General features: G+C 52.2%; 2 protein-coding genes across 2 annotated transcripts; both read right to left on the reverse strand.

The window, feature by feature from the left end:
- Nucleotides 1–39,529: 39,529 nt before the first annotated feature.
- Nucleotides 39,530–51,355, reverse strand: LOC109274207 (uncharacterized). The gene is made up of 2 exons (XM_019461549.2): nucleotides 51,099–51,355; nucleotides 39,530–40,717 (listed from the first exon to the last, which is right to left on the reverse strand). Exons 1-2 carry the CDS (start codon nucleotides 51,166–51,168, stop codon nucleotides 40,083–40,085), a joined length of 705 nt encoding a protein of 234 aa, XP_019317094.2. The 5' UTR covers nucleotides 51,169–51,355; the 3' UTR covers nucleotides 39,530–40,082.
- On the reverse strand, nucleotides 47,545–50,313 carry KLHDC7A (kelch domain containing 7A). The gene has a single exon (XM_019461548.2). It carries the CDS (start codon nucleotides 50,182–50,184, stop codon nucleotides 47,812–47,814), a length of 2,373 nt encoding a protein of 790 aa, XP_019317093.2. The 5' UTR covers nucleotides 50,185–50,313; the 3' UTR covers nucleotides 47,545–47,811.
- Nucleotides 51,356–70,104: the final 18,749 nt, after the last annotated feature.

Here is a 70,104-nt window from a genome sequence, read left to right on the forward strand (position 1 = left end):
TGGGGTCCCCTCTGTGCCAGCTGTGTCTTAGGGGAGACTCACCTGAATAGGGGCACCGCCTCTGCCCTCAGGAGGGCCCAGGGAGGACTCTTCTGAGATGAACTTGGGGTTCCCAGCTGTTCTTTTCCACATAAGGACAATTTTCGATCACCACAGTTGGTGTGACTTAAGCACTTTTTTTTATTTTATTTTTTTAACGTTTATTTATTTTTGAGACAGAGAGAGACAGAGCATGAATGGGGGAGGGGCAGAAAGAGAGGGAGACACAGAACCTGAAGCAGGCTCCAGGCTCTGAGCCGTCAGCCCAGAGCCCGACGCGGGGCTCGAACTTACAGACCGCGAGATCGTGACCTGAGCCGAAGTCAGACGCTCGACCGACTGAGCCGCCCAGGCGCCCCTGACTTAAGCACTTTTAATTGACATCATTCCCAAGTTTGTTCAATACCTAGTCTGTGGTGAACATCCTTCCCCTGAAACAGCAGCCACTGAAGGAAAGGCTTTTGAAATCAAAATGTAATTACTTACAATCGGGTAGGATTGCATTCAGAGGCAAGAGACAGAAAAGCCAACAAACAAGGGTTTATTTTTCACAACAGATGCGGAGTCCAGAATTAAGCAGCCCAAGTGCAGCTGAAGGAGATGGTCAAGCCTGCAACCTCGTTCCGTCCAGGTGACTTGCGTCTTCTCGGCTGCAAGGTGGCTGCTGCGCTGCCAGATATCGCATCCACATCCTAGGCAGGGAGAAACAGGACGGGCAGTGCCTACATCAGGAGAGGAGAAGCATTCCCGTAAATCCCCAGCCGCCTTCTGTTTGCATCTCAAGAGCCATAATTGTGTCTCATGTCCATTCTGGCCTGCAAAGAAGGCTGGAGAAGTAACTGTCCTGAATAGAATTAGTGCTCTGGGCAGGGGAAGAGGGAAGAAAAGAATGGATATTGGATAGACAGCCAGAAGTGTCCTCCCTCATTCAAACGGTGGAATTAAAAAGTGCGACTATTAGCCTGACATCTGGCATCAGAGACCCCTTAGGGGAAAAAAGTGATCTTTGCGTTTGGAAAGGACTTTGACGATCTTCTGAGGGTGGGAGATACGACTCAGAGAGCATGAAGTGTTTGGACTAGCAGCCGATGACCCCCATGGGAGCTCGGAGGTGTGGGGACGTGGGGAAGAGAAGAGGAAGAGGCAGAAGGGGAGGGAACGTGGCAGGAGGTTCAAGCTGAGGAAGAAAGCTTGTCAGCGGGGTGACCACATATATTTTTAAGAACAGAGATTTCTGGCATCTAAACATAAGTCATTGGAGATCCCGTGACACGAAAACCCCCCTGTACCTCCTGTAGTCTTTCGTCACAGTCTGTTACGTCGCACAAGCCTTGTGGTTGGAGTAGGGACTGGGGGAAAGAGACGGCTTTCAGGTCTGGGAGGGGAACGGTGTGGAGGAGAGATGGGGGGTGGGGGCAGAAGGAAGGATGGGATAAAGCAAGAGGCTGGTCTCCAAAGTGAACTGGGATTCACACAAATCCTGGCGAGGTCGCGGACCTCCCGGGAATGTGCAACGAGCGTGTATCAGTCACCTACTGCTGTGTAACATGCCGTCCCCAAGTGGAGTGGCTTCAAACAATAAAAATCATTCATTCTGCAGCCTTGCTGTCCACCCTGGAGGTGACATTGTTTTCATCTTCAGCAGAGACAGGGTGACAGGCTGGGGCCGAGCATGGGGTTGGCTTTCTGGCTTCCCTCAAGGCAGGTGCTTGTAGTTGTCCCCTCTCTCTCTCACAGGACCACGAAGTCACATGGAATTCCCAGAACATCAGACCCTCCAGTAGCCAAACATGAGAACAAAAACCTATTCTGGAGCCAAATATAAATGCGTTGTTAATTATCTGCTCCATGACTCGCTCTGTGAGCGTGCAAATCAAGAGCTGAGGGTACAGTATTTACCATAATAATCCCAGGCTCCACACTTTCACTTGGAAAACAATTTCCCGTCCGTGCTTCTGTGTGATGTGCGAGGGTACGCTCTGAGAGGGCTTGGGCTCACTCGGTGGCCTCCTCAGCTTTTGGATAGATAAGTGCCCAGTCACGACAGAAAGCTTGGTGGGGGTGGCGTAGGGAAGAGGCGGGACAGGCTGCGGAGGTCGGTCACCTGGCTGTCTTCCCTATTCTGGGGACGAGCGGGACTCGAACTGAGGGTCAGGGGCCGGGTGGGGACAGCACTAGACTTGCCCGCAGCAGACCAGGCCGCTTCCCAGCCGGCCGAGCTTGAACCAAGCCCTCTGCCTCTCTGAGCCTCAGTTCCCCCGACGGCAAAAAACGGGAACGAGCCCGGGTCTCTTGCAGGGATGTTGTGGGGCCTGGCGTGACGTCCCACACGACCGTGGCGTGCCTGGTGTGTGACAGGGCTGTAGCACTGCTCTCCTGGCTTCGTCCTCTGCGTGGCCGCAGGACTGTCCCTCTTCGCAAGCCTCCTGCGGGAGCAGCAGGAAGGGAAGGAGGGGACAAGAGGCAGGGGCCTGGAGCTTCCTGAACAGAGACATCGGTTAGCAGGCTGCCTGGCTCAGGAGCACTGCGGTGATGGAGCAGGGGGCTTTCTGGTCCCTTGCTTGATTTCTCAGGAGGCTGTGCTAGGGAGAATCAAGCTGTGCGTAGGGTCCCCTCCTGGAGTTGGGGGGGGGGGGGGATGGGCCCGGATCTGCTGTGGCCTCAGAGAATAGGTGCAGACAGGCCAGGCTGGCGACGTGCTCCATGTGGCCGAGAGGGGCTGTTCTCCTCTCCCCAGCCCTGGGCTCTCATTGCTCCTAAATGACCTCAGCTGCACTGGGCCTTACATTCGGCGGGGGGCGGGGTCAACTTTCTCTCCCGAGAGAAGGTTGAGGACAGGGATGGGCAAGCTGTGTGGACTTGGGTAAATTACTAAGCTTCTCTGAGCTTCCGTTTCATCTCCTGTGAACCTCGCGTTCGGTCCCTGCAGCTGCTGTAGCAAATCAGCACAGACCCCATGGCTTAGTAAAAGCGTACCTTTATTCTCCCACAGTTTGGGGGCAGAATTCCAAAATCAGTGCCCCCGGGGCTGAAATCAAGGGGTTAACAGGGCTGTGTTGCCTCCAGAGGCTCCAGGGGAGAATCTTCCAGCTCGGGGGGGGGGGGGGGGGTGGGGTGGGGTGGGGGCTGCCGGCACGGCACTCCTTGGCTTGTGGCCACATGGCTCCCGTCCCAAGGCCAGCACCTGCAAATCTCTGTCCCTTTCGCACAACGCCTTCCCTCTGTGTGTCAGACCTCCCTCTGCCTTGCTCTTGTAAGGACACATGTGATGGCATTTAGGGCCCACCCGGATAATCCGGGATAATCTCCCCACCTCAAGGCCCTTAACTTAATCACATCTGCAGAGATCCTTTTCCAAACAATGTAACACTCACAGGTTCCAGGGATTTAGGTCTGATATCCTTGGGAGCCTTTATTCAGCCACCGTAAGCCTACAAACCATCATTCCACAATATTCGACAGTCTCAGGGGTTCAAGTGCAGGCTCCAAGGCCCACCTGCTGAGCTCCCATCCTCCCAACTGAGATACAGACCTCAAAGGGGAGGGATGGATGCTGGGAAACTTGGGCAAGATTTGACTAGTGGGGGAGGTCAGGGAAGGCTCCCTGGAGGCGGTGATTGTGGGGACAGCTTGAGGATGAGTAAGAGTTGACTGGCCAGAGTGGTGGGATGAGGGCCCTGGGCAGAGGGGACAGCCCGGCCGGGTGGAGAGGTGGCCCATGAGGGTGCAGAGGAGCTGGGTAGGGTGGGACTCAAGGGGCATCGGGGGAGGTGGGAGGTAGGCAGGGCCAAGCCTCGCTCTCTGCCCTGAGGAGCGTGGTCTCCATCTTGGGAGCAAGGGGGAGCCAGTGGGATTGACGTCATCTGGCGTGTTTTGTGTCTCGATGCAGTCGTTGTGGCTACAGAGCGAAGGACGGGCTGGAGAAGCCGGCCATTAGGAGCTGGGATGGGAAGTTCCAGGGGTGGTTCACACAAGAGGAGGTGAAGATGGGGTGCGGAGAAATGAGTGGTGGGCTCACCTGGGCACGAGGCTGGGGCAGTGGGATGAGGGTGACCCATTAGGTTCCGGTCAGAGCCACGGGAGGGTGCGGTCAATCCCCGAGACGGGAAACACAAGGGAGGGGATTGGATGGGCGATGGAGGAGGCCGCACCGAGCGCCATCTTGAAAACACTGAGCTTGAAGTGTCTTTGAGACACCCAAGTACCTAAGAGCTTCTGGAAGAGTCCAGGCTCCAAGGGGATGTTGCAGCTGGAGATGCGAACCTCACAGAGGGAGAATCGGACGCGATGGATGCAGAGTGTTTTGCACAATGCCCGACAGCCAGGAGGGCTTCAAGAGAGAGTAGCCCCCTCCTTCTTAAGAGTAAGAACTTCGAGGAGCGCAGAGAAAGGTACATTGCTGGTCAGGATGTGGCCCGTCGGGGCCTTGGGGGCCATTGTCTATCCATGCTCAGAGACCAGCAGGACTGCCGTGGGAGTGCAGACTCCCACCTCCACTGGTGAGGACGGAGACTCAACTAAGCGGGCTCAGGTGGGACTCCACTGGAGCTCAAGAGGAAAGAGATGCTCAGGGGAAAGGCTGGGTTTGTAGGTCAAGAGGATGGGCATCTGCCCATCCCTTTTGCTGGTCCTGCCCACTCAGGAAAGGTGTCCTGGGGCAGGGCCAGCCTAGATGGGTCTTTCCAGCAGCATCAGACCCCGATTTTTGGGTGGACATTATCCAGCTGGGCATGTCCCATGGGCATTATGCTTGGGCCAGATCAGGTTGAGCTTGGGCTTCCCCCTGTACCCCCTAAGACCTTTTCCTCTTGTTCTTCCTCCTCCTCCTTCCCCTCCACCTTTCCCTCCTTCTCCCCGCCCCCCTTCTTTTTCCTCCTCTTTCTCTGAGCAACTGTTTTGTGTTACCTTCATGAGCCCTGGAAATCTAGCGGATGAATACGTTTGTCCTTCTTGCTTTGGCCACTAGGAAGCTCAAATCTGGGAACCCAACTCAAGCACACCGTACAGGACATGGCATCTTGTAACTTTATAAAACTCCTTTTTAAATTTTACATCCTACTCCCACTTTTCCTTTGTCCTGACTCTACATCTATTGTATCTGGTTACATGTATTTTGAAAATAGCCTCAAGCCCTTTTTTTTTTTTTTTTTTTTTTTTGGTGGAATGAGATGGTATATGTAAACAAATCAACAAAATCAATAAAACAAGCATTTGGGGATTGATTTTAAAATAAAATGTTTCTGTATTGCACTGGCACCAAAAAGGAGTTTGCTGTTTGGAGAGTTTTGTGGTTAATCCTCCTGCAAGAGAAATAGTTGTCCCTTAATTTATCTGCTGAGTGAGTCTGGATTTTGGTCCAGGGCTGAGCAAACCAGCCAGATGTGGTTTGAGGACATGCATTAAAAGATCCCATAAAGGACAAATGCGTTATGGATACCAGACCAGGCGGGGGTCAGAGCTCTGAGTGAGGAGCGGGCAGGGAATCTTGCCTGCTGGGTCGGACGGTCTCCGCTCTCCTAATTTGTGGGGGAAAGATTTGCAGAAGCTGGGGCTGGGGTTAAGGCGAGGATTGGCCTCAGGGCTGGGTCTTTGGGGCTTGGGCCTAAGGGTCCAGCTGTCAGCCAGGATTTGGAGAGAGCTGACCGTGCTTTTACCCCCGCTGCATGATCGGGCTCCTGCCGCCCTGTCCAAGAGTTGTCGTGGTGAGCAAATGCTCTCTCTGCTGATCCCACCCACCTCACCAAGACAGGCTGTCCCTAGGTGGACCCCGCTATGGGGCACCCGGGCCTTTGCACATGCTGCCTGTAGCAGGGAGCCCTCTGCAGCACAGTAGAGAGGCAGAGAGCCCAGAAGCCAGACCCAGAGCCCGGCTCCAACATCTATCTTCCACGATCTGGGGCGAAGTTCTTTAGCCTCTTTGTGCCTCAGTTTCCTCTCTGTAACATGGGGTTGACAGGTGTACCTGCCTGGTTGGGTCGTTTTTGAGTCCTGGTGAGTGGCCTTCGGTCGAATGTAGAAAAGTGCCACGGTATTTGCTACTCTTGTTCTTATCCCTGCCACCATCTGGCCGGTCTCTGTCCTCCCGCAAGCGCTCAGCGTCCCTCGGACGCCTTCCCTGACCGCCCCCTTCCCCAGGGCTGGGTAAGAGACCTCCCTCCGGGTTGTCTTTGTTGGCTGTTTCTGTGTTCTCCCGTGGACCTTGAGCCCTTCAGGGGCTGAGGTTGAGTCTCTGTGTGCGCACGGCCCAGAGCCCAGTATAACAAGGTGCCGGGAAGGGATGCGAGGTCCCGCAGCACCGTCTGGGGGTGCGGGACGCCGACGACCACCAAGAAGCCATACTGTGAAGAGCTGAGGGTACCGTGGCATCACTCGGGCCCGTGCTGTTGTGCCCCCAGCCCCCTGGAGGTGCGGAATGGAGTGTCCCTCCTCTGAGGGGGCAGGTCGGGGGCGGGGGTGTGACGATGCTTTGCCGGCTGCTCCTCTTGGTGGAAATACTTCCAAATGCAATTTCGTCTGGATGCCCTCCAGGTGAGCAAGGAGCATCTGCCGTATGGAGGGACGTGGGCAGGAAAGACGTTTAGAATCTAGTCTAGAGAGGCAGCGGAGTGGTCGTGAGAGCTTGGGCTCCAGAACCAGGGGCTGGGGGCTTAAGTCTGTAACCTCCCTGGGCCTCAGTTTCCTCAACGGAGAAATAGTTCATAGTGGTTCCTATCTGCTGGGATTTCCAGGAGTCAATACTTGTAAAGCTCCGGCACAGTGCCAGGGGCGCAGGAATCATTCAACCGATGGTGGCCATTGTTATCATTGTCTGTTTTTTGATGGCGGCCTCCAGAAGGAATCAGAGCTCTGAGTGGCCATGACGCCCTTGGCCCTCTCTCCCCAGCAGGGAGCGCCGAGCCATTTGGTGCGATGCCACACGGAAAAGCGGCTGATGAGCACGTAGGCGCATTAGCCACCCCCTCCGCACGCCGTCCTCGTGCTGCCTTCATGCCATTATCATCCGTCCCCGTCCATGGAATGGCTATGTGTCCTGTGCCCATTATGCGTTATCTTAGTCAGTCTTCATGACCACCCTACAACGACAAAAGGGAAGTGCGGAGAGGGGAAGCGACTTGCCTGGGGTCACACAGCTTGAAAATGGTGGCGCTCAGAGACCCTTTGGCCCGGCTCCAAAGCCCACACTGTTTCCGCCAGGCCACGCTGGCTCATGGCCTGCCATGGCGTGTGGCACACACAGCAGGCCCTTGGAGAAGAATAGACGTGTGTCGAACGAACGGATTTACTGTGTTAGACACCGAGAATAGGAAGAGGGGAGAGGCTGTGGATCAGGGTCTTACAGTCCAGCGGGTTTGAATGCCTTGGCCATTCAGATGCTTTCCAGAGTCTGGAGACACTCGCACTTGGTCGCGGTTGCTTGCCTCAAAGCTATCACTGCCGTCTTCCTTTGGTAGCAGAACGTCCCTGCTTGTCTGGTCCTGGCTAGAGACGCGGAAGGGGAAAGCTGCTGGGGGAGGGGGCTTCCTCTTTGACAGGAGAGAACAAGCCGGGGAAAGCTCTGCTCCCTACCTGCCCCTCCCCCCCCGTGCTGCCTTCAACAGGGTCCTGGGTGGGGTGGGGACGGTCTCACAGCTGCACCGTGTCCGGCACCTCGTGATCCCGAGAGCGAGGTCAAGGAATTGCCGACGCTCCCTGTGCCTTGATCATCAGTAGCCCCCCCGGCCCAATCCCACGATACCCCACCTCCTGACTTCTGGGAAAATATGAGAACCCACGAGAAATGTTTCAGCGACTGTTAGTTGGGTATTCTGATCCTTGCAGCCAAAAGCATTCCCAACAGATACAGAAGCTAAGTCCAAGTGGGAAGGGCAGGGAATTTGCTACCAGAGGACGTGGCTGCACGCATAACTCTGTCACGTAGCCCAGCATCTGGACCAGTTACTTAAGGGACGTGCCTGTCGGTTTCCTGATCCGTAAAGTCAGGTTTGCCGTGACGCTACAGTGCCCCCTGGCTAGACATGGGAGAAATGCCCTCTGGTTGTGCTCTGACAAGCACCTAGTGTGGACAAAGGGCCCCCGAGGGTGTAAGGTGAGGCCTGTGAAGGTGCTTTTAAAAAGCACCAGAGGGACGCCTGGGTGGCTCAGTCGGTTAAGCGGCCGACTTCAGCTCAGGTCATGATCTCACAGTCCGTGAGTTCAAGCCCCGCGTCGGGCTCTGTGCTGACAGCTCAGAGACTGGAGCCTGCTTCAGATTCTGTGTCTCCCTCTCTCTCTGACCCTCTCTCGTACATGCTCTGTCTCTCTCTGTCTCAAAAATAAATGAACATTAAAAAAATTAAAAAAAAAAAAAAAAAAAAAAAGCACCAGAGGTGGGGCTGTTGCCCCTGGGGCGGTGCTGGGGCAGGAGAATTTTTAGCCAGAGGGTTGCAGGTGGTTTGACTTCACTGGAGCTTCGAGGAGACAAGGGCTTGGGTGGGAAGACAAAGTCAGGAGAAACGTAAGAGAGCAGAAGCTGGAGGACAGACAAGAAGGTCAGAAGCAGGGGCGCCTGGGTGGCTCAGTCGGTGAAGCGTCCGACTTCAGCTCAGGTCATGATCTCATGGTTTGTGAGTTCGAGCCCCGTGTCGGGCTCTCTGCTGACAGCTCGGAGCCTGGAGCCTGCTTCCGATTCTGTATCTCCCTCGCTCTCTGCCCCTTCCCTGGCTCATGCTCTGTCTGTCTCTCTCAAATATAAATAAACATTAAAAAAACTTTAAAAAAAAGGTCAGAAGCAGAACAGAGCAAGGTTGGAAGATGCATAAAGGCAGTGGTTCTCAAAATGTGGGCTTAGCACCAGCAACAGAAGTATCACCTGAGGACTTGCCAGGAATGGGGGCTCTCCAGCCCCACCCAGACCTACTGAGTCACTAAACCCCGAAGATGGGCCCTGCGATCTGCAATCTTTTTTTTTTTCTTAACAGGCCCTCCAGGTGATTCTGATGCAGGATGAGATTTGAGACCAACTGGTTGGTTCAAGACTTAGGCTGTGATCGATATGTAGGTAGGTCCCCAAAGGCCCCCTTGGCCAAGTGCCTGGCCTCTGCTGCGGGCGGGAGCAGAGAGAGACTTAAGGAAGTCACCGCAGGATGTCTATAGAGGGTAGTAAGTTATTTTGTAGAATGGGAGCACAGGAAGCCTGCAACCCTGTCGTCTTTCTGCTGTGTAGGGAATTGAGCCCAGGGTTTGGGGATAGAATGCGAGGCAGTGAATGCTGTTGCAGCTTTCTAAGAAAGAGTAGGAGAAAAGAGAGACTGTGTGTGTGTGTGTGTGTGTGTGTGTGTGTGTGTGTGTGGAGTAGTTGGAGAGACCCGCTGACATCCTGGCACAGCTTGAGGCAGCCCCTAATTAGGACCCATTTCTCATTCTCCCCAGCTGCTGGCTCAGCTCAGTGGAAGTGACACGCTGACAGGCAGGCAGCGTCCGGACCGTGTCCCCCCTCCGCTTGAGGCGTGGGCTCTACGCGGGGCTTCGATGCCAGCCGGGCAGGCTGCCCACTGATGGATGAAGCTGCAAGGAACATCGTGATTGGGGGCCGGCTCCCTGCCCCCTGCCTGGCTCCGGGGTTCAGGAATGCCTTGTGTCTCTGCTCTGGCATGGGGAGCTCTCCCGGGAACTCATTTAGCAACCATGTGCTTGGAACGGAGCAAGCTCCTAAATCTAACCGTTCTGGATGTCAGTTCCCGAGTGGGGAGGTCCCATTGGAGGGATGAGGAAGCAGCTCCGTTTAGGCTGAAAACGGCTCCAATTAGCGTCCTTCTCTTTGTCTTCATTTATATTGCATGAGGTGCAGGAGGCGGACAGAAGCGCGAAGAGTGAGCAGAGGCACTTCTCTGGTTGCTGGGCCTCTGCTCCTTCCCCACCTCCCCTCTGTCCTTATCCTTCCATGAGGATCCTCTGTGCTCACTCCAGTCCTGGCTGTTCCCAACATCTTTCTCACCTCCCCCAGCACTCCATCGCCATGGTGACTGCATCAGTTCCTACCCCAGTGACTGTTGTGATGCCTCCTGCATGGTCTCCTTGTGTTTGCCCCCAGGGCTGACTTCTCCATCAGGAACATCAGGCACAGTGCCTAGGGCTCCCAATACTTTAATTTCTTTCAAAATTCGGAACAAAACTACAAAATTTAGGTCACAGAAAATAGTTTCATGTATAATAGGAAACAGCATTTTTAATATCTTTTATAGAGGAAGGAGCCCATGAAGACATAATGTGGCCCTGCCTCCTTCCACCAATCTGTCTTTCACTTGGTGTTAGGCTTTAAAAATCCAAGACTGGGGACACCTAGGTGGCTCACTCGTTTGAACATCTGGCTCTTGATTTTGGCTCAGGTCATGATGTCATGGTTCAAAGTTCGAGCCCCGCATTGGGCTCTGTGCTGACAGTGTAGAGCCTGCTTGGGATTCTCACTCTTTCCTTCTCTCCCTGCCCCTCCCTGCGTGCGCGCTCTCTCTCTCTCTCTCTCTCTCTCTCTCTCTCTCTCAAAATAAATAAACGTTTAAAAAAATGTTTTAAAAATCCAAGCCTGGCCATGTCCCTTTGCTGCTTATGATGTGATGAATAGAATGAACCACAGTGACCCTGGCTACAGATTGTGGGCTGGCTAGACAGTAAGCCAGAGGGGACTAAATACCTCCCACCCACGCCCTCCCCAGTGGAGGTCTGCATCCGAGCTCAGCTTCCCGTAGGACTAGGGGCTTTCTCCTCCTCGGTAGAGGGGCTGAAACACCCCCCTGGACACTGAGGTCTCCAAGTCACTGGACAGTTGGTATTCCCAGGAAACCCCTGCATACTGCTGTCTGCCCACAATATCTGGTCACCAAGTGGTCAGTTGTATCCCTCACTGATATGGTTGCTCTGAAGCTGGCACTTCAAGAAAGGAGACTGAGAAGACAGAGGGTCCCTCCACTGGAATAGCAGACCCACCTTAACCCATGCCAAAGGATGCAGAATCTGTTCTAAACATTGGTATGTGGCAGGCAGAGGCTGAGGGGCCCTGACTTACAGGACACTTTAACCCCAAGTCCCCAGCCTGAGACCCTTAGCCTGTCTTGCCAGTGTCTCTATGATCTGGTCCTGGCATCTCCTGCTTCCTCCCGTCCCCCGCTCCTTGCCCGTTTCGCTTATCATCCCTGGATATGCAGTCTTCTTCAGATTTCTGAGCTTCCGCACATACCTTTCTCCCTGCCTGGAACGTCTTCCTCTAGCTTTCTCTCTGATCCACATAGGGGAACTTGTATTCATCCGTCAAAACCCCATTAAAGTATTACCTCATCATTGAAGGCTTTCTGGAGTCTCATCATCCTTATTCCAAGGTATGTAAAAGAGGAGGGGTTCAGAAGAAATAGATTCGTTTTAGCTTTTCATTCTCCGCCCCCCCCCCCCCCCCGCACACCTCAAAAAAGGATAGGCCAGTATATTTACTTATTATTAGAAAGGAAACATAGGAGGCAGGGAGGGAGGGAAGAGACTCCCATCTACCTACCTCTCCAAGTTCATGAACGTCAACATTGTCCTACCCGATTCACATCCTTTTGCAAAATAAGAAAACTTAAACAGGACTACTACAGCTGAGTTCCTTCGTCCACTCCTAGCCCCAATTTCCTTCCTGATTCCTCACAGGCAACCTTGATCACAAATTTTTTTAGTCCTTGCTGCTCATGATTTTACATTCTTACTCTGTGCATCTGTACTTAGAAATGCTACGTAGTGACTTTTGACTGTTTAAACACTTCGCATAAATGATGCATTGTATTTAACCTCCTGCAGTTGGCTTAATTCGCCCAGTACCACGGGTGAGAGCTCTTATCTATGCAGAGACAGGTCTGGTTCATTCCTTTTAGTCGTCCATCATATGGATATAACACATTTGTTAAAAAATGCTCCCCGGTTGAAGATCATTCCGGTTGTTTCCTTTCTAATTACAGTCAGTGTTCTGCATGGGTTTTGCCAGGTCTAAACACGCCCAGCAGTGCAAATGCTGGGTCATAGAAGAGCTCCATGTTGAACTTTCCTAGACACCACAGAACGGCTTCCTGGGGTGATTGCCCTCACCACCGTCCCAATAGCATGAGACATTCTGCCTGGACAAGGACGGTGGGACTTGATTTTTCTTGGCCAATGTGATCTGTACGCATTAGGACTCAGTCTTTTGTTTTAAATATTACTTTCCAGATTAGTAATGAAGTTGCATTCTTGACACATTTGTGTCAGCCCTTTGAGTTTCCTTTTTGTATTTCCTTCTTGTATTTCTTTTGTAACTTCTTTTATTCCGTTTTGAAAATCGGTCGTTGGCTTTTTCCTTGTATTAGGTATCCTGAATACCATTTCCACAGTGTCGCGACTACCTTTTCCAAATGTGTTATTGGTTCTTTTTTTTTTTTTTTTTAAATTTTAACGTTTATTTATTTTTGAGACACAGAGAGACAGAGCATGAACAGGGGAGGGGCAGAGAGAGAGGGAGACACAGAATCTGAAACAGGCTCCAGGCTCTGAGCTGTCAGCACAGAGCCCGACGCGGGGCTCGAACTCATGAACCGCGAGATCATGACCTGAGCCGAAGTCGGATGCTTAACCGACCGAGCCACCCAGGCGCCCCTGTTATTGGTTCTTTAACTTTGCTCTGGGATGGTTTTAGCATACAGAAATTTGAGTATCTGATGTGGTCAAATATCAATTTTTTCTATGACAATTTGTATGTTTTGCTAGGCGCTTAGGAAATCTTTCCCTAACTGTATCATAAGGCTTTTCAACTATATTTCCTTATAATAGTTTTCAAGTTTTATTTTTGATTCACCTGGTATCTGTGTTTACGTGTGGTGTGGGGCAGGGATCCAGTAAAAAATATCGCCCACAGAGGTACCAATTACCTGACACCCTCTGTTGAATAAGCTTCCTTTCCTTGCTGATGCCCTGTAAGCCACCTCTGACATATACCAAGTGTTCATAAATACATGGGGTTACATCTGAGCCCTCTGGTCTGTTCCAGTGATGGATTTGTCCATCCTGCATCCCTCTCCCGCTATTTTAATTTCACATGGCTTTATGGTTAGTCTTTTATATCTAGTTGGGAAAGATCCTTCTCCATGTTCTTTTATCTGGGCTCTCCTTTGCCCTGGGCCATTTCAGATTAATGTTAGAATCAGTTTGTCAAGCTCTGTGAAAAGGTCCACTGGGATTTGGATTGGATTTGCAATGAATTTATTGATTAATTTTGGGGAGAACTGACATCTGTATAATACCGAACCTTCCCATGCATGAACATGTTATATGTCTCCATTTTTTGTAGGTCTTCTCTTACGTCCTTCAGTAACTTTTTATAATTTTCTCCATAAAGGTCTCTCCCATCTTTTGTTAGATTTATTCTCAAGTATAGCAGAGTTTTTCTTGCTTTTATGACTGGGAACTTTTTTTCAGTTACATTTTCTAATTGATTGTTGTGGGCTTATAAGAATACTATGGGGTTTTGTATCCAGAAACTTCTGCTGACTATTCTGCTGGTTCTAACTTAAGTGTTAGAAATCTTGGATTTCCTACTTAAACAGTAATACCACCCACCGATAAGGATTCCTTCCTTCCTCCTCCTCTTTCCTTCCTTCCTTCCTTCCTTCCTTCCTTCCTTCCTTCCTTCCTCCCTCCCTCCCTCCCCTTCCTTCCTTCTTTCCTTCTTTCCTTCTTCCCTTCCTTCCTTCCTTCCTCCCTTCCTTCTTATTCCCTACCTGATTTTTTCTTGCTTTATATTGCTAGCTAGGATCTCTAGTACATTGCTCTTTAAATAGGTATAGCAAGCGTACTTATTTGATTTTTTACTTCTAATATCTTTACGGTTTTGCCATTACACATGATGTTTACTTTAGTTTAAATGTCATAGACTATAGGTAGATCCACTTTATCAAGGTAAGAAAATTTCCTATTTCTAGTTTACTATTTTTAAAGAACAGTTTTACCGTGATAAAATTCATATGCTTAAAATCCACCATTTAATTTATTTTTTTAAATAACTTTGTTTTTAAAATTTTTTTTTTAATGTTTATTTATTTTTGAGACAGAGAGAGACAGAGCATGAACGGGGGAGGGTCAGAGAGAGAGAGGGAGACACAGAATCGGAAACAGGCCCCAGGCTCTGAGCTGTCAGCACAGAGCCCGACGCGGGGCTTGAACTCATGGACCGCGAGATCATGACCTGAGCCGAAGTCAGACGCTTAACCGACTGAGCCACCCAGGCGCCCCTAAATAACTTTGTTTTTAAAAAAAGTTCCTTCCTTCCTTCCTTCCTCCCTTCCTTCTTTCCTTCCTTCCTTCCTTCCTAATCTCTATGCCCAACATGAGACTCGAACCTACGACCCTGAGATCAAGAGTCACATGCTTCTCTGACTGAGCCAGGGAGGGGCCCCTAAAATCCACCATTTTAGAGAATGCAATTCAGTGGTTTTTAATGCACCCACAGAATTGTATAACCAGCACCACTATCTAGTCTTAGAACATTTTCATTACTCCCAAAGGAAATCCCATGCATACCCTCTCTCCAACCCTGGCAACCACTAATTTTCTGACTTTATGGAGTTGTTGCTTCTGGACATTTCATTTAAATGGAATCATCCGGGGGTGCCTGGGTGGCTTGGTCGGTTAAGTGTCCGACTTCAGCTCAGGTCATGATCTCGCGGTCCGTGAGTTTGAGCCCCGCGTCGGGCTCTGTGCTGACAGCTCAGAGCCTGGAGCCTGTTTCAGATTGTGTCTCCCTCTCTCTGACCCTCCCCCGTTCATGCTCTGTCTCTCTCTGTCTCAAAAATAAATGTTGAAAAAAAAATTTAAATGGAATCATCCGGTATGTTTTTTTGTCTTTTGTGACTGGCTTCTTTCAATTTCCATAATGTTTTTTTTTTCCAATTTTTATTTGTGAGACAGAGAGAGAGAGAGAGACAGAGAGAGAGCGCGTGTGCGCGCGCACATAAGCGGGGGAGGGGCAGGGAGAGAGGGAGACACAGAATCCATAGGAGGCTCTAGGCTCCAAGCTGTCAACACAGAGCCCGATGCAGGCCTCCAGCTCACCAACTGTGAGATCATGACCTGAGCCGAAGTTGGATGCTTAACTGACTGAGCCACCCAGGTGCCCTCATAATGTTTTTTTTAAAGTTTATTTATTTATTTTGAGAGAGACAGAGATAGCATGAGTGGGGGAGGGGCAGAGAAAGAGGGAGACAGAGGATCCTAAGCAGGCTCCAGGCTCCAAGCTGTCAGCACAGAGCCCGACGCAGGGCTCGAACCCACGAACTGCGAGATCATGACCTGAGCTGAAGTCGGAAGCTTAACCGACTGAGCGACCCAGGCGCCCCAATACTTCATCCCTTTTTATTGCTTAGTCATATTGGATCACATGGGTAGATCGCTTTTGGTTTATCCGTTCACCTGTTGATGGACATTTGGGTTGTTTCCACTTTCTGGCTGTTGTGAATAATGCTGCCATGAATAATTGTGTACAGGCTTTAGTGTAAACCCATGCTTTCTGTGTTAACCTTCTGAGGAACTGCTGAGCTGTCTTCCAAAACGACCACCCCATTTTACATCCTCGCCCGCAGTGCACGAGGGCTCCAATGTCTCCGCATCCTTGCCGAAGCTTGTTATTGTCTTTAAAAAAAAAAAAAAAATTACAGCCATCCTAATGGGCGGGATGTGGTAGATATCTCATTTGCATTTCCCTGATGACCACTGAGGTCGAAGCATCTTTTCGTGTGCTTTTTGGCCACATCTATATCTGTTTAGGAGAAATGCCTGTTCACATCCTTTTCCCATTAAAAAAAAACAAAACCCTGATCATTTGTCTTTTTAAGTTTGAGTAGTAAGTGTTCTTTATGTAGTCTGGATATAAGTCCCTTGTTAGACGCATGACTTGTAAATATTATCTCTTATTCTGAGGATTATCTTTTCATTTTCTTGATGGTGTCCTTTGATGTACAAAAGTTTTAATTTTGGTAAGGTACAGTTTATCTTTCTTTTTTTTGTCCATGTGCTTTAGGTGTAATATATATAAGAATATAAGAATATATAAGAATATATAAGAAACCATTGGCTAATCCAAGGTCATAAAGTCTGACACCCGTTTCCTCCTAAGAGTTGCATAAATTTTACATTTAGGCGTTTGATTAATTTTGAATGAATTTTGTATATGGTGTGAGTCCAAATTCATCTTTTTGTATGTGTCTGTCCAGTTATCCCAGCACCATTTGTTGAAAAGACTGTCATTCCCCATGGAATCGTCTTGGCATCCTCATAGAAAATCAACTGATTTTACATATTTATTTCTGGACTCCCAATTCTTTTCTGTTGATCTATATGTCTGTTCTTATGCCAGTCACCCCCTGTCTTATGACTGTAGCTTTGTAGTAAGTGTTGAGATTGGAAAGTGTGAGTCTTCCAACTTTGTTCTTTATCAAGATTGCTTTGGCTGATTTTTTTGAACAGATTCTATTTTTAAGTAATCTTTACACCCAGCATGGGGCTTGAACTCACGACCTTGAGTTCAAAAGTCATACACTCCACCAACTGAGCCAGCCAGGTGCCCCTAGTATCCTTTTCTGAATACATCATCCCGCTGCCTTCTGTCCTCCATGGTTTCTGGTGAGAAGTCAGCTGTTAATCTTATTAAGGCTGTCTTGTCTGCGAAGTCCCTTCTCCCTGCTTTCACTTTCTTCCTGTGGAGAGGCCATACTTCTCTGTTTTCTTTGCGTGTTTTGAAATGGCTCGTTGAATATTGGACATTTTTAATAGTAAAAAGTGGCAACTCTGGAAATCAGATTCTTCCTCTCCCCCCCCAGAATTTATTGTTGTTGTCCCTCTGACCCTTCACCCCCAGTATTTGTTTGTTTAGCAACTTTTCTGGGCTAATTATGTAAAATGTTCCCTGTCATATATAGCCACTGAAGTCTCTGCTTATTTAACCTCATGGTCAGCTATTTTCTTTAACTTATCTGACAGATATTTTCTTAAATACCTTGAACCAATAAATTGGCTACATTTTGCCAAGGGACTCGGTGTGTACATTCGGTGCTCTGACAATTTCCACTTCTGCTTTAGATTTCACTTTCTGCTTGTCCAGGGTCTCAAGATTATCCACAGGTGAGATACCAGAATCTTCTCTGGTCCTTTTCGGGCATGTGCACAGCCACATACATATGGGTGGTCTTCTAGAGTCCCTGGAATATGTTGTCGGTTTTCAAAGCTCCTTGTGGCATCTCCTTCCCTAGAATTTTCTTCTAAGGCTTTTGGCCAGGCTCTTATTCACTCTGATTGGTCTCACCACCCCAGGTGGCTGTGATGTTGAACAGTTGCCACTAATTTTTTTTTTCCCCCTTTGGACAAATGCTCTGGCTTGAGGCTTTTTCCACCGAGCAAGCTCTGAGTCTAATAATGACAAACCTTGCAAATAAGGCTTTTCTAGGGAGCTGCCACAAGTCAAATAGTGCTACTTCTCTGGGGACGCAGCTGTTTGAGGGGCTCCAAACCCAATCTGTCCCCTCCAGTGACTGTTTTTCGCAGCTGCCGTGGCTCTGTGGCTGTTGGTCCTCAAGGACATGGAGCTAAGAAAAAATGAACGGGATTGGGGCGCCTGGGTGGCGCAGTCGGTTAAGCGTCCGACTTCAGCCAGGTCACGATCTCGCGGTCCGTGAGTTCGAGCCCCGCGTCAGGCTCTGGGCTGATGGCTCGGAGCCTGGAGCCTGTTTCCGATTCTGTGTCTCCCTCTCTCTCTGCCCCTCCCCCGTTCATGCTCTGTCTCTCTCTGTTCCAAAAATAAATAAAAAACGTTGAAAAAAAAAAAATTTAAAAAAAAAAAAAAAGAAAAAATGAACGGGAAAAGAGAAAGTTAAAATACCACGAGCCTCACCGATCTTCCCCAGACTCGGCTCTATTTTCTTGACAAATGCTCTTTGGATTTCTTTAGCCATTGGTTACAGTTCTGAAAAAGTTGATCACAACACATTGCCAGGTGTTCTCATTGTTTTTGTGGAGTGATAGGTCCTCAGAAGTCAGAACTATAGCTTTCTAAACCATCGTGAATGGAATTTAAATGTTTTAAGGTTTTGGTCTGCATCTTTTGGAATAGGAAAAGTGATTACTTATCTTTTTTAAAAAATTTTTCTTTTTACACTTATTCATTTTTTTAGAGACAGAGAGAGACAGAGCACAAGTGGGGGAGGGGCAGAGAGAGAGAGGGAGACACAGAATCCGAAGCAGGCTCCAGGCTCCGAGCCGTCAGCACGGAGCCCGACGCGGGGCTCGAACTCACAAACTGCGAGATCGCGACCCGAGCCAAAGTCGGACACTCAACCGACTGAGCCACCCGGGCGCCCTGGAAAAATGATTATTCATCTTAAGCAGTTACTGCGATAGATCCCTTGATAGATTTTCTGATGTCGAAGAGCCTAGCTGAGTTCCTAGGGTAAGTTACTTAACTTCTCTGTACTTTAATTTCCTCATTTTCAAAATTGAGAAGGTCGGGGTACAGTCTCATTGATTCTGGGTATTAGAAAGAAATGTAGGACAGTGTCTGGCACGTAGTGAACCTTTGATGAAGGTCAGCTGTTATTATTGTCTCTCTATTCCAGGGATAAACCTGCTTAGTCATGGTGTATTGCTATTTTAAATATACTGCTAGATTACATTTGCCCATGTCTTACTTAGAATTTTTGTATCCATGATCACAAATGTGATATTGGTTTAAAATTTCTATCTTTTACTGTCCTTGTCCAGTTTTGGGGTCAGGGTTATTCTGGACTCAGAAAACCGAGTTGGGTGCACTATATTCCTAATGCCCCGTTGTGGGGATGTTATTACAGGAAACACAATGGATGGACCCTAGAAGAAGTGGGAGTGACCTAGAGGGAGAAGGTTTGGAAACCTCCCTCGGGGCTGGGAATGGCACCGAGGTCGTCACGGAATCCCACGTAGCGACTAGCAAAGCGCTGAGCTCTGGCAGTCACTCCGGCAAGATGGAAACACGTAGAGAATGACCACATGGAGGGCGTATCAGTCTCACCTGCTGCCCCAAAGCCACCGTATCCAGGTTGGGCTTGGAAACAGGGCAGCTGACTGACTGCAAAGGACATTATGGGCTTAGTTGATTGCGTTCCCCAATGTTCTGGGCATCTAAGACCCTGGGACCTTGATTCAACCCTTGGGGACAAACAGGGGAGTCGCAGTAATGGTTGGGATAGTATTTCCTGCTCGCCCAGCAGAGTCGAGACATGAAAAGGCCTGTGTGATTTATAAAGACATAAGAACTGTAGCATGTCATACAACCCATGGCGTAGAGTCAACTTTATTCCTCCTGCCTCTGCCCAAATGCCTTCCCTAGCCTATCTTCTGTTTCTTTGTACAGCTCTTTAGACTGAACTCTGAGACGGCTGGCTTTATTAATCTCCGTGCCTGAAGCTCCTAGCATGGGGCCTGGCACTGAACAGGTTCTCTCTAAGCCCTTGGTGGAACTGAACAAAGAGGGGCCTCAAAATTCCCTCAGTGAGTTGAAAGCCTATTTCTGAGCGAGGCTTTCAGGAAAAGAATTATTTAGATCTGAAGAAATTGGCTATGCAGTGGATGCCGTAAATGCACTTGTTCACCATCTATTCCGACCTCCTTCTAGCGTACCTTCCTGTACTGCGGAGGCTGCAAAAATAAAAATTAGTTTCCCAGTTGCCCTTGCAGCCAGCACACCAGCCAAAATCCCCCACGCAAGATTTGGAACTGAGCCGGTAAGGCAAAGAGGTGAAGCATGAGGCATCCCAGGTTTGCTGGTGTGGGTCATGAAGAGACAGTATGGCTGAACAGCTTCCCGCATTATTGCTTTCTTAGGCCAAGAGAACTTTCTGGTCACAGCAAAGACAGAAGGATTCTGGAGACTGGAGACTGTCCCTCTGAGCTCAGCCCAAAGCCTGCTTCTCTTGCTTTTCCAAGCCTCCTACTACTCGATGATAGATCCCCTTCTGCCTAACTTCTGCCTACTATCTGTAACTGATTCCCAATAGGCTATAGACTAAGACTTTCAAAGAAATGGAAATCCACGGTTGGTCATCTGGCCTGGTTGTTTTTGAGGGCAGTGAGGATCCAGTTAGCAGAGACGGTAGAACCTAGCGCGAACGGTCTACTGAAGGCAAGTCATGGCGGGCCAGTCATCTTCTGTGACGATCTATCAGTGCAAGAATGAGAAATATAAGCCCTGTGGAGCTTGTTACTTTTTCTAACTGTACCTTAGAGTTTAAAGAAAGAGAACGATGAGCTCAGGATTCTGCATTCGTGTCTCCAAGTCTGGTAAGAGGGCCAGGGAACTTCTATGGCTGCCTTAAAAATGATTTCTCTTTATTCATTAAAGTCAACCTCTGTTGACTACAGGTGTAATGGCTGAAAAATCAGCTACCTTACTTGAAACTATAGGTTGCTGAACTACAATGTAAGTTGAATGCAGAGCCTCAGTAGGTCTCTTAAGCGAGAGGTAGGGCATGCGTTAGAAGAATAGGAATCTGGGGCGCCTGGGTGGCGCAGTCGGTTAAGCGTCCGACTTCAGCCAGGTCACGATCTCGCGGTCCGTGAGTTCGAGCCCTGCGTCAGGCTCTGGGCTGATGGCTCGGAGCCTGGAGCCTGTTTCCGATTCTGTGTCTCCCTCTCTCTCTGCCCCTCCCCCGTTCATGCTCTGTCTCTCTCTGTCCCAAAAATAAATAAAAAAACGTTGAAAAAAAAATTAAAAAAAAAAAAAAAAAAAAAAAAAAAAAAAAGAATAGGAATCTGAGTCTTGGAATTTGATTTTTGGTGGCTTTCAGATGGTGACTGAAGAACCATCCATCCTGAAATTTGCTGAGCATCCTCTGTCAGTGAATCCTGCCTCATTTGGAAATCCTATAATGACCTCCACCTTACCGGGAGAAGCCAGGCTTCTTCCCGACCACCTTCCCGTAATTTTAAATCACATTTCTGACTTCACTCTGGATAGATGCATCAGGGTGAACTTACCAGGGAATCTGGATGCAGTGTGTTAGTCTGGACAACTGGAAGTTCTTCCTGTTTTCTTGCGGTCCAGGTTCTTTGAAGTTGGGTACCATGGACCACCATTCTGGGCCCTCACACCCCCGTATAATCTCATCCCCAGATTGGACTGGGGTCAGCCCAGGGACTCGCTTCAGCCAGTAGAATGGAGCAGAAGTGAAGGGCAGGAAACTTCCAGTTCCGTATTCTTGTGAGCCCCCAGCAGCCATGGAAGGCCTGCAACCAACCTGGCTGGAGGAAGAAGTCACGCTGAGAAGCATGACACCACACATGTGCCTGAAGAGGCCAGCTTGGATGTTACAGCTCACCCTGCTGGACTTTTTGGTTATCCACTGCCTCTGCCCCGATCCCGGGACTTCCTTCCCAAGGGCTACAATTTGGGGGTCTGGGTTTGGTTTGATGGAGGCACGAAGTACGTCCTTACATAAGAGAGGCACCATCGCTCAGACGCCGCAGAGAAAAGCCGTGGATTGGCTGGACGGAGGGATTCAGGGCTCCAGATGCTCAGCAGAGTCCGCTTATATATGTGGTCCATCCCCACACAAGGCCCGGGCCAGCAGGAGAGTAGCTTCTCCTAGCCTCCCAGGAGGCCGTGCTCCGAGCCTGCCTCTCAATTGCCCACCATGGCGCAGGGGAGCTTCGGAGACAAAGGCACAGGAGCGCATACCACTCAAGTGCCTGACGGGGGACGGTCACATCATCAGCACGGACAGCAGACGTAGGAGCCTGGAGCTGCCTCTCTCAACACATCTGTTCTGAGATGGTGCAGAGAGTATGGAAGGGACGTGGGCCCGGGGATGAAAGAGATGGGGGTTTAGTTCTAGTCTTGCCCTTTTCTAGCCACGGCAACTTGTGGTTGACTCTCCAGTGTCCAGTGATTTTCTAAGCTGAGAGATGAGCCCCATCAGCCCTCAAGATGGCTAGGTGTGTGGTGAGGTAGTCAGAACTCCCCGGATAGCCACCCCCAGAGAGGTGCACAAATGATCAGCTTTGGTGTGGGGAAGCACCTGTTTACAGCACCCATAATAATGGCAATCCCCTTGCTAGTCACTTGATTAAGGCTTGACGTACAGTTCAATCTTGGCCAAGGAAGAGTGACAGGAAATCTTCTGGGGATGGGAGGGGGTTGCCAGCGAAAGCCTTCTCCCTTCTAGAAGGGGCACCCGGGCAGAGACGGCCCTTTTCCTTCCTCCGAATGTTGTGTCTGTGTGTGATGCCTTGGACAAATCACTTAATCTCTACAATCCCTACCTGTGGTGAGAATAGACATGACACATGAAACCCACCCGTGCCTAGCTTTCACTCGATAATCAGCTACCATTGTTTCCATTACTCTAATGAGGTAACACTGTGCAACCCCAAGTTCAGTATGATTTATGCCTGAAAAGGATATGACTTGGCTCCTGGTCTCAGAGACGGCTGTCATGAATTCCTCCCCTCCTCAGACACGCAAGCCTTCTCTCACCTCAAGAGGTGGGGCTCGTTTCCTTCCTCTTTGAAGGGGGGCTGGCCCTGTGACTGCTTTGATCAGTAGACTGCGGGAGACGTGATGTGCTGGGACTTCTGAGCCCAGGTCTTAAGAACTCTGGCAGCTTCTCTTGCCTTTCTTTTGTAATGTTTGCCCTTGAGGTCCTTGCTTTCAGAAGCCAGCCCAGCTGTGACAAGCCCAAGCCACCGGGAGGAGCACTAAGGCTCTCCATCTGAGACCTCGGCCAATGGGCATCATCAACTGCCAGTGTGGATTGCACCATTTTATGTGTTTCTGTTTAGTCTACCCCCAGTGACCGCAACCTAGTTGACATTGCATAGAGTGGAATTACCTACGGCCACTCAGCTTCCAGAATTGTGAGACGATATAAAATGGTGGTTATTGTGAGCCACTAAATTTGGCGGTGGCTTTTTACGTAGCCAGGGATAACAGACAATTTCCTTAAATGTATTTTGGAATTCTGGCTTTCCGCTGCATTCGTATCAGCTCCTCAGTGGCCGACGTCATTGGCCGTTGAAGCTCAGTCCATCACAGGTCTCTGTCTCTTGAACTCCTTTATTGGTAAAGTCCAAGTGCTGGAACCTCAGTCAACGTCCTAAGCTTCTCTCCCTGTGCTCCTGAAATGCTTGAGAGGCAACATGTGTGTCACAGGAAGGATATCAGATTGGTGGTTTCAAGGCTTACGTTCAAGACCTGGCAACTTTACTCACCAAACGTGCGACCGTAGACAAAGTTCTTAATCTTTGGAGCCACATTTATTTTTTTTTGGTCTGTAAACTGAGGGCAAGAATAGCAACTTCCTCACTGAGCACTGGAATGGTACAAGCAAGATAGTACTCATAAAAGTACTTTGAAAACGTATTCTTTACACGTGGTAATTATCATTATTATGCCTCACTGTACAATGAACGCCAACGCATACGGGCACGTCAATCAACAGCCCCTCCTAACATTAGGTGGTTGAGTTCTTCCCAGGCTGGGAGATAAGATCACTGAAGGGGAAGTAAATACCATCGAGATCGTCCTCTTCATCACCACCACCGTCCTCTTCATCACCTCCAGCAGCCGCGTCATTGTTAACGTCACCATCATCACATACTGTTTCTTGATCACCTACTGAGCCACACCTCTGCCATATATTCTCGCAAGGATCCTTCAGGATGTGTGTGTGATTAACGCTCCTGGAAATCAAGGTTAGCCCAAGTCATTCTCCTCGCTCAAGGCCATACAGAAGTAAACTTGGCTCACCGGAAAGTTAAAAACCGGATAAAAAGGACATTTGTTGTCGCGTACGTGTTTCTCCTTTCCCCATCAACCTCAGAGAACGGATAATGATTCTTCTTAAGTGGCTCCGGGGGTATCTGGGATGTCAGCAACATTATTAAACTGCACTCCAAATGCCATGATGCAAATGGCCCTTTTTTGGGGGGAAAACACCCTCCGGCATTGGAATAACGGCAATGAAGACTGAATGAATCTGAAGCTGTCGACACCCTGCAAGTTCACGGACTGGAGCAGAGAGAAGCCAGGCGTCCCTGCTTATTTGCCACGTGCAGCTGTCTCTCGGAAGCTGGTCAGGCACTAATTAGATAGCCACTCCCAAAGATGCTGTCGCTAACGGGAAGTCATCCAAATGACTCTCTTTGTTCCCGAAGCTTCGGAAGAGGATGCCCCCCTCCCCAGCTCTCCTCTCACCCCGCCCTCACTTTCCAAACCTCAAGGCCCACAAACACAGTTAATGATGTCAACTTGGCTTGGCATTGGTTTTCCAGATAGCATCTTTCATTAGTGTCGACCTTCCGGCTGACTGGCTGCTGTACCTTTGGGGGTTGTGGGTGATGTGTTGGTTACCCTGGTGACATAGGAAAGCAGTAGGGGGGGGTGGGGGCAGAAGGTGTGGGTGACATCGCAAACAGGGCCCCCAAACGAAGTGTCTTCTTTCCCCCATGTCTCCTATGCTTCCATAAGATGGCACCAAGCCCCCTGGGGGTGCCAGGGAAGAAGCTGGTATCGATTTGTTAGTTGTCTCAGCCTTAAGGACCTTAAAGGCAATGAGTGGTCTCCAGAGATCAGTTTTGGAGGGTAGTCTCTACATTTTATTGATTATCCCTACCAGACACACACACACACACACACACACACACACACACACACACACACTCCCCTCCTAGCCCTAGGTAGGGAAGCTATTAGGTAGTGTATGTGGAAGTGAATTTGAGCCTTTTATGCACCAGTGGTCTGGACCAAAGGCAGGGACATGGTGGCTGATCTCCTGGGAAACAAACCATTCGCAAATTCTTCAATGCCACGCTAAAGCTGTGCTCCGAGCCCAGGAGCCATGCTAACTGGAGTTGGCAACTATGATTTTGAGAGGGGTCTCGCTCACTAAACTCTTAGAGTGGGGAAACGTGTAGCCTTTTATGAGATGAAAAACTCCACACGGTGTCTACAGAAACAAGGGTGACATCATTTTCTGGACCTCGTGACTCCACTTCTGAGCAGATAAGCCTTTGCCCTTGGCCAGGTGCATCCGTACCTCAGTCAGCAGGCGTCCTGATCCCAGCCCCGAATCAGCCAGGTGGGCACCTGACTGAAGAGATAGCAGAGAGGCGTGGGTGCACGCCAGCCCCTCGGTCATCCAGGATGTGTCCTGGCCCACGGGAGAATGGATAGTAATCACTCTTCACTCTTCCATCTCTAACTTCCCCAAATCTTTTTTATGCTTGGTGCAACCAAGGACAAGGAGAAACCAGCTGCAAACAGTCTGCCTTTTTTTTAAATTTTTTTTATTTTGCCAGGCATTGTGAAACGACCAGTACCCATTTCCCTTCTTGCCAGTCAGCCTTTTAGGGAAGGAGGGACATATCATAAATGCAGACTAGCCAGTAGGGAGGGGCTGTTGTCGTCGGAAATGCTCGTCTCAACAGGGAGCCATAAAAGAAATCGTCATTCACACGAGACAGTGTGTTCGTGTTGAGGAAAAGATTTGGAATTAAGATCGAGACGCCCCCAAACCGACAAAGTATGGGATCCAGTGCTGTCCCTGGCGAAATACACACACCTGAAGGCAGACTGGTGCCTACAGACAAGAGAGAAAAAAAAAAAATCCCTTTTTTTATTTCTAGCCCAGGAAATTTGGCCAGGGTCCTGGCTGGCTGCATTGCACAGAAGTCAGTTCAGATATAGATTTTCCCCTTTCCTTGTTTGCGAGAGTTACTTGCAGGAAAGAGCCAGCCAACCAGTCAGCCAGATGGGTTTCCCCGCCTTTATTCAATCACAGAAAAGTGTTCCATGTTGCAGAGTACGTGTAGGAGCTAATTCATGTGCCCGGTGCCAAAGAGACACTTGAATTGGTTTGTCCTTTTATATAAACTGTGCCGAGAGGCTAAAGGCAGAGGTCCCGCGGAGGTCTTCTCTGACGACAGGCTCTTGGACACATCAGCAATAAAGTCCACAGCCTCGTGACCGCCGTGGACTGGCTGTTCCCATTTCTACAACAGCTAATATTCACTAAGTGGTTTTCGTGTGCCAGACGCTGGGCAGAGTGCTTCACACCCACTGTCTCATTTAATCTTATGACAACCGTGGGAGGGGGCTGAGGTCATCTTCATTTATGTCCAAGGCAAATCTCCAAGGCAGAGAGAGGGAGAGAAAGAGAGGGGGGCGGGGGGGGAGGGGAAACTTATCTGGAGTCACAAAGCTGGGGAGTGGGGAAGTCAGCATTTGAATCTAGGTTTTCTCTGACTCCACCTGTACTGTACTGATTATTTTAGGAGTTAAGTGTTTGAAAGACCAAGGCTCATATTATTCTTATCCAGCTGAGACTTAACTACTGATCTATCTTCTGGTAGGATTTTGGGGTCAAGGATCCAAACAGCCTGGCTCAACCCAGGGCGATGGCAGAGGGCAAGCCCCAGGAAGCCAAGCCACTGGATCCAGAACGCCTTGGCTGTGAATGCCCTCGGTCGCTCTTGTAACAGCATCCTTATTGCTAAATCTGATCGCCCGTCCCTAACCCCCCCTCGTTTTAATGACGCGGAAGTAGGTGTTGTTACTTTCATTTGGGGCCGCTATAAAAAGGGGGAATTTCTCTGAATGGGGGAAAAGTCATGCGGTGCTCAAACAGAACTGGAGGTAGGTGAGAGGGCACGGGAGGCTTGGTGTGGCTGGAACCAAAGGTGTTGCCAGATCTCCAAGGGCGTTCTCTGGAGGCCATGCGGAAGCTTGAACGGTACCCGGAGAATGGCCACAGTTACCAGTGGCATGATCAGATCGACGTGCAGGAAAGACTGCTACCCAGTGAGAACTGTCATTTCCAATTACCTGGAGACCAGGCTTTCCCGTGATCCTGCTGTTCTCACAGGTCAGACAGAGACACAGGTATGTCTTGAGCAAGCTAATAGCTTGGTGACCCTTCAAAGGCAGTTATTTCCATAACTGTCCAACCTTTCTTTCAAAGGGAATCTGAACTCTGGATTCAGGTTCTGAACTCTGGAACCAGGACCGAGGAAGATTCCTGGTTCTGAGCGGTCTGCTCAGGGCCTCAAATTTGCACACCCCGTTCGACAAAGCAGAACTCTCACGGTGAGCAGAGTCTGCTCTCTTGAAGGTGGTTAGCGGCCAGCTCATTTGCCAGCATAGGCTTCCTGGCTCCTTATTTGCCAACCTAAACGGCTTACTGGGGTGGTTTTAAAGCATGTTTGAATTCCATTTCTGGCCATAACGAAGAAATGAGAACCGGAGTTACCCTTCCCATCCAAAACATCTAGCAAATCAGACAAAACACATGCAGCGATGTTTTTCAGATACTGGGAACATGCAGCACAGATTGTCCCAAGAGAAAGGAGGTTAGTGAGGTGGTATAACAATATCTGAAATGAAAAATAATACTAGATGAGGTTAAAAGCATATTAGATGACAGAAGAAAAGATCAGTGAACGTGAAGATGTAGCAATTGAAACTATTTATGGGGCGCCTGGGTGGCTCAGTCGGTTAAGCGTCCGACTTCACCTCGGGTCATGATCTCACGGTTCGTGAGTTCGAGCCCCGCATCGGGCTCTGTGCTGACAGCTTGGAGCCTGGAACTTCCTTCGGATTCTGTGTCTCCCTTTCTCTCTGCCCCTCCCCTGCTCGCACTCTGTCTCTCTCTCTTCAAAATAAATAAACATTTTTTAAAAATTTAATAAAGAAATTAAAATAAAAGAAACTATTTACAACAGAGTACACAGAGGAGAAGACTAAGAGGAAAAAGTCGAGCGTTAGTGACCTATGGGACAAGTGATTTAACATATGAGACCCAGAAGGAGGGGAAGAGGTGCAAGAAACTTAAAGAAATACAGCCAAAATTCTTTCAAGTTTGATGAGAAATAGAAACCCACAGATCCAAGAAGCTCGATGAACTTTCCCCAAAAGAATACACATTCCCTTGATGACTAATGATGCCGAGCGTCTTTTCATGCGCTTATTGGCCATTTGCCCAACTTTGGAGAAATGTCTATCCAAACCCCCTTGCCCGTTTTTAAATTGGGTTGCCTTTTTTCTTATTGAGTAATAAGAGCTCTTTACATATTCTGGATACTAGACCCTTATCAGATACATGATTTTGTCCCATTCTACGGATTGTCTTTTCACTGTCCTGAGAGTGTCTGTGTCAGTCAGGGTTCTCCAGAGAAGCACAGGCAATCCAAGCAATAAAAAAGAGATGTATTTTAAGAAACTGGCTCACACAAATGTGGGGGGTGTCACGTCTCACATTCATACAGTGGGTCTGCAGGCTGGAAGCTCAGACAGAATTGATGCCATATTCCTGGGAGAGAAAGTCTTCTTTCCCAGAAACCTCAGGTTTTGCTCTATGGCTTTCAACAGATTGGATGTGGCTCACCCACCCTGCGGAAGGTAATGTCCTTTACCTAAAGTCAACCGATTATAGGTGTTACGGACTTCTACAAAATGCCTTCACAATAACATCTGGGCCAGTGTTTGCTTAGGTAACTGGATACTATGGCCTAGCCGTATTGACACATCAAGTGAACCATTAAAGTGTCACTTAACACACAAAAGTATGAAATTTTTATGAAGTACAATTCATCAATGTTTTTCTTTGAATGCTAGTGATTTAGGTATAAGAAACCACTGCTTACTCCAAGGTCACAAAGGTTCACACCTATGTTTTCTTTTTTTTTTCTTCTTTTTTTAACATTTTTTTATTATTGAGGACAGAGAGAGACAGAGCAGGAGCAGGGGAGGGACAGAGAGAGAGGGAGACACAGAATCCGAAGCGGGCTCCAGGCTCCGAGCTGTCAGCACAGAGCCCGACGCCGGGCTCGAACTTACGGACCGCGAGATCGTGACCCGAGCCGAAGTCAGACGCTTAACTGACTGAGCCACCCAGGCGCCCCCTTTGACCCCTTTCAAGTCAGATTTTGTTTATGGTGTGACGCAGGGGTCCGCCGTGTTCTTTTGTGTACGATGTTGCCAACTTTGTGAGCCCCTCGGTTAAATTTTCTCCATCATCTTACTATTCCAGTAAGTTCAGCCCCTTGCAAGAGTTTGGGCCCTTGGCCGACCGATTTGCCCCTCAATCCAGTTCCAGATCCCAAACTGGGAGAAAACTTAGAACTCCTGATTTCATTCCTCCAGATCACTTCCTGTTTGTTGCTCTCTCTGCTTAGGTCTTGAAAAACATTGAGAAGGCTGGAATTTCCAGGTTAACCTTGGTGGTTTAGAGGGAGCATTCATCAACTGATCCCCACAAAGTACCTGGATTTGTTTGGACTCACAGCCTGGCAGGAGAGGCTGTAGAGATCCATAAATTATGTCCCATGGGCCAAATATTGGCCTCTGTCTGTTTTTGTATATGCAGGGTTTTTTTTAACTTTATTTATTTTGAAAGAGAGAGAGAGAGTGCACTCCCATGTGCCTGAGAGGGAAAGGGGGAGAGAGAGGGAGAGGGAAAGAATCCCGAGAGAGAGAGAGAGAGAGAGAGAGAGAGAGAGAGAGAGAGAGATTGAGAGAGAGAATCCCAAGCCCCAGTGCAGGGCTCAGTCTCACGAACCATGAAATCATGACCTGCGCAGAAATCAAGAGTCAGACGCTTACCCGACCGAGCCACCCAGGCGCCCCTGTAGACCCGGTTTTGTAGGAACAATCACACCCATTCGTCTACATGTTGTCTGTGCCCACCTGAGAACTAGAAGAACAGAGCTGAGTAGTTGTGAATGAGACCATGTGGCCTTCAAAGCCTAAAATGTTTATGATCTGGCCCTTTAGACAAAACTCTGTTAAGCCTTGGCACACAGTCCTGGCGTGTCAGAATGGAAATCTTTGTTCTCTTCAGAATGAGAGGAAATGGATGTGTAGCAGGGGCTGTTAGTGCCCCACCCAGATCCCCTGGTATCCCTTTTACGATTAGGTTGCCCACCCCAGGTCCTATGCTGCTTCGGTGAGTGGATCTAACTGTAGCTTTCTCTTCCCTTGTGTGGCTCCTTGTCTTTCCTCCCTCCTACTTCTCTTACCCTCTTGCTAATTTCTCCTGAGACACTTCCTCAATAACTCACACACACATGCATCCTGCTTGCAGGCAGTGCTGCTAGAGAATCCAACCCAGGGCAGAGTGCATTGTCAGAATTAGAATCTAGTTCATAGCTTCCTTCTTTCCTCTCTGCCTTCGTGACTGATGCTGTCCAAAAGCCATCAGGTTGGCACAAACTTGGTAGATGTCTGCAAGGGGGAAACGGGCTCATGGGCAGGTAGCTGGCGGGTGGGAGGTGTTGGAGCCTGAGCAGAGAAGAAGGTGTTTGCGTGGGGGAGGAAGGCATGGGGGCTTGACTTGGGGTAACAGTGCCCTGGCAGGATGATGAGAGTGACGGCATGAGGGAGCGCCAGAGGTTACGGAAGATTGTTACACGTGGGGGAATCGACCCAGTAATTAAATTGAGGGTAGTGGGTGATTTCTCGTTGTCTGAGGGGTTATAAATATGGAAAGAGAGAAAGGCTAGAGTAAACTCTGCGCTTTTGGATTGGAATTGGAGGTATCAGTGTAACTCACGTTTTCAACACGTGGCCATAAATAAATATAGAACTAGATGCCCAGAGTCACCGAGGGCTTGGAAACACCGGCACCCCAAAAGCAGTGAGCACCCTAGCACCCAGTTCTTGGTTTCTAAATGCCTTTCTTCACTCAAAGGAATAAGGTGGGGCAAAGATTGCTCAAGATGAGCTAAAACATCTTTTTGTGCTAGAGAGTAAGGACATGCTCAAAATATGAGGAGAAAATGTCAAATGGACCCAGAAGGCAGCTTGAAGCACCTCCCCGCCCCTCCTCCCTTCCCCCCCCCCCTACACTGGCCACATCTGAGACATTTTGAGTATCAAAAAAAAGGTTCGTAGCAGATTAAAATCCATTGAATAAAATAAGAACCTCTGAGTCTATACTGATAAAAATAAATGAGTGAATAAATAACTGGGCAAAAGAGAAAGGCCTTATAGTAGAAAGTCAACCAACAAATGCAGAAGTGACAATGGAATTAGAACCCTCATCCTAGTAACTAATTCTGCCAAGAATATCTATGGATGCTAAAATTGAGGGGTGGAAGTTTGATGAGGAACAAGATCCTTACACAGTCTCAAAGCATTTCACCACAATGTACTTATTAATTACAAAGGGAAAAAGAGTAACTTTGCCTGGAAATCCCGGGTGGCCACCACCTTGAACGAGTGATCAAATCGCCAGTAATGGGACAAATCTGGGTGCAAGAGGAACCCCGTGGCACTTTGGGGATATGCCTGCCAAAATGCATTACTTGAACCTAACTATAAAGAAACATCGACTGGACCCCCATTGAGGGACATTGTATGAAACAACTGACGTGAAATTGTCAAAAGTGTCGAGGTCCTGAAAGTTTGAGGGACTGTCCCAGACTGGAGGAGACCAGGGAAACCACATGTGATGTGAGTCGTGTGTGGTCCTGAGTGGATGGATCACTTTGCCAGGAAGGAAGGACATTGTTGAGACAATGGAGGCTCTGTGGGTGGAAATGTTGTAATCCAGCAATATTCATTTCCTGATTCCGATGGTTGTATTGTGGTTCTGTGGGAGAGTGTCCTTGTTTGCAGGGAATAAATAAGCACTAAAGATTTGGGGAGTGATGAAGCATCCCGTCACCAATCTACTCCCCCCCCCCAAAAAAAAATTGTTCAGGAAAAGAAAGGTTTTTGTACTATTCTTGCAACTCTTCTGTAAATTTGAAATTACTTCAAAAGGAAAGGAGAAAAGAAAATACTGATTTTCTTCACTTCCTTGCGCCCCCTCACACTTTCCCTGTCCAGGTTTCCCGGAATCAGTGCCTTCATGGACCATTTGTACTCACATCCTTTTCTCAGAGTCTGCACCTTGGAAATGCAAACAAGGACCCTCTTTCTCATATCAGCTTATTTTATTGGCTTCATAGCATCATCTGAAATCATCCTCTCTATTTACTTATTTATTTGTTTCCTGTGGTGCCTAAAACAGCGGCGGGGGTGGGGGGGTGGGGGTGCTCAACAGGTATGTAAGGAGTGGAGACGGAGGAGAGGAATGTTTTCCATCTGGGTTCCCAGGGGGCATTGCTTCGCGTCTCACACCACGGTCAGGAGAGAGGCTCAGCTGGGGGACTCTCCAGACTCGATCTTCTCAAGTCCTAAAGCTCTGGGCCACACCTATGGTTGTTCCTTGGCCTCGGAGAGGATCCGGACACGTGTCACCTCCAAATGTGCCACTTTGCATAAGGATTATTTTGAGCTGAAGGCAACTGAGAATCAACAGAGGCAGGAAGAGTTTTCTGCCCTTCCCTTATCTGCCTAAAAGCAGAGCCGAAATTTCTCTATGAGGAAGGTGTCCCCCGCCCTCTGCCCCCCACCACAAGTACCAGGGAGAGAACAGCAACTCTTATCGTCGAAGACCCAGAATGGACAGTGAGATTAATTTGCAAAAACAGACCTTAGTTAGCCTTTATCTTGTGTTAGCTCCTGATGTATATTTCCTAGTTACTTACCCACAGTTTATTGTCCCTTAAAGCCCAAGCCCCTTTTTCCTTTGTTAAAAGAGTATGTAAGTCGGCTTCTTTGATTTTCTGTTCTGTTCTGTGAACTCCTGGCCATGTTATCAGTAACAATTATGTTCCTTTTCTCCTTCTAAATATGTCTTTTGTTAGTTTAATTCACAGGGTCCCCCACACACCCCTAAGAAGGGAGGGGAAAAGTTTTTCTTCCCCACAGAATAGAAGCTAGCAAAGAAATTTATTTTTATCTTATTTTATTTTTTAATACCTTTAACAAAAATGTTTATTTTTGAGAGAGAGAGACAGAGTGCGAGTGGGGGAGGGGCAGAGAGAGGGGGAGACACAGAATCCGAAGCAGGCTTCAGGCTCTGAGCTGTCAGCACAGAGCCCGACGCGGGGCTCGAACCCACAAACCGTGAGATCATGAGCTGAGCCGAAGTCAGACGCTGAACCGACTGAGCCACCCAGGGGCCCCAGAAATTTGTTTTTAAGAAGAGTTTCAAACCACACAGCTAAGTCACCCAGCTTGTTTGCTTGAAGGAGAGAAGGGTGGCTTCCTGGTCAGGAGCAGAGCCCACGTGAAGGCTGGAGCTGTTCTCACGCCACGGAAAACGCGGCTGCTGCATTAATGTCAGTAGGATGCCTGGTGGCCCCCATCAGCAGTCGAGCCCAGAATCTGTCTCCTCATTTGACCAAATTTGGGGGGAGGCCAGAGTGAATTTAGCTGCCATTTATGGGCGTAAACGCACTCATTAACTCCTCTCAACAGCCCTATGAGATGGGTATTACCCCCATTTTCTAGATGCCGGCATTAAGGCCTAGTGAGAATGATCGAGAATTACTTAGAAATCTGAATATAGGGGATTGCTTTCAGTGAATTGCGACATTATTCCTTTCAAGAACATGTGGCGATGCTAACTAACCGTTGGCGAAGTGTTGCCAAGTACGGGTCCTGCCGGATCCTTCTTCAAAGCAGAAATAAGGCTTATCTACAATTAGCTCATTCATTGCGTGCAGACGGTCCTAATTGCTTGAAAATAGTGCGTTCTCTCAAGTAGGTTAAACATTCCCTTCTGAAATCTTGTTTATCCTATTAATTTGGGCAACACACTCTGCCTTTATGGTGCAAGGCAACCCCAGCCAGTCTGGGCTGGAAGCAGGATCACAAATTTTCACTCACTGGTATTGGTGTATGGGTGTCCATCGACACGTGCCTGCTGACCTCACTAAGGCGGGCCCATTGAAGGGAGGGTCAGCCAAATTCGACGGCCACGTGACTATTGAGTATTCGATGAGAAATAAGGGTGGTTTCCTTTCCACGACCCGGAGAACGTGGGACTTTCTGCCAACAAAATCTTGCCAACTGGAGGTCCTGCTGGGCTTCCTTTAACAAACAGATAAGACTCCCTTTTAATTAGCGCACTAATTGTTTCCATGCAAATGAACGTGGGGAAAGAACTTGCTCACAGTTTATTTTCTTAAGTGGGTTACCAAGGTGCCCCCCGTAGCCAGCTTGATGGCGCTCCGTCACACAGCCAACTGTTCTGTTCCCTGAATAGCGCAAATCCGGCTCAACAAGCATTTCCTGAGCGTGTGCTGGGGAGGGGGAGGGGAAATGAATCCGGGAGACGCCCTGTCTTCCAGGACTGCACCACAGAAGTCAAAGGCGAGGTCGCTCAACGGTATCGATTAGGATTCCCAGTTGCAAGCCGCAGAAATCAATGCGGGGTAAGTGGAGAGAGGGGGACTGCAGCGGAGGGGTCAAGGGGTAGAGGTAGGCTGAGCAGGGCGCTGAGGAGGGCTGGGCAGAGGAATCCTGGGGAGGGTTGATGGCCATCACAAAGACTCCTCTCCAGCTGACCTTGTGTCCTTGTGCCGGCTCGGGGCCGTTGCCTCTGTCAGGGTAGAAAAACCTCAAACCTCGTAGTCTCCGCCTCTGGGAGCCTCCAAATTAAACTGACAAAAAGGGGATGAACAAGAGAAAAACCCCTAAAATGTATTCGTAAGGAGTATGGGAGCTTCCAGAAAAAATAGCTCGCTAAGTGGCTGAAGTTTTCGAAAGAGAAGGGAGAGAAGAGACTTCTATGGGGGAAAAAAAAAAAAAAACCAACCAACAACAAATGGGTTTCTAAGGGAACCAACAGGAGATAAGGAAATTTGTGATAATGTTTGCTTATGCAGGTGTGAGTGGTCTTTTCCATCTTTTTCATGGCCAGAAAACTCCCCCAGAGGATGGAATTGATGATAGTTTCACTCCCCAAAGTTTCTGCTTTTAGTGAGATAAAGAAAGCACCAAGAAGGTTTCTTTCTGCGTCTGTTAATCTCAGATGTCTTCAATGGAAAATAGGCTTCATAGTAACTCTGAAGGTCCAAGTGGGCTCGCACACCTCTCACCTGAAAAACCACGGTAACCTCCAGCTGGGATCGCTGTTGCCTCCCCGACTTCCGTACGTTCTCCCCACAGCAGCCAGGCGGACGTATCTAAAACTGAAAACAGATAACGCCCCCGCTTGTCCTTCAAAACCTCTGAAGACCCAATGCCCAGATCTTGGTTTCGAATACTGTTCTCTAATAAAGGGAGCTAGGGCTCCTTAGAGAAATGATGGGTTCCAGGGCTGGGCAGGGAAAGTATGGGACGAGCCCGGAGCACCTTGCATTGCCAGAAAATAAAGAAGCACCCGAGCGACAAAATGATGGGGGTATGTCTAAATGGGACACGGGAGGGGCATCTGGGTGGCTCAGGTCATGATCCCAGGGGGGTGTGGGATCGAGTTCCGCGTTAGGCTCTATGCTCAGCATGCTTGAGATTCTTTCTTCTTTCTTTCTGCCCTTCCACTCTCCTCTTTTAAAAATTAACTAACTAAAAATGGGGCCCCTGGGCGGTTCAGTTGGTTGAGAGTCCGACTTCGGCTCAGGTCATGATCTTGCAGTTCATGAGTCCAAGCCCTGCTGACAGCTCAGAGCCTGAAGCCTGCTTCAGATTCTGTGTCTCCCTCTCTCTCTCTGCCCCTTCCCCGCTCATGCGCTGTCTCTGTCTCTCAAAAATGAATAAAGTTAAAAAAAATAAAAAAATAATAATTAAGTAAATAAATAAAAGGGACACGGGAATCATTTGAGAGAGGTCCTAGTGGCTGAAGCTGGCATAACTTAGGCAACAAAAGAAACATCGGAGTATTGGGCCATTAACCCAAAGTACAAAGTCAATGTCTCTGAGTCTCTACTGACATAAACAGATAATTTTTCCGGATAATTCTGCAGATAAATGAGGGAAGAAGAGACAAATCCATATAGAAGAATTCCAAATAATTTATGGAGCTACTTCGTGGAGACCCCTTCTGAAGGGTAGACCACAGGAGGAGGGAAGAGAGGGTAATGTTCCAGCAGAGAGCCTGACAAACGCTACGTCAGCCGGACGATCGAGGTCAAAGCCAACAGTGTAAGTCTTGTCCCCTTGGTATGATGTCATGAGAGGGGCACTGTACATCTGTGGTCTTTATCCCAGAATCCCGGTTAAGTGACTCATAACCCACGAGAAACCCATTAGCCCAAATCGAGCTGAAGGATGGTCTGCAAAGCACCTGACCCGTCCCCTTCAAAACTGTCAAGGTCACCAAAAACAAGAAAAGTCTAGGAGACTGTCACCACCAAGAGGAGCCTCGGGAGATATGACCTCGGAAAGTAATGTGGTATCTTGGGTGAAATCCTGGAACGGAAAAAGGACATCAGGTAAAAGTTGAGGAAACCTGAGTAAAGTATGGACTTTAGTTAAGGGCAATGTGTCTGTGTTGGTTCCTTAGTCGTGACCAATGTACCATCCTAACATTAGATGTTACCAACGGGGACACTGGGTGTGTGGTCTGTGGGGACTCTATCATCTTGGCAACTCTTCTGTGCATCAAAAACTCTTCTGAAAGAAAAGGTTTATTAGCAAACAAAACAAAACAAAATCCTCCGAGGGCTTCTCATTGGGCTGAGATTCAAATCCAAGCCATCCTAGCGGAAATTGACGTTTCCCTCTATGACCTGGCTGGTCCCCACTCCAACCACCTTTCTGGCCATTGTGGCTCTCTCTTGGGCAAGGACACAGGGCCTTTGCTCCTGGGCCCCCTCTTCCCAGAATGTTCTTCCTCTTGTGAGCGTGCTCTTTCTCCGTCCCTCCCTCCCTCTCTTTCCCTGTCCTTCCTCCAGTCAAGTCCTTCTCATCTTTCCTCTCATAGCTTAAATGTCACGTCCTCCAAGAAACCACCTTGAGGACTATGCCCCACCCCCCATCTCTCTCCATCACTACCTTTATTTCCTGCACTGAGCTTATGCCAATCTGCCATTAGCTCACGTAGCTGTTCACCTGTGTACTCCTGGCTTCCCCAGGACAATGTGCCCAACCGGTCACAGCCGTAACCCTCGCGCCTCGCAGGGAGTCGAGTTTAATAAACACCTGATGAGAGAAGGACAGAACTCACGTCTGTCAAACCGTGCTGACTTGCTAGCCTGATCTCCCTGCCTCCCGGAAAGGAGACTTTCTTTTTCATTCCACCAGCCCGGGTCTCCCAACCTTGCACCCTCCTCCTCCTCATGCCCTGTGTCCCTGCAGCCCCAGGCCCCTTAAACACGGCCCCTGTCCTGGATGTACACATCCTGTAGCGATCACCCCTATGAATCTACGACGACTTGCGCCCACATCACTGTAAGTGCCCATAATTGCCTAATTAGAACCCATAATGCAGCACAATCATTAACGTGTTTTATACCTTGGCCTTTTCCAAACTATATTTTTGTGAAAGCACTGGAAGGAATTACTTTAGCGTAAGGATGGAAGAAGCTTGCAGACAGCAGAGAGAACGTTCTCCCCCTAGTCTTTCCCCCGAGGTGACGAGGAAGAGAATGCTGGGTTTTGAGAAAGACGCTACTGAGTCTTTAGCCCCGAAGCATCCCGCTGAGCTGGGCTCTGTGTCGGTTGCTGGATTCTCTGGAATGAATGAAAACCAGTGTGTTTTTGTGCGCAAGGCACGTTCCCAATGGTCTGTGCTGGTGGAGCAGACATCGGTTAAAATGACAAGGTTGTTTTTTTTTTTTATTTTTTTTTTAATCTTTATCCATTCTTGAGAGAGACCGAGACAGAATGCGAGTGGGTTGGGGCAGAGAGAGAGGGAGACACAGGATCCGAAGCGGGCTCCAGGCTCCGAGCTGTCAGCATAGAGCCCGACGCGGGGCTCGAACTCACAAACCGTGAGATCATGACCTGAGCTGAAGTCAGATGCTTAACTGACTGAGGCACCCAGGCGCCCCCAAAATGACACGTTTTATGTTGCGCACCCCTTCCCGCAACAAAAAGAAACCCAGTGATATATTTTACTCAAAAGTAGTCACAGATTCCAATAGGAGAAAAAAAATCGGTTACACAGCACGTACTAACATCCCTTTTTTTTTTTTTCTTTAATTTTAAAATTATGGGGCGCCTGGGTGGCTCAGTCGGTTGAGCGTCCGACTTCAGCTCAGGTCACGATCTCACAGTCTGTGAGTTCAAGCCCCACGTCGGGCTCTGGGCTGATGGCTCAGAGCCTGGAGCCTGCTTCCGATTCTGTGTCTCCCTCTCTCTCTGCCCCTCCCCCATTCATGCTCTGTCTCTCTCTGTCTCAAAAATAAATAAAAACGTTAAAAAAAAATAAAATAAAATTATGGATAATAAACAAGAGGCTGGAACTAAAAAAGTCAAAATAACAATTGATTATTTCTGAGTGGGAGTGATTTCTACTGTCTTCTCTGGGGCTTCTCTGTATTTTCCAGTTGTATGTTCTACAATAACTGTTTGTATATCTTTTGCAATCAGATGAACCGTGAGCACACAGCATGGTGAATGTACTTAATGCCACTGAGCTGTGCACTTTAAAACGGCTGTGATAGGGGCGCCTGGGGGGCTCCGTCGGTTAAGCATCCGACTTAGGCTCAGGTGATGATCTCCCCGTTCATGAGTTCAAGTCCCACATCGGGCTCTGTGCTGACAGCTCAGAGCCTGGAACCTGCTTCAGATTCTGTGTCTCCCTCTCTCTCTCTCTCTCTCTGCCCCTACCCCTCTCACACTCTGTGTCTTTCTCTCTCAAAAAATAAAATAAAATAAAATAAAATATAATAAAATGAAATAAAACAAAACAAAATAAACAAAAACAAAAAAGCATTTAAAGTGGCTATGATAGCCAATTTTGTGTTGTGTGCATTTTTAACACACAAAAATGTGTTTAAAAAAATAAAACAAACATTTTAAGGGGCGGCTGGGGTGGTTCAGTCACTTGAGCGCCCAACTTCAGCTCAGGTCGTGATCGCAAGGTTCATGAGTTTGAGCCCCGTGTCGGGCTCTCTGCTGCCAGTGCAAAGCCCATTTCGGATCCTCTGTCTCCCCCTCCCTTCCCTCCCCATCTGTCTCTCTCTCTCTTTCAAAAATAAAATAACCATTTACAAAATGAGTTTAAAAAGGCAAGGACAGGGCACCTGGGTGGCTCAGTTGGTTAAGCATCCAACTCAATTTCATCTCCACTCATGATCTCACGGTTCAGTGCATGAGTTCAAGCCCTGCGTCGGGCTCTGTGCTGATAGCACAGAGTCAGCTTGGGATTCTCTCTCCTTCTCTCTCTGCTCCTCCTCCACTCGCTCTTTGTATCTTTTTCAAAATTAAATAAAAATAAAACTTAAAAAAAAAAAGCCAAGGACAAGCTGTACGAAAGACATTACCTTCCTGGGGTTTTTGGGGGCTGATGCTGCCCTGATTTGCCATCATCCCCCCAGTCCGGCCCCACTGTGTGGTCCAGGGGAGAGAGACCAGGCTTGGGAGGTCAAATCCACCTGCTAAAATATAGCAGGCACAGGTTTAAACGTTTCCAGGTACAATCCCCGATTTTGGCTCCTTCAGATCAGATGAGAAACATTCTGTAACAGGAAGCTTTTTTTTTTTTTTAAGAGTTCAGTCAGAATTTATTATGATTCAAATTGAGGCCAAGTTAAAGCTAACCCTCATATTTTCTACAAAGCAAAGATTGTTGACTGTGATAGCATAAACACGATTGCAGGAAAAACAATCACAAATCTTTAGAGGATACGTTGTTTTCAGGAACACAGAGACACCACATCTCTTTGACACTCATTACAAATAAAGATGCATCCTATGTGCGTGGTGTTTTTAACCTTCGAAAGTGTATTCGTGGTTTCTATTTATCGCACTCTCGGGCAAATCATTGGAATGCTGCCTGGAACAACGCAGGAGATGGGGGGAGGTTGTTGGTGTCAGAGCAGGGCTATCCCTGGCCCTAAAGAAGTCCTAAGAAAGGATGCGTTCGAGGGGGAGAGGGTGTGTGTCCTCTAACAGTGTCTCGGAGGAAGGAGGGGCAGGCGGGAGGGTAGGCAGGGAGAACTGGAGTGACTCTGTTAAAGCCACATCATCAAGGGAGCCAGTGTGGAGCATGAGGCCTCTATCCACCCAGGGTGGAGGGAGCTGGGGTATTGATACACCAGCTCCTGGCAGCTGGGCTCCTCCAGGGGGCGATACCTCCCCGGGAAGTGCCAGCCAACCTGGAGCAGGGGCACCGGAGGACTCCTGGGCAGCACATAGGTGCCGATAATTGCCACGGAGCAGGTGTGCCCTGCCCTGTAAGGACCGAGGGGCTCTCTGTACCCCGATACTGTGTCCAGCGTGTGGGGGGGGTGTTTCGGGAAAGGACAGAAGGTATAAAACAGTCCTCCTGGGAGACACGAGGGCAACCCAGCCGGGCAGTCCCAAGTACCCCATCACAGTACTTGACGAGGTGTTTTGAATAAGCACATAGCTGAGCTGTAGCTTCCTCTGAGCCATGCTGTGTGGCTGCTCTGTGCTGGCACTGATGACAGAGGCAGGCAAGACCTCCTTGCTGCCCACCGAGAGCTCCCAGGGCCCAGGAGACCTGCAGGCAGAGGAGGGCGATGTGGGGGTTATGCGTGAAGCGCGCGGTGCCCTGATGGACGAGTGGGGGTTGTCGGCGGCGGGAAGCCGACACCATACTTCCAAGACCTTGAAGGATGAGCATCGACATCACGGCTGCAAGATCTCTCTGGGCCTCCCTTATGTCATCTGTGAAATGGGATGACGAAAGAGTTAAAATCTCTGTATAAACTCAGTGAGTGCAAGCGTGGGATAAGGCAACGAGAAGGCTCATGGCTCTCGGCAGGTGGCTTCAGGATTTTAGATTTCCAACCCTTGCCCCCAGGGACCCAACTTGTGCCGGGATGCTCCACAAAGTCATCAGCAGGGGGTTAGATCCCTGGAGATGGAGAAGGGGTCCAAGCAGCCTGGAAGCAGGTAGCCTCATGGACGGGTCCTTGCCTTATTCTTTCTTTGGGAAAGCGTCACTAAGCTCCCGCTATCTGTACGAACAAGACCAGTGAGCAAGGCCGCTGATGCTAGAGTTCTGGTCGGGGGTGGGGGGTGGGGGGTGTTACGGGAGGGCGGGAAGCAGAGCTCTCCCTTGTTCATAGCTGATTCATCTCCCGACAGCACTGGAGTTTCCCTGGGGTTCGTGAGCTCTATCACATCCTGGCTATGCAACCGTGGGCAGGTTACTTAAACTCTCTATGCCTCAGTTTCCTCACCTGTGCAACGGTGAAGTATCTAACTCCCAGGGTTGTCTTTAGAATTAAAGAATTACTGGCAGTCAGGTGCTTAGAGCAGGTCCTGGCCCTCAGGAGCTTATCTGATTGTTCAAGGAGCTGATCTGATTGTTCAGAGACATCCCCTACAGACCTTGGGTCCTGGGTCCTGGTGGTGACCAAGCCCCGTGGCCAGGCCCCTGGGAGGAATCCCAGTGCCCCGGGTTTGACTAGAACAGAGCACAGACCGTGTGGCTGAATGAGGGGTGCAGGATTTGGAGTCAGGCAGACCTGGGGTGGCATGCCAGCCTCTCCACCATGTAGCTGCACGATCCTGGGGAAGTTATTTTATTTTCTCGAATCCTAGCTTCCTTGAGCCTAAAATGGTGGTAATCGTGCCTACAGCACAGCACAGGGCTGATGGGTCACTCACCTCTTGCTGAGTTGCAAACCCCGAAATGTAGCGACTTAAAACCACAACCTTCTATTTCCCTCCTGAGTCAGCAGATTGGCATTTGGGGCTGGGTTCAGGCAGGCATCTGGGGTCAGCTGGGGGCCAGTCTCCTGGGCGTTTGTTGTGCCACTGACTGAGGGAGCTGGTAACTGGGCCACAGGGCTCATCATCCAGCTGATTAACCTGGGCTTGCTCGCGTGGCGACGGCCTCAGGGTTTCTAGGAGCCACAAGAGTGCAAACCTCATGCCCGAGCTATCTGGAGACAGTCCCATGGCCAGATTCAAGGGGTGGAGGAATTGATAGACGGGGAGAATTTGACCACTTTTACCATCTACCAGGTTGTTTTGAGTGTAAAACGAGATCGTGCAAGCACAGTGCATTGTGGGTTCACTAAACGTATTGACAGAGATTAGATTTCTCTCTTCTGTTTTAAGTAAGTTCTACACCCAACGTGAGGGCTTGAACTCACAACCCCGCGATCAAGATTGCATTGCTCTACTGACTGAGCCAGCCAGGTGCCCGCGATCTCTTTTAGTTTTCTTTTTTGCTTTCTTTCTCACTTTCTTGCTTTCTTTTGGTGACTTTTAGTTTTTTGTGAAATGCCTTGTCTTGGTCTCCTCCCCTATGTCATGAAGATGATCACTTTCAGGCAGGGTGTCCCCATGCGGATTCCACGAGGGCGGGAAGGACGGTGCATTGTTTCACAGAGCCTGGCGTGGGGACACCGTTACTGTCATCCGTATAAGATCCGTGCCTTCACTTCCTCCCCATGCGCCAAAAGGCAACCCCGGACTTGATGGCTGTTTTATTTGGACCCACATCCCACTTTCCAGAGAGCTGTTTGTAGACATGGCCCTCCAGCTGTCCTTTCTTGAGCCTCGCTCCGAATCTCCCCCTGCAGGCACCTCCGCCCTCGAGTTCCATCCCCTGCCTCCACCCGAGCCTCACATTCGCCTCAGAGGCCCCTCCTGGCAGCAGCCACAGCTTCAGAGGACTTCAGGGCAGCCCTGGGGCCATAAGGCTCTTCCAGGTAAGGATGACAAAGGGGGGAAGTGAGGGGCACCTGTCACCCCCCCTAAATATCTGCAGGCCAGACGCAGCGCAGAGCGGTCCGGTGGTTCCGAGGGTCTCTCACCCCCATCTGTAAAAGAAAGGAGCCCCCTCCCCGTTGCACCTTCTCGAGGTTTCCGGAGAGCTCTGAGCGGCTCGGCTCGTGAAACTCCTCTGCGCCGTGCAATGCACTGGGAAAACGCTTAATGCTTTGAGCCCGGGGACACCCAAATCAGCAAGCCACTTACTGTGGAGGACAGCACAGGCTCAGATTCTCAGAACCCTGGATGGTGTACAATATGAATAACTGGACCCCGTCCCACCCCTCCCCCAACCCGCCAATTCTTGTCAAACCAGACGGGGCTCCTGCAGCTTAAATGTCAGACAACCTTCCCCTGGGGCCAGGAGGCTCAAAGGGGAGTGGGTCTCCTCCTCTGAGCAGCCCCTGCAGAAGGCGATGGTCCTTCCCAGACCTACTCTGGAGCAGTCCCTGGGCCCGGTGCTTTACATACGTTCTCTTGCTAGTTCGCACGACATCGTCTCGAGGCTGGCGGTGGCAGACCCATTTTCCGGATAGAGACATCGAGGATCCCAGAGTTTAAGCATAATGTCTTTGAGTTGAAAGTTTGAGGATAGAGCATGCGTGTTGGGTGTGCGTGGGGGAGGGGTCGGAGGAAGCCCAGGGGGATTGGCTGAAGCCAAGTCCGCCCCCCACCCCTCGTGCCCCAAGATAAGGGGAATGGAAAGAGCATTGTGCAGAGAGTGAGGCGGCCAGGTTCAAGTGTACTTTGAAGGAAACTGAGGGTCTTTGAACTTTGCCACGAAGGTGAGTTTCCTTCAACTCTGTGAGCCTCAGTCTCCTCCCCTGTAAAAATGGGCTTGTTGTCAGGATCAACGAAGTGATGTGCACAAAGCGTCTAGTCCAGTGCCTGGTATGCTCAGAGTGGGGCTCTATAAATAGGGCCCCTACCTTACCTCTCGGCTCCAGGAATGCCAGAAGGCACCTGGGGTGGCCCCTCCAGACAGCCTTGCCTTCCCGGGAGGGGGTCGTTTCCAGAGGCAGCCCCGGGGCCCTATAGTCAGAGCCCTACAGCCCTAGGCAAATGCCGTGGCCTCCACTCGCTTCAGCAACTGTGTTTTCCAGACTGAGCCCTAGACTGAGCTCCTCTTGTAAATATTGATGGAGGCCCCAGACAGAGAGGAACGAGAAAACAAAGGACAGTTTATTTACGATGGAAAAAGAAACCAACAGGGGGGAAAAAAATCTACGGGCCCGATAGGAAGGGGGACTGTTTAAAGTGTGGTACAGCCACTCCATGGGGCACTGGGAGGCTACTGAAACGGCGTTTACCGAGGGTTTGTAGCAACACGGGAAATGCGTATACACGGGAAATGCGTACTCTAAAAAGCTAAGTGGAAAGCCGAAGCAGCTGAATTGCACATTCAGCAGAATCACACCTAGGCGACAATCAAGCCAAACGGAAATTCTGCTCCGAAGAGACAGGCCGGAGGGACGCGCACCAGAGCGGGGGGTTGTCTCCGGGTGTTGAAACTGGTGAGATCTTTTTCGTCCTTTGTGTGTCTTCCAAGTTTCTTTCCTATAATGCCGTGGGTGGCCTAATGAAGAATGTAACCCCAACTTCAAGGGGTTGTTTTTTTGTTTTGTCTTCAAGAAGAAACCCTTCACAGGAGGGCAGGACTGATGACCCAGGGAGTAGCCAAGTGACACACGGGTCCCTGTGAGGCTGAGGGCCAGAGGTCGACAGACGAGGCTATTAAAGAAGGTCAAGTGGAATTCCTAGACTCTGACCCCACGGAGTATGACAGGCGGGCTGACACCCAGCCACACGCCCAGACAGGGCATCGCTGTGTGATCCAGACTCTGAAATGTGTGAACCCCGCTTCTCTCCTGGGGACGTAGCTTACCACGCGCAAAGAGCCTCTTTCGTCAACCTTGGCCACACAGGATCGTCTCCCTCGTGTGAATGGTTACAGCCCAACAGCTGGACACGCGCTCTCTTCACGCCCCGGGGCGGTGCTCCCTGGAGGCAGTCCTGCCCTCCCTGGCTGGTGACCAGCCGCCCCCCTCCCCCCCCCCCCCCCCCCCCCCCGCCTCCTCCCTCCCCGGTAGCAGGGCCAGCCTTCCGGTGCCCTGAGCCAGCCCTGGTCAGTGCACGTCTCAGATTTCCATCCAGGGCTCCGCTCCCTGTCTCCTTATCAGGGAGACTTGATCACACTATTCGCTGCCTTCTCTGCCTTCCCAGCACATGAGCAGCATGGGTGCTTGTCATTTGTTTGCGTACTGATTTTTTTCAAATTACTTTTTTTATTTTTTAAGTTTACTTATTTTGCGAAAGAGGGGGGAGGGGCAGAGAAAGAGGGAGGGAGGGAGAGGGAGAGAGAGAGAGAGAAAGAGAGAATCCTAAGCAGGCTCTGCAGTGTCAGCACAGAACCCAGTGCCAGGCTCAAACCCATGAACCTCGAGATCATGACCTGAGCCGAAACCAAGAGCCGGGTGCTTAACCGACTGAGCCACGCAAGCGCCCCTACACATTTATTTTTAAAAACGGCCTGTTTGCCTTCACCAGAAAGCGGGCTCAGTTAGGGCAGGGATCTGCTGCATCCCCAGCACAGTGCCTGGAGCAGTGCGCAGCCTGAACGTTCTGTCGGTGAATCCTGCCTGCCATGGCCCCAGGTGGTCTCTGTGGTCTACCTGAACTACCTTGTCTCCCATAATGGCCCTGACCACTCACTTCCCTAAAGCCAGTTCTGGAGCCCAGGCCAGCCGCGAGGAACACACCGGCTCTAGTCTATCAGCGATGACGGCTGAGGGCCCTGGGTTGAACCGGCTCTGAGGCTCAATGGGAAAAGATAAGGCAGTCGATTAGTGATGTCTGCAAGGGACCACAGGGAGGCAGATGGGATCTCAGCGCTGCACTCATCATGAAGACCACACCCACCATCCCTGGGCCTGGAACAAACTCTCCTGCCCTGTCTCTGGATGGGACTCCCTAGTCCCAGCCATGTGTATGCAGTGGGGCTCTGAAAGGTTCTGGAGGGATCCTGAGCTCCCCCTCAGCTTGAAGCCTCCCCCAACAGTCCCCCTGCTTGGTTGTGGTCTAGTCATCAGCTGGCTCCTCGCTGGAGGCCTGCCCTTGGGGGCTGGATCTGGTTCCACCCGCCGTCAGCTGCCAGAGCCCGTCCACCTCCCAAGCAAACCACAGCCTGGCATCGTGATGCCAATGCTGCTGACAGTAGTCGTGTTGCTGACTTTACCCCTGCTTCCCCACCAAGGGTCTCTTGGAGGCTCATGCCTGAGTGTCAGCTCTGAGCTTGAGCAAGGCCTCGGCGGCGGGGGGGGGGGGGGGGGGGGGGTCACCAGGCTCCAGCCATAGCCCCGACTCACTTTCCTCTCCCCGCCTCCAACTTAGGAATAAATACCAGGCAGCCTCGCCTTCCAGGCCCTGGAACAGGGAGGATGGCTTCGAGTGGCCCAATAAAAGTTCTCATCTCCATGCCAACCTCCCTGTTACTCCTTGCCCTAACCCTGCATTTTCCAGGAAGACCCCAGCTTAGCCCAGCAGCTGCGGTGAACACAAGCTGCTGCCTAGACCCCCAGGGGGCCTTGGGGAGAACTTTCTCTAAGTGTTCTCGTTTCTCTGGCCAGAGAAGGCCATGGCTGGTCCTTCCTATTTTCAAGGTAGGAACACTGAAGTCCAAAGCATTCTTAGCTCCCTGCTTGTCAGGCCTGCCCTGGGGCACCCCATCTCTACCTCTTTCCTCCAGGCTGCTTGTCACTTTAGAAGTGGTCCCGGCTGCCCTGGCTCCCGGATGGCACGGAGAGCATCACCCGCCTCTGCCTGGGCATGCATCATCCTCATCCAGGGAACAGGGCTGTGGCAATAGATTGGACCAGTCTCTCTCTCTTCCCTCCAGGAGGAACGGGCAACTTCCTGAGGTTGGAGGGACTCTGCTCTTTTCAAATTTACCACCCCTGATGTGGGAGGAGATCCCAGTGTCCTGATGCCCCACTAGCATTTTCTGGTTCCTCAGCTCCATCACGGACCGGCCCCTCCCGAGTCTCCTATCTAACCAGGCACACCAGGTGATCACATGGCACAGGGAGAGCAAATTGTGCCATTGTCCCTCCCCAGCCCTGCGGGGGTGCCTGGGAGTGACTTCTCTCGCCCCCCCACCCCTGATGTCAGGGCTGTGTTGATTGGATGACGTCTTGTGCAGGCTCTGAGATCTGGGGAGGGAGTCACCGGCCAGCCAGCGACGGGCCGAAGCAGGGGCCCAGGAGGATGGTGGCCCTCAGATCACATCTTCTCCTCCCTCTTCTGAGACCCCATATGTGGCAATCACTGGTGTTCTTAGCAGACCAGTACAAGGGGTAGGTTTTCAAGTGGCTGCTAACTAGAGGTTTCTCCTCCTTTGAGTACACCAGAATCCTAGGTAATGAGAAGTGGGCAATGGTCAATTTGCTTTGCGGGCAAGAGTTCACGGTCAGCTCCAACTATAGCTGTCGTACTTCTCCAACCATCTCTCTTCTGGCTGGGCCCCTTGGGGCTTCCCGGGGCTCCCGGCACAGCCAGAAACACCTTCCTTGAGCGTTCCAGGTGCTTCTGGGAACTCTAGAGGTAGGGGCTCTGTTTAGGAGGGGAGCCTAGTGGCTTAGGAGGGCTGGCCCACCTCCACCCTATGGGGGTCCGCTGGCACCTGAACTGTGGTTGCAGTAAGGCTGTGCCCCTGGACTTTGGCGGGGTCCTGATACCCCTTCCCCCAAGAATTCAGATTTGAAGCAAGGTGACACTCATCCCCGCACACGGTGCCGCCCTCAGCAACGCCGGGCCCTGGTTCTATTTTCACAAGGCGCCTGCGCACCCCGGGGACAGCAAAGACGCATCCGAGGCCCCGGCCAGCGGAGGGGGTAGGGTTAGCATTCACCTCGCGCGGGCGGAATTCCCGAGCTGCCTGCTCGCCCAGAGATGGCTCACGGAGTGGCGGGCAGGGGTGCTTTTTGCTTCCCAGTTTGGCAGCAGATGTCCAGCGGGGGGGGGGAGGGGAGGGGTAGCTAGACCCTGGTCTGAGGAGCGTCGGGGACCGGCAGGGTCAGGACGGCGGGCAGGAGGGTGCCCCGTGGGGAGGGGAAGCTCCGTGGCTCCTTGGGCACAAACCTGGGCGAGATGTGGTCGGCCAGGAAGCAGAGCGAGCGCCAGCGCCCCACGCAGTAGATGAGGTCGCCCACCGGGGCGCACTGGAAGGCGTCCGGGTACGGGGTGCGGTAGGTGGCGCACTCGTACCAGAGGCGGGCGCTGGCGCTGCAGCGGTGGACGCTGATGCCCAGGCGGCGGTCGAGATCAAAACGGTAGAGGAAGCCGTTGACGGCCACCATCTCGGCCGTGCGGTCCTTGCCGCCCCCCGTGGGGCCGGCCCGCCAGCGCTGCTCCCGGGCCGAGAAGCGGAGCAGCAGGTAGCGCAGGGTGCCGCCCGTGACGTAGACGTCGCCCGCACACGCCGTGGCCGTGTGCGCCAGGGCGAAGGAGTCGCCGGGGAGCGGCGGCGCAAAGGTCCAGCGGTCCAGGCGCGGGTCATAGCATTCCACCGTGTTCAGGCACTCGCCGCCGATGGCGTACAGGTGGCCGTCCAGGGCCACCAGCCGGCAGTGCGGCCGGGCCTGGTTCAGCGGGCACACCTCACTCCAGATGTCGGTCAGCGGGTTGTAGCAGAAGACGCGGTTGGAGGGCTCGTGCCCGGGCCCCCGGCAACCGGACGCCACGAAGAGGTAATTGAAGAGGCTGCAGAGGGCACAGCCTCGGGACACCGCCTCGGGGGGCAGGCGGGCCAGCGGGTGCCAGGCGTCCTGCGCCTCGTCGTAGCAGCAGAGACGGCCCGAGCCCTCCTGGGGGCACACGTCCGCCACCACCAGGCGCTCGCGGCCCCGCAGGCGGCGCCGGAGGATCAGCTCCCGCTCTGTCCCGCTCAGGCACCCGTAGATGTCCGGGCTGCGCAGGACCTGGAGGTAGTTGTCGCTCATCACCTTGTAGGCCGCCTCCTTCAGCGCCTCCAGCTTCTGCTTCTTGGCCAAGGTCAGCACCTGGTAGCAGTTGCCCAGATCCAGGTGCACGTCTGGCGCTGAGCCGGGGGCCAGCGGGAGGTGGAAGAAGTTGGTCCCGGCCACGAGCTGCACGTGGGCCTCCCGGCTGCTTCCGGCCGAGCTGGACCCAAGAGAAGCCTGGGGAAGGGGGTGGCCAGGCGGGGCGCTCTGGTCTGGGCAGGACGGCGCGGGGGCCCCAAAGCCCTCGAGCTGGAGCTGGAGCTCCGGGTTCTCCACGATCCGGACGAGGCTGTCCTTCCTGCCGAAGCCTTGTGTGGGGGGCGACGGCCCCGGCTGGGAGGAGGTGGGCGTTTCGGCTCCACCTTCCCGGCCTCCTGAAGCGGCCTCTGTTCCCGGGGCACCTGGCAGGGGCCCGGGGAGTGGAGCCTCAGCCGGGGCGGCTGTCCTGGGGGCCAGCCGGCCCTTGGAGGTGGCCCAGGAAGTGGACTCGACATAGTAATCGTACACCTTGCCCTTCAGCCTGGGCCCCATCCCCTGCACCTTCTCAGGAATGAAGTTCTCCTCCACGCGAACCCGGGACACAGACGAGTAGGTATAGGAGGCACTGGCGGCTCCCTCCCGCTGGTGCAGGGTCAGGCCCATGTCCACGGCCGCCTGGAGGGCCCCGGCCGCTTCCCCGTGGACCCCCCTGTTGCGAGGAAAGACCCAGCTCCTGTTCATGTCACTCTCGCCTTCCGTGTGGGCCATCAGGCTCGTGGCGGGGGACTCCTGCTCCCCGAGCCCTGGCTGTCCTGGGGGTCCGCCGTCCCGCCATGGAGTAGGCGCCCTGCCCACCCTGCTCCCCTCTGCCGCAGCGAGGCCAAGTGGGGAGCTTTGGAATTCATCGCCCACCGTGGGGTGGTGGGGCGGCCCGGGCTTACCACCAACAGCTGTTCCGGCTTCCTGGCCACTGCAGCGAGGAGGTGCCAGCTCAGAGACAAGGCCCTGCCCACCCGCTTCCACACCAGCGCCCTTCTTCTCGCGCTCCCGAGCCTCTTGGGCTTCTGCGTCTTCGGGAGAGCGTCCTGTTGCCGGGACTCGGGAGCCCCCCTGACTTTCCCAGCCACAGCCCAGCGGCGCTCCGGCCCCCTTGCTTCCCCTCCGGCGTCTCAGAGCCTGGTGTGGTGCCCCAGGAACGGCCCCCGGGTCCGCCGGCTGCCCGGAGCCCTCGGCCTTCTCCTCGGCCTTGGAGTTCCTGTCCCCCAGCGGGGCCCGGGTGGGCCTCCACCTGTACAGCCTGTAGGCTGCGGTCACCAGGAGCAGCGCGGCGGCCGACAGCACCACCTTGCCTGCCAGCTGCATGTCCAAATGCCAGTCCTGGGACTCTGCTCCTCCTCTTCCGGGGAGCATGCTTCCCAAGCCGACCTGGGGCCAAAGAATGTCAAGAATCCGATTAATGATTGTCCTGGTTCCTGCGGGAGCTGGGCTGAGGGGGCTCTGGGCTGGCTCCGGCCGGCCACTGGAGGAGTGGGAGCAAGCACTGGGGCTCGGGGCTGGCGGATCCTTCGATGCTTTCCCTGGGGGCGGGGGTGGGGGTTGTGCCCCGGGGCCTGAGCTTGTGATCGGCCACCCGAGCCAGCAGCAGTTGGAAGATGTTAGGAGTGTCCGGCAGGTACACAAATAGGGAGGAAGCTCTTGACCAGTCACCTGATGCCCGGAAGCGCCCAGGGTTGGTTATTGTATGTAGGGCTAGGAGTGGTGGGTGTGGTGGGTTGTGAGACAGGTGCAGCCACGGCAGGTGTGGCACGAGATCCTCCCTGCTGGTTTCCTTCCCGTTGGGGTCTGCTTGTCCCCGCGGGGAGGCCCGCAGTTAGCAGCAGAGAAGGCTGGGCCAGGGACTGCGGCCAAGCCACCTGATCTGGCTTTGAATGCCTCCGCCCTCCGTCTGGGCCTTCCTGAGAGCAGATGGGGAAGGTACAGGGTGTTAGTTAGATCGAGGCAGATCGAGGCAAGTAACCTTGATCTAAGGATCAAGGGCACATCCTTGCGCTTGAAAACAGGTGAGGGGCCGAGGTCCTTACCAGTGCTGTGGGTCCCAGTCTAACAGATGAGAAAAGCGGCGCCTGGGCGGCTCGGTCCGTTAAGCGTCCGGCTCTTGGTTTCAGCTCAGGTCGTGATCTCACGGTTTTGGGAGTTCGAGCCCTGAGTCGGGCTCCATGCTGACGGTGCGGAGCCTGCTTGAGATCCTCTTTCTCTCCTTCGCTCTCCGCTCCTGCCCCACTTGTGCTGTCTCAGTCTCCCTCAAAATAAGTAAATAAACTTACCCTTCAAGCTCATCTGTCCGCTGCCTCGAGCGCCAGGCTCCTGGCTGGGGCTCAGGACGGCCTCCTTCATCTTCGCGGGTCCTCACCCCTCCAGCCCTTCGGAGTCGGGTCCAAGGCCGTGCCTCACATGCCTTGCTCTGAGGTCGTCTTTCCTTTCTTTAGGTCTCTTGTTCTTCTGCGTGTCTCCTTTGGCCTTTACCACACAGGCCGTGGGTCAAAGTGCACCCTGTTCCGCTGTCCCGTACGGGCCGGGCACAGTTGTGGACACCTGCCAGCGTGCCGCGGAGAGACCGGAGGTGGGCAGTCAGGAAGAGTCTCCTCCGATGCCCACACCGTTTGGGAGAGATGCACTTGTCCCCCGCCCCACCCCCCCATTTTATGGCAGCTCTAAGATCATGTCAATTGGCTTGTAAGTAGGGACTTGTATCCCTGTTTCCAGAGTCCAGAGTTTTACCTACCTGAGTTCACCCACCAGGTGTGGTTCCCCAGAAGTCAGGCTCTGTGGGCGGTTCCGCCGGTGACCAGCAGCAGGGTCCCCGCTTTCTCTCCCTCGCGGTCAAAATCGTGATTCTGAACGTCACAGGCATGGGAGCCACTGGGGTGCTCGTCAGGAATGCACTTTTCTGGGGGCGCCTGGGTGGCTCAGTCAGTTAAGCGTCTGACTTCGGCTCAGGTCATGATCTCATGGTTTGTGAGTTCGAGCCCTGCGTCGGGCTCTGTGCTGACAGCTCGGAGCCTGGAGCCTGCTTCGGATTCTGTGTCTCCCTCTCTCGCTGCCCCTCCCGTGCTCACGCTCTCTCTCTCTCTCTCTCTGTCTCTCAAAAATAAATAAGCATCAAAAAAATTCAGAAATGCACATTTCCAAGCTATACTCCCCAGACTTTCTGACTTGGCAGGTTTGGGGGACCTCCCAGGAAGTCCCCGGTTTTGGCAATCATCTCAGGAGGCCTCCGCGAGGCTAGGAGTGGAAAGTCACTCAGCTTTGCCGCTTGGCTGCAGAGAATTCTTCTTTGCGTGAGCAACTTGTTTCATCAGGGTGACTAACAGAAGCAAAACCATTTCGTCTCCCCCGGGGAATCTGGACGGGAAAGTGCAATCATCACCCTCGTTCTACAGGTGAGGAAACTGAGCCTCAGAGGGATGTGCCCATGTCACGTGGATTGCGAGCGGCAGGGTCTTGAGTTAAAACTGGGTCTGTCTAGCTGCACGGTTCATTCGTCTCCCTCCGGGAGGGGAAGGACCAGGTACAAAGGGTAATAAAAGTGATTTGTCCGGCGGTGAATCCAGGACTTTGGGGTCCCCTGCTGGCCCAGCTGCCATTGCAGTAGCAGGGGCAGCCTTGGGGCTCTCCTCCCGTTGGAGAAGGGACCACTGATGGCCTGCCCCTTTGGTGACAATACTGTGACCTGGCATTGTCCTCTCAGATGCCACTGAGTGAGCTGGGTGTCGGCCCCTTTGGCATGCTGCCTCCCACCCGATAAAGTCTCCACCACACGGGAGCACTCTCTGTGTGGCTTCAGCTTAAGCCCTTGGAGTCAGACAACCACTCTCTCCCTTTGGAAACTTGCTCCTGGGCACTGGGGGTGGTCAAAGCAGTCCTCCAGGGTGGCAGGAGGATAGCTGGGGAGCCGCTGGGAGCAGGAGACACAGTCCCCGCCCTGAGAGGACTTCTATCCTTACCTGTGAGATGGAATGTGTACCTGAGGTATGATTAAGCCACAGCATATCATGGAGGAAAATTAATGAGGCGACTCGTTGACAAAGTACAATGGGCCAGGGGACAGCCAGGGAGGCTGGAGCCAGGGGCGTCAGAATAGAGGTCCAAAGAGTATTCCAGAGGGACGCCTGGGTGGCTCAGTCGGTTAAGCCGCCTACTTCGGCTCAGGTCATGATCCTGCAGTTTGTGGGTTCAAGCCCCGCGTCGGGCTCTGTGCTGACAGCTCAGAGCCTGGAGCCTGCTTCCGATTCTGTGTCTCCCTCTCTCTCTCTGCCCCTCCCCTGCTCTCTCTCTCTCAAAAATAAATACACATTAAAAAAAAAAGTATTCCAGAAAAAGGTATCTAGCCTTGAGTATTGATAAAGGAGGCGGCGGGGCGGGGGTGTCACCAGGTGCTCACCGTGTCCCAGGCTTCGAGCTGGTGCAGTGACATAGGTTACAGAGACACCCTTGGCCCCAGGGAGCCTTGGCGGACTGCTGGCTCGGGAAGAAGATGCTGAACAGGGAGAGAGTGGGGTGTGACGATGCTCGTCGCCAGCATTTCCGTGGGAGAGCGCGCCAGGATGGCCTAGAGCCTGGAGGTGGCCAGAACAGGGAAGGCCGAGGGGAGAGAAGGAAGTAGCAGGTCTGAGGGTACAGCGTTACGACAGCCGTGATGGTGCACAGAGACTTCCAGGCTGGGGTGTCGGGCAGGTGCAGGCCGTGTGTGCATGGGCGGGGTGTCAGGAGGCACTGATTTGACTCCTGGCGTGGCATTTCCTGCGACTTTCCCCTGTTTGAGGGCAGAAGTAAGACCTGTTCAACAGCAGAGCACAGAGGAGCCTCGGTGCGGTAAATGAGGCTTCCTGCTGTCCATTCCGGGAGACACGTGCCACAGAAAAGACACTTGCTACTCACGGTCCCCAAGAGGGTCCCCCAGTCCACACCATGCAGGGCCACGTGGGGAGGCACCAGGCTCAGGAAGGAGGCAGGAGGAGCAAGAGAACAGTAGAGGAGCATCACTGTGGTTTTCAAGGGAAGGAGTGGACAAGACAGTGTGAATAATGTCAGGGGGCCGCGGGCCGTCTTTATTTGTCTCATACCTGGCCCTGGGGTAACCGGGACAGGGGAGTGTGGCCCCGGTGCACCGAGTCTGATAAAGGAGGTGTTGTGGCTGAGTTCCGGACCGGTTCATTTGCATAAGAAAGGTGCCTCCAGGAGTCCTTTGCCGCCTCTAGGAGTTCACCCTCCGCTCAGCAGGGCCTCAGCTGCAGGACTACAGAAAATAAGAGGATGTAGTTATTGCAGAGAGTCAGAAGACCGGAAGACAGAAGAACAAGGGCTTGGGGCCTCTAAGAGGCCCTGCAGGGCGGTGGCGAGAGAGCAGTCCGCTTTGTCCTGAGGTCTCATTGCACCCTGTGGGCGAACACCACGCTCCCGCGAGCTGACTTCAAACTCCATCAATTATAGCTCTCTCTCCCCTCCCCGCACCGAGTCTGTTTGGAGAAAAGTGAAAGGAACAAATGAAGACAGGAGGGAAATTAAAAGATAATTGGAAGTCTATATTGGGCTTCTGTGAATGTGCGCACCGCCAATCTGGCCTCTCGCGACGGCAGGACCAACTGACAACTCTGGGGTTCGCTCGGGGGGTGGGTGGAACAGTCAGAGATAAACGCGTGCCGTGCAAATAAACAGGCCCATCTTCCAGTGACTGGCTTTGACCTCCGTGCTGCCGGCGCCTCCCCTGGTCTGTGTTTTCCGAGGTGGAGGCTGACTCCAGGGAGGGGTGCGGTAGGTGAGGCCCTGAGGGGGGGCCCCAGGCTGGGAGGAGGTGGGTGCAGGCACCTCGGGAGACGGGGAGGGGTGTGGCCCTTTCCACACGCACCCCTGCGCCGGCACACACCCACAGGTGCCTATGTGCACGTACATGCATGCAAATGCACCTGCACACGCACGTGAGGGAGAGGGTAGACTTTTGAGTCCAGAAGTGGCAGCGATAAAAGGATCCTGGTCTGGGGGCGCCTGGGTGGCTCAGTCGGTTGAGCTCCTGACCTCAGCTCAGGTCATGATCTTATCGTCCGTGAGTTCGAGCCCCACATCGGGCTCTGTGCTGACAGCTCAGAGCCTGGAGCCTGCTACAGATTCTCTGTCTCCCTCTCTCTCTCTCTCTCTCTGCTCTTCCCCACTCATGCTCTATCTCTCTCTGTCTCTAAAAAATAAATAAATGTCAAAAAAATTAAAAAAAAAAAAAAGGATCCTGGTCTGACTGGTGAGGAGGCCAAGGCCTAACGAGGGCCCATCTGTCTAGCGGGGGCTAGAACACGGGGCATCTGACTGAGCCTGGGCTGTGGATGAGGAGGCCCAGGACAAATTCCCACTCATCCCGAGGGTGCGCAGTAAGAATCTGGTGGTCCGGTGGTTGTTCCTTACGCTTCCCCCGGGGGCCTTTCCTCGACAAACTCTCCTTGACCTCCGATGAGCTCCGTCACGCTCAGGGTCCCCACGCTGTGCCCTCAGCCGCTGTGCGTGACCAACGTCCACGCTGGTTGTTCAGTGCTGAAATATTTCCATTCTCATCGGGGAACAGGAACTTCCCCAGCCCCACCAGCCTGCCTGCCACCCCCCCAGGACCCCCTCTGTCCTCTCTGCCGTTTATGAACTAGAAGTTAATGCTGAGTATTGCAACAGTCTGCCAATCTCGCCCCACTCTGCTAGGGCACTGCTGCACCTTCCCAGGCAGTAAAATATTGAATATTCCCTGGGGCCCCGCCACCCCCTGGGCCCCTGTTCGGCTCCGTGGAGGGTGATCCTGGCACGTTACGGGACTGGGGACACCACCCCCGTCAGGAATCTGAGACAGCAAAGGCGAGGCCAAACAGGGACCCTGGTGGACCCATCGTAGTGAATACCACCTGCTGAGCCTCAAGTGCCAGCTCACCCTTCCAGCACCTTCTGTCAAGCCTTTTACCCACATGACCTCGACAAATAGTTGTCATGGGTGTTACAGGCACAATCTGTGACCGACACTTCTGATTCTGCCATCCTGTGTGGCTGGTGTTGTCATTTTTATTTTATTTTATTTTATTTTATTTTATTTTATTTTATTTTATTTTATTTTTTATTTGACAGAGAGAATCTTAAGCAGGCTGCATGCTCAGTGTGGAGCCTGATGTGGGACTCGATCCCAGGACCCTGAGATCATGACCTGAGCTAAAATCAAGAGTCAGATGTTCAACCGACCAAGTCCCAACCCCCCCCCCCCCGCCCCCATCACCTTTTTCTATAGTTGAGGGCACTGAAGCTCCCAAGAGGGGAGGTGATCTTGCCCCCAGGCCCCATAGCTTGTGAGCAGTACAGAGACGGGACTCAGGTCACTCTTGTCTTTGACCTTGGCCCTGCACCCATCCAGCCTCCCCTGCTGTCTACTGCCACGATTGACCCCCACAGAAACCCAAGGGAGGCTAACACTGCTTTCCAAGGAGATGCGTCACTGTTGTTCCTTTACGTTCTGGGACCAGCAGAGGCCGGGGCTGGGTGCTGCCCGGATTTTGGCGATCATGCGTCGTGCTGCAGTCACCAGAAAGGAGATCAGGCCTGGAAAGGGAGTTTCAAAGAGTCGGGAATGCCAAGGGCATGAAGAAATGTCCTACTTACGATTCCACTGCATAGACCATTAGGAAGTAGAATAATGGCATGTGATACGTGCCTGTGAATTTGATGGGGAAATTGAACGTGAAACAATTCCTGGGTGCCGTTTGAGATGGCAGAGTGCATCCTGATTCTTGCTCTGGGGTGGGGTGAGTGGAGGCAGAGGGAGCATCCTGAGGGTTAAGTATGAGGCGTACCCGCCGCCTGCATTCAGGGTAGAACTTTCCCAGAAGTAATAATAGCCGTTATTTGGGGGCACCCACTCTGTGACAGGCCCTGGGCTCTGCCGAGGTTGCGGGCCCCATCTCCTTCCATTTTGCACCAGCCCTGCAGTGGGGGGCAAGACCCATCCTAGAGGTGAGGAAACTGAGGCTCAGTGTCTTGCCTGAGGCTACATCTGTTTTACCCCAAAGCCGTTTTCCAGAAACCCTTGTTATGGAACAGGGTAGCAGGCCCCGCCCCAGCCTCGAAAAGTCAGAATCCTCCTGTGAGCCAGATCCCTCCGGCTGTGGATGCTTGGATAGTACCCCGCCCACCCACAATCCCAGCTGTATGACCTTGAATCCCCTCAAGGGAGTGTGGCTTCTCCCACCCTGTGTCAGAGACAGGTCACACCTTTGTCACGGACCCTCTGACCTCTGAGTTCTCACAATAACCTTAATAGACATCACCGCGGACTCTGATTGTCGAAATCTCTGTGCCTCAGTTTTCTTCTCTCTCAAATGGGCGTGATGCCCTCTGCCTGTGGGGTTATTGTCAGAAACACCTGAGGACGCCTAGGAGGGCACCTGGTGCAGGCGCGTGGCAGGGGTTGGTAAGTGTTTATAGACTATATTGATGGGTCAGAAGAGAACCCATCATGGTCGAGGGCTGGAAGCGTGTCTTGCCTGAAATGCTCCAGAGACAGTTTCTCATCTAAGTCAATTTCCACAACCTTACCGAGCAGGTGGAGTTATCCCTTTTGACGAGGAGACTCAGAAGGGTTAGGTTACTTGCCCAGAGCCACACAGCTAGGAAATGACGGACCTGAGGACCCAACCAGGAGGCTTTATGTCTAAGGCCTTGCTTCCAGCCGGGCTGTCTTGCCTTGCTCTCCTGCCCCTCCTCCTCCCGTGGTACTCCTGACAGTCGCCAGCCCTGCGTGCCCTTCCCGGAACGGCGAGCTCCCTGGGTCAGGCTGTCCCTGGAGCCCCATCCTAGCAGCTCGTGGCTCCCACTGCCCCCCCAACTCTCTGCCACCTCTTCTGCAGCCCCCCTTCCTGTGCTGCCACCTGCAGGCTCCAGGATGTCCTGTGGCTCCCCGTGGCCTCCCCTATCAAATCTAAATGCCTTGGCCAGTTCTCCAAGGTCCCTTTGACGGCCCAACCTCATTTGTCACTGTTCCCAAACACCCGTTCTGCTCCAGCCAAGCTCATCCGTTTACTGTCCCCTCGTCCCTGCTGTCGCACGGGCCATTTCCCCCACTCACGGCCTTCTTTCCCACATCTCTGCTGTTCTGTTCACTTCCACAAAACCCCAGATCAAAAGTGGGCCTTCTCTACAGGGACTCCAGCCAGGGCGTTGTTCTTTACTCTTTCTGGGTCTCCTGGGTCCCTCTGAGGATCCCCTGGAAGTTAGAGACCCTGTTAGAAAAATGCATATACACATACTATTTCACATGCAAATTCTGGAACGTCTGCCCTTGGAGTCCTTGTTAAGAAATCCCTGCATTAGGGGAAGACACATACTGAGCTTTAAAAAGGATACATTGGATTGGTTTTTGGGGTCAGAAATAAGCCAGCTCAAGATGGTATGTTTTGAAATGTGTGCTTTGGGTTATTCCATGAAAAGAAAGAAAGAAGGAGAAAAAGAGAGAGAAAGAAGAAAGAAAGAAAGAAAGAAAGAAAGAAGAAAGAAAATAAGGAAGAAACAGAGAAAGAGAGAAGGAAAGAAGGAAAGAGAAAGAAAGAAAGAAAGAAAGAAAGAAAGAAAGAAAGAAAGAAAGAAAGAAAGAAAGAAAGAAAGGCTTCTTCCTGGTCAGATAAGTTTAGAAAGCACTGCTGTGTGACCTCTGAGCTCAATTTCTTTATTTGTAAAATGGGACCAATAAAACCTGCTACTATATACATTGTCACGGTGATCAGTGAGTTCAAGTGCACTGAGGACCAGCTTTTCTTTGGGCCCCAACATCCTGTGCTCTTCTCAAGAGAGCACCAGGAAGGAGAGAAGCAGAGACCCCCTCCAGCCCATACAGGTCCAGCAGAGAGTGGGGTTGGAGGGGCTGGGGGCCTGGCAGGGGCATGGCTGAGCCCTGAGTTGGCAGGGAGGGGCTGTGGGAGAGGAGCCGAGGCAGCCCTGGGTCCCCAGCTGACTCACGTCTCTCCCAGACACCAGAGAGCTGATGCCAGACCTCGAGAGGCAGGACAGGTTTGTGTTCCACAGCTCTGAGCCTCTAAATGGAGCTAACTCAGCGCAGCCAGGGGCCTCGCTGGCCCATTAGAGCTGTTGGGGCTGATTGCAAATCAATGCTCTGAAAAGAGACAGCCGCCCTGGTGCAGAAGGTGGAGAGAGGGTCCCAGCCAAGCCCCAGAGGGAGGGGGGAGGGGAGAATGCAGCGCAAGCAGCCAGGAAAACCAGAGCCAGGGGCTGGAGGCCATGCCCCAAGCGTCCATAGGGTGCTAGGGGCCAGACCCGGGCCTGGCTCTGGGGAGGGAGAGACAAATGGATGAAAAACCGCTTCACTGAGCACCTACTATGTGCCAGCCATATTCTCCATCATTGAGTCTTTGCACAGCCCTGTGGCAGAGGCAGCCCCCGTGTTCCACCAAAGAGGCTCGAACCTACCCACCTGGCACACGCAGCCTCACACCTACACATATCCTGCCCTCTGCCCTTTTAGGCCCAGCCGGGCCCTCCAGAAACACACTAGTGGGGAAGGATCACAGCAGAGCAAATGCTCAGCTACTATGGAAACAAGGAGGAAAGAGCCAGGGCTTTAGGGGAGGAGGGCTTCCCAGAGCTTGAGTCTTGAGGGATTTGACAGGTAAGCAAGGTAGGGAAAGGACAGTTGAAGCAGAGGACCCACAGTGCAAAGGCCCTGAGGCCGGGGGCCGTAATTAATAGCACGAGGTGGAGGAATTGTTCTAAGAGCTTGAAAGCACACGGGATGTGGAAGTGGCCAGCGTTAGTCTCCATCTGGGCGGGAATGACTTGGCGAGCACATGAGTTCTGGGACTTAAGACAAGACAGACTGAACCAAAGAATGGGGCGCCTGGGTGGCTCGGTCGGTTAAGCGTCCGACTTCGGCTCAGGTCATGATCTCGCGGTCCGTGAGTTCGAGCCCCGCGTCAGGCTCTGGGCTGATGGCTCGGAGCCTGGAGCCTGCTTCGGATTCTGTGTCTCCCTCTCTCTCTGACCCTCCCCCATTCATGCTATGTCTCTCTCTGTCTCAAAAATGAATAAACGTTAAAGAAAAAAAAAAGACTGAACCAAAGAAGGACGTCCCTTGACTAGAAGATTCCAAATAATGCAGGGTGTGGGGTCCCCTGCATCAGCAGTCATTAGGAACCGGGAGGAGGAGAGGGGATATTTCCAGTTTGGAGAAGGGAGAGCGTAAATCGTGTCTCCTTGTTCACGTCCCCCGCGTGTGACCCCCTTATTTCTGTCCCTCCCTCCCCTGCTTCCCAGGGGCACGGTTCTTTTCTGTTCTGAGTTCTAATTTCCCGGGTGCTATAATTTAAAGACTGTGTCCCAGCCCTGTACCCTGGGCTCCGTGATGCAAGGCGGTGGGGCTGTTTGCCGAATGGTTTCACTTCATGTTCCTCTAGCCTGGCGACAGGTGAAGGCTGCTTCTTTCATTCTCCCTCTTCAGAGGCGTTGTTTCCATGTCCAGTGCGGCCCGAGAGCCCAGGGGGGACAGACGAAGCACAAATCTCTCAGGGCAGAGCCTCGAAGCCCACGGTTTCTACGCAGCAGGCTCGCTTTGCCGGTCATCAGAGCCTCCCAGAGCTGAAAGGGACCTTGGATGCCCACGGTCAGACCCTCTCGTGCTACACAGAGACCGCACAAAGGGAGGTGACACCCCCAAATCCACGCAGAGGGGACCCATGCGCCAGTGCCATGGCTTTCGCACCGAGGTGAGCTCAGGGACCCCGCCCCTTGCAACTGTCCCTCCCCCGCCCCGGGCGCTCACAGGATGCTGCCCCCATCCCACAGCAAACCGGTGAGCTAGGAGCCCCTAGAGCTATTTCACAAAAGAGGAACTGAGGCCCCCAAGGGAGGGGACCCTGTCCAAATCTCTCAGCTCAAAGGTGGCAGAGCTGGGATTGCGGTCCACCGAACCCGGTGGCCACCCGGGGGGTGCAAGATGGCTCAGGGAGCTCCAGCATCCTTGTGTCTAAGCAGGACTGGCAGCGATGGGAGAGACCCTTTCCTAGCTGGCAAGGTGCCTGGCTGGGAAGGCCCCCAAAGACAAAGGCCTCTGCTCAACCCCCAGCGACGCTCAGCACCTAACAAGGACAGTGAGGTCCCGTGGGACTCCCTCTCCACGAGAAGGTTCACATCTGGAGGGCAGGCTCTGCGTGTGGGGAATGTCTGGCTCATAGTCGGTCCTCCATAAACACCTGTTGAATACACAAATGAATAAATGAGAAGAGAGAAGTCACCGTGTGGACAAGAGCAAATGAATACAGCAGATTGAGCCTTTAATTTGTTTAAATGCCGAGGGGCGATGAGCTGGTGTCTTCAGGGCCAAGAACCATCAGGGAAGGCCGGAAGGGGCTGAATCTGGAAGGGGGGGATGTGGCTTCGCAAAGTAATTGCCCAAGGAAGGCATTCTGGGGGGTGGAGGGTGGAGGGTGTGCAAAGGCTCTGAGGTAGGAATGAGCAGCTGGGCTGGGATGATCGTGGCCAGAGCTGGGGCTACGTCAGGGTGACAGGAGTGACACAGGGGACTGGAGCTGGCTGCCATCTCTGAGACCCGCAATCCGTGCTGTCCCTGAGCTATTCTCGGGGCTACAGGGACAAGGCAATTGTGTTGAGTTAGATGTCAGATAAGGCTTGGAAGTAAAACAGAAGACAAGAAAAAAAACCGTTCCTAGGAGAGCCGAGTGGAAGGATTGTGATCAATCATTTCCTTCAAAAGTCAGGTGGCACCGGGTATGAGTCCTGGCGTTGTAAAATAGTCGTGTGTCCTTGGGGAGGTAACTCCTGTTCTCTGGGTCTCAGTTTTCCCATCTGTAACATGGGTGGGAAGTTGGAAATTCTCCCCTGTGACCAAGATCTTGAAGGTACATTCTCCCAGTGGGAACCTGCGGAGACAGCAGGTGAAAGATCTGAGATGCTGGGGGCCGCCAGGGGTCTCTAGTTGGGGCCCCAGTCTTTGCTTCCTCTCTGGCCTTGGCTTCTGGCCCTGCCCTGGGGAGCTGTGCTGGTCCTTTGCCAGCCCCACCGTACCTCCCAACCTTTAGGATCCAGCTTAAGCACTGGCTCCTTCATATATCACAATAACTGTCATCAATGCTTACAATGAAAGTCATGACATTGACCTTGCTTTCACCAAGTGCCACGCACCCATCCAGGGCAACAGCAACCCTGAGAGGCAGGTACAGAATGTCATGCCTAGGTGGGGAAACTGAGACTCAGAGGGGACCAATGACGTGCAGCGGGAAACCAGAGGTCTCTGGCCGGGGGCACTGCCACCCTGCAGCGTGAAGCCTGAACCCCAGGCTCAGCCCAGTGCCCCCAGCCTGGGCAACCAACCACTGCAGACGTCAAAGTCAGGGCAGGAAGGTGGCCTCCTGGAACTGGTTTTTCTTGTTCTGGGTCTGAGCCGGAGGCAGCCCCTGTGCCAACTCTGGACGCTGAAGACTTGGCAACTGCTCTTGCAGAACCTTCTGGTCGCACGATCTTCTGTTGCCCCTGTGGGCTGGGTGAGGGCAGAGGGGGGGCCCTCAGGCTGGAGCCTGACATCTGTGATAAACTGCAGAGAATATGTGTGGGCGAGGTGGCCGCAGGGCAGAGAGCACGGGATTGGGGAACTGGGCTAGAGTGCTGGCGCTCCTGGTAACCTGCAGAGTGGCTTTGGGTCAGACCCCTCCTGGTCCGGCCTCGGTTTCCCCATGTGTGACATGAGTACCTTGGGCGGTTCCTAACCAGGTCACAACATAAAGAGCAGTCGACACAGCAGTGGCCAAGGTTTACACTGGCATTGCGTGCGTGACCACAGAGACAGGGCTGTGCTTATGTGTATGAGTGTGTGCGTGTAGGGTTGGGGAGGAGCTGGGCTCCTTCCCAGGTCAGAGCGGTTGGCACACGGAAGAAAGAGAGGGATAGGGACGAGCCCCTGGTGGACAGGCGGGAGACCAGGACCTCATCCTGGCTCCAGCACTGACTGGCTGTGTGTCCCTGAGAACGTTGTAATCCCTCTCTGGGCACACGGATCTCCATAAAATGAGAGCCTCTGGCCAAATAATCTTAAGTGTTCGTGTGGCTCTGAGTCTGATGTCTCAGAGTCGTTTGGATACTAATGGAGTGGTGGGCTAATTGGAGAAGTGAGCCCTGTCTTGGAGTCAGGGGAGCCCCAGGCGTGACCCCTGGCTCTGCTCCCTCCTGGCCATGTGCCCGTGGGCATCCCTTTGCCAGTCTCCAAGGTCTACTTCTCCATCTGGCACCGTGGACACAGTGCTGAGAGCCCACGGCACTCTTAGGGGCCCATGAAATGTTTTCATTTCTTTTTTTTTTTTTTTTAATTTTTTTTTTAACGTTTATTTATTTTTGAGACAGAGAGAGACAGAGCATGAACAGGGGAGGGGCAGAGAGAGAGGGAGACGCAGAATCCGAAGCAGGCTCCAGGCTCCGAGCTGTCAGCACAGAGCCCGACGCGGGGCTCGAACTCACAAACTGTGAGATCATGACCTGAGCCGAAGCCGGATGCTTAACCGACTGAGCCACCCAGGCGCCCCTCATTTTTTTAAATCAGAAATAAGAGAATATAATCCATCCTGGTTATATTCATGCCTATGATGCCTATACCAGTACAGCCATAAAACATAGGCTTTTAAAGCTTTTTTTTTTTAAGTATTATTTATTTATTTTGAGAGAGAGAGAGAGCATGAGCAGGGGAGGGGCGGAAAGAGGGAGAGAGAGAGAATCCCAAACAGGCTCCGCACCATCCGTGCAGAGCCCGATGTGGGGCTCGAACTCATGAACCGGGAGATCATGACCTGAGCAGAAATCAGGAGTCGGACACTTAACCGACTGAGCCACCCAGGCGCCCCTTAAAGCTTTTTTTAATGAAAGAAGGTAGAAGTGCCCCAGGCCCCCACCAGTCACAGGTGGCCTGGCTCTCCCACGGTCGCTTCCTCAGGAAAGAGGGGTGATACCCCTGACCTCCCGGGGCTGTTGGGAGGAAGGAAGGAAATGACTGTGTGAAGCTGCCTGCCACCCAGGAGGTGCCCCCCAGGTAGTGGCTGCCTCTGGGTGACAGGTGTGCTAGCAGAGTAAGGGCCCCCCAAAGACGTCCCCATCCTAAACCCTGGAACTTGTGACCTTTAGGTTAGGTCTGCAGATCATGCAATACAAATTGTGGACCGGCTCACCTTCAAGTAGAGAGATTACCTGGGATTTTCTGGGGGGTGGGGCTCAAGGTGCTGGCAAGGGCCCTTAGAAGCGGACGAGGGAGGCGGGAAGGTCAGTGTCACAATAACGAGGCTCGAGAGAGACCCGGCTGGCCACTGTGAGCTCTGCACATGGAGGAAGGGGCCACCAGCCAAGCAGTGTGGGCGGCGTCTCAAATCTAGAAAAACGCAAGAAAGCAGATCCTCCCTGGTGCCCCCGCTGACATCTTGACTTTGGCCCCGTGAGACTCGTGTCGGCCCGCTGACCTCCAGGACTGTAGGATCATACATTCGTGTTGTCAAAGCCACTTTGTCCTCCGTGGTTCGGGACAGCAGCGTGAGGACGTGAAGGCGGGAGGTGCAGAGAAATGTCAAGTGCGGGAGGCCTGGGGCCCCTGTCTCTGTGCAAGCAGCCCCCACCTCGCAAAGGCACCCGACCTTGCGTGGCACCCGCTCTGCCTGGCACCGAAGGAGCCTGGCACCGAAGGTGGAAGGGAGTCGTGGGGGGTCTGAGAGTCAAGGGAGCCTCCGGGCAAAGCTGCTCACGTTTTGTTTGTCCCCGTTTTCTGTGTCCCTTTGTCCCAGGCTCATTTTCTCTGGTGAAAGAGACACTCAGCTTGCCCATGCCAACTCCTGTCTTCGTACCTGCGCGGTCCCTGCGTGGCCCGGCCCCGCCCCATCCGGCAGCAAAGGTAGATTGTCCTGAACCCACTTAGATTCTGGAAACTGGGCTACCGGCCCTCGTCCCTCACCACCTGGGCCTGTAAATACACCCAGGATGGGGAGCTCTGTGGGACTTGGCATCCCCATGAGGAAAGATCGTGACCTGCCACCTAGGCTTCCCAGAGAGCCCTCCTCCTGCCCTCTCGGCTGCTCCAAATTCCTGCCCGAGCACGGGCTTTACCCCTGCACGCTCTGGGATTTGCTGGTTGTCGCAAACAGAGACGGGCTTTGGTGCCCAGGAATGTCCGGGGAGCAGTGTTCTTCCTCGGGGCTGCTCTCGGGGTGCCGTGCACCCCATAGCCCGTCGTGCGCTCTGGAACAGAGGCTGGGGAGCCCAGGCAGCTCTGTGCAGAGGGAGGGAGGGACCACAGTGGCGCCTCCCAGCTCCCCTCCCACCAGCAGCCACTCAAGGCTGATGGATTTCTCTTCTACTCTTGGACAAGCAACTTGACCTCTCTCTGTTCTCTGTTTCCCCCTCCGTAGACTGGAACCACTTGAGAACCACCCTCTCACTTGAGACGTCTTATTCTTGGACACGGAGTTTCTGACTTAGAGGGATGTGCCAAGGTCCTGAGGAAGCAGTATAACTTATGCAGGCGGGAACGCCAGAGTGGCTGGAGGGTAGAAAGAAAGAAGTGGGGTTAAAGCTGAGGACTGCAGGCAAAACAAACATTGAATAGGTTGTGATGAGCTTAAAAATTTTTTTTTAATGTTTATTTATTTTTGAGAGGGAGAGAGACAGAGCGCGAGCAGGGGAGGGGCAGAGAGAGAGGGAGACACAGAATTGAAGCAGGCTCCAGGCTCCGAGCCGTCAGCACAGAGCGTGACACGGGGGTCGAGCTCGCAAACTGCGAGATCATGACCTGAGCCGAAGTCGGACAATTAACTGACTGAGCCACCCGGGCGCCCCAGTTGTGATAAGCTTTAAAGCAGAACAATGGATCCAGGAGAGAGGAGACAGTGACACCGGCAGAGAATTATTTTGTCTGGTTTGCATGGAGGTGGAGGGAGGGTTTGTCAGGATCGAACCTGGGCAGTGTGGGTCGAGGGCCCTCACCCTTAGCTGCCAGGCAGGGAGAGCACCAGGCCAAGGGGGCAGCCCGGGAGAGGTCCGTGGCGCCCCCCGCTGCATTCTTCGTACGTCTCCGCGGCAAGGTGCCACGCAAGGAGCCGTGGGAAGGACCCCAGTGATGCCCCAGACCCCACCCGAGGGGTCTTGGGAACACCGCGGCCCCGGCGGAGGGCTCAGAGAAAACCTTCTGCAGAAGCAGTTCCGGAGGTCCGGGCGCCACTAACAGACAAGTACCACGAGGTTTGAAGACACGGGAGGAGTTGTGGCCATTTCGGCCTGGCGTGCCGAGCCCCCTGCCGCGCTCAGAGTGTAAGGCGCCAGAGGTTGGTGTGCGCGCGCTTGTGTGCATGTGTGTGTATGTAAGCGTGGATGCACGTCACACGTGGGCGTGCATGTGTGCACGCATGAAGTTGTGAATGCGTCTGTGTGTGCGCCTATATGTATGTGTTTGCAGCACATGCGTGCGGGCAAAGGCTCATACGTGTCTTGTGTGTGTGCGCACGGCAGCGTGCATGTGTCTGTGCACGTGTGCGTGTGTGCACGGAGGTGTGTAGGTGTCTGTGTGTGCACGTGTGCACGTGCACGGAGCGTATGCAACACGTGTGTGCACACGAGTGCGTGTAGGTCTCTGTGCGTCCGTGTGCATGCGCGCGTGTGCACACACGTGTGCACAAAGGTGTGTGTGTGTCCGTGGGCGTGTGTGGAGGCAGAAGCTGGAGGGACGCTGCAAAACCAGGGCCAGAGTAGACAGCAGCGCGATTCCAGCAACACCTGCCCAGCCTCGCGGGGGACGGGCCCCCACCGAGCTTGGCTTAGTAAGTCTGAGCTGGTGCCACAAGTCGGCCCCAAGTCCTGAATCTGCCGTCACAGGGCGTGCTACTTCGGGTACCACTTCACCCCCCCCCCAGCTTGGTCTTTTCACCTAAAACACGGTGGGGAGCAGCACCTGCCCCGGAGGATGGTTCTGAGGAGCTGGTGGGCAGACCGGGCACATCGTGCGGGGCTGGGATTGTTCTATGCGACGGGAATAGCTCGGCTGGTTTGGGGCGGAAGAGTGGCATGATATTTTGGATTCTGTAGTGCCCGAGAGAATATTGCAAGAGAATTGCAAGAGAATTGCAATTGAGAATAAATGCTCGGTTGGAAAAATGGGAGTCACCCTTGGTTTGCTTCTGCATAGTCCACATGTAGCTCATCTCAGCAGGTCCCGTCGAGTTTCCCTCCAAAACAGGCTCCGTGCTGACTGCACGTCACTGTCTGTGGCTGTGCAAGCTCTTGCCGGAGCGGTCTTTGTAAACTAAGCATCCCCTTTAGCCAAATATTTTGCTAGGTGGCTTATGTAGGTCCTTGGGGGGCGGGTAGGCATTCTTATCTCCATTTGACCCACGAGCACCCCAGAGATCCGAGAATTTAAATGACTAGCCCAAGGCCACACAGCTAGAAAAGGGTCGAGAAGGGGTCAAGTTCAGCTGCGCCTTTCCCGTGGTGCCTTGCTCGCCCACCGCCATCCAGCCTCTAACGGCCGCATCTCGGACACACACTGGTGCAACCCGCACCGGTGGAAACGCCACATTCACATTTTTAGAAAATGTTTATTATTTTGGGGAGAGGAGAGAGAGAGAGAGAGAGCCAGCAGGGGAGGGGCAGAGAGAGAAGGAGACAGAGGATCTGAAGCAGGCTCTGTGCTGACTGCAGAGCTCGAACTCATGAACCGTGAGATCATGACCTGAGCGGCAGGTGGACGCTTAAACCACTGAGCTGCCCAGGCGCCCCTCCGCATTCACATTTTTAAAGAAAGGGACACTTTGCTCATTATAATTTGTTATGTCTGAAAATATGAAATTAAATACATGAGAAATTGAAATTGCGACACAGAATAAACCCGAAACGAAACACAATGTAAAGAAAAGGATCGTGACTCATCGAAGACCCATAGCACGTTTTTCCCGTGGGGGGTGGGGGTGGGGCACAGAACTCCTGTGTTTGCGGAGTCGACGCTATCTCACATATACCATATTGCGCCCTGAGTTTTCCTTCTCAAAATTGTATTGTAAATGTTTCCTTTGCTACTTCAGCTTCCCTGAAACATTTGGTAGCGGCGTCTTCATCAACCTGAATGAGTTTACTTAACCAATCTCCTGTACTTGGATATTTAACTCATTTCCGTTTTTTCTCCCGATACAGCGTTTCAAACACCCCTCTGTGTCAGCGCCCTCCGGGTTTCTGATGACACACAGCAACACATCTGTCTCATGCCAAGTGGCCGTCAGACAGGGGAGGGAAGGGGGGAAGGGACAGCCACGCACAGGCTAGGAGCTTCCCCGGCATGTCCCTGTTTTGCCCGCTCAACAATTGTGGAAGGTAGACATTCTTCTCCCCATTTTACAGCGGGGGAAACCGAGGCTCAGGACGTTGAGGGGCTTGGCTACAGTCTTAGAGCTGAGCAGAGCCAGGATTCTAAGACGGGCCTGACTCTCAGGCCTCTGCACCTGTCTCTGCCCTTCGTTGCCCCACGAGGACCACAGTTCTACTGGTTGACGTGAGGGTTGCCTTGCAAATGGTCACAAAATGCTGTTGCTTTGCAGGGGGCAGGCGACTGGAAAGAGCAGTGGTTTCCAGCCTGTTTGGGGTGATTCAAATCCCCAGGGAAGAAACACTCTCACGGGGGTTTGTTCCTATTCTAACGCCCATCCTGTTCACACTCTCCCAGACATTGTTGCCATTGTAGAGTTAACCTTGAACTTACTTTAATGCATGTATTCTTTTCTTTTTTTATTTGAGAGAGAGAGAGAGAGAGAGAGAACAAGTGAGGGAGAGGGGCAGAGGGAGGGAGAGAGGAAATCCCAAGCAGGCTCTACACTCAGCACGGAGCCCGACGCAGGGCTCGATCTCACGACCCCGGGATCATGACCTGAGTTGAAGTCAAGAGTCAACACTCAACCAACTGAGCCACCCAGGCGCCCCAAATTCATATATTCTTTAGCGGAGCAATTAACTTACAAATGTTTACGCCCTGCCTCTTGTTAATAGCTAAGAGCTTGGGGACTCCCGCTGGTGGGTGTGTCCCAGGCCCCAGATTGAGAGCCAGGAAGGGCATTACAAAAGATTTTGGAGCTGTGGACAATAGCCCTTGAAAATCCCCACACGAAAATTCCTGCATCTGGATCAGAAGAGAGACCTTCAGCGGATCTGGTTTTCCCTCTCTTTCCTGGGCGTATAGAAGACTACAATTCCCAGCCTCCTTGGCAGTCAGACAGGGTCACATGACTAGTCCTAGCCAATTGAATATAAGCAGCTATGTCACTTGCAGGCCAAGGCATTTAAAAGCGTGGGTGACTTCTCCACACTCTTGCCTTACCATGGAGACGCTGGAAGCCACATGTTGGGATGGCAGCGTCACCAAGTGGTGGCGCCGCCATCAGTCTGGGCTCCTGAGTGACTCTGGACACATAACCTCAGAGAGAAAGAAACCTTTGTGGTGTTGAGTCCCTGAGAGTCCAGGGATATTTACTACTGCAACAGAGCTTACACTATGCCTGATTGTCACATCCCTACCTTAGGACCCGGCCCCCGGCCGTGCTCGTATTTTTTTTCCTTGTCCCCTCCCTGGCTCAGATAGGCACAAACCACATGCGACTAGAAAGGGCAGGTATCGGGGAGAAAGATCTCACCAACATGGGCAAAAACCTGTTGCCTTAAGACAGAGCCTTCTGAAAACCGCAAGGGCTGTACCCTCCCAAGTTCTGGGTTAAACAAGAAGAAATTGCTCTTGGTTGATAGCAAATAACAGATCATTTTCACACAACACCCCGAGAGGGTTCTGTGGACATGATTGTCTAAACGGTCCTACCAGAAATGCTCCTTCCTCACTTCCCTTGTGGGGACTTAAGTGGCCTCATTACTTCGTCCACTGCCAGCCGAAAATGCTATCCTGAGAATGACAGAGAATCAAAATCAAAGGCTTTGAATCCCAGAGTCAGTGCCGAACGTTTGCTCTGAGATAATTCCTGGCGAGGGGACATGGGGTTTGCGACGGTTATGTGTCAACTTGGCGGGGCTACTGTGCCCAGTTTCTTCGCCAAATACCAGTCGAGATGTTGCTGTGAAGGTACTTGATAGGTGGGATTAACATCTCTGGTCGGTTATCTTTAAGTAAAAGAGATTACTTTCAATGATGGGGCAATTGCAAGCGGTTACCAAGCAATCAAAGGCCCTAAGAGCCAAAAACTCGGAGAACTGCTCTGCCTCGAGGTCATCACGCTGAAACCCTGC

The sequence above is a fragment of the Panthera pardus genome, unplaced genomic scaffold, assembly GCF_024362965.1.
Source record: "Panthera pardus isolate Hobbes unplaced genomic scaffold, ASM2436296v1 HiC_scaffold_11, whole genome shotgun sequence".
Taxonomy (NCBI): Eukaryota; Metazoa; Chordata; class Mammalia; order Carnivora; family Felidae; genus Panthera; species Panthera pardus.

Bases quoted from the DNA above. Each gene is read 5' to 3' on its own strand.
- KLHDC7A (XM_019461548.2), bottom strand. From the start codon at position 50,184: ATGCTCCCCGGAAGAGGAGGAGCAGAGTCCCAGGACTGGCATTTGGAC.
- LOC109274207 (XM_019461549.2), bottom strand. From the start codon at position 51,168: ATGAAGGAGGCCGTCCTGAGCCCCAGCCAGGAGCCTGGCGCTCGAGGC. The intron at 40,718-51,098 runs GTAAGTTTATTT...CCCATTTCACAG, and splicing joins CGGACAGATGAGCTTGAAGG to ATGACATAAGGGAGGCCCAG.